Below are 53,674 nucleotides of genomic sequence, written 5' to 3'. Positions count from 1 at the left end.
TAAAGTGAAAAAATAAAAGTCTTCATTTGTTTCCATGCGCATTCTGTACTTTCAAAATAAAAGGCCAAAGATTAGACTTTACCACATACTAACAGACAATAATATTAATCCCTAATTTACTGTTTGTCTAATTCAGTCTACAAATAGTTTTTTGACATACAATCATTTAGATTTATGCTGGATTAATGTGTTACTAAGAAAACTAAGTTCTGCAGTTTAAGACTCTGAGAACAACAAGGGTTAATGATTCGTGTCTAAACTGTAATTTACTTAAATTATGATGTGTAGGTACAACACTTCAAACTCACAGTTTCTCCTACGTCCACCGGATGCTGCTGGGAACAAACAGTATCAAGTGAAAACTCACCACAGTTTATCTGGAAGTTGAGTCCTGGAAACTGGACTTCCTTCTAGTTAAGTTGAAACGTGTCGTTACTCATCAAGCAGCTTCTTCAGTCTCTTCCAGATAACTTCACCTGAACGACTGAGAGTCTTCACCGACCTCACTACACATTTTACATAAGTACTAATGCATTTGAACCAAATCAAAGAACCCATTTTGGCTAATAGCTAAGTGCTATAAATAAAAGCTGGTTGTATGTTATGCAACTGTTCAGTTTTTCAGTAACTTAATCAATGATTTGTCTCTGATCTGATTGTGACTGGCTGCTGAACCTCCGTTCCACTTGTTGTTCTTCTCTCAGCTTTTAAGGTCAGACAGAGGTATTGTAAAGAGGTATTAGACGAAATCATAGACAAAGAACAAACGGGCAGTGACAGGACGAGTGATGTGGGATAACTTATGTATCCTGAGAGAAATTATAAATAAAAAAGACGAAAGCAAAGGATTCTTTATTTTAGGCCTGGATCAAAAAAAAGCCTTTAATTATATCTCCAGAGATTATCTCTGGGCTGTTTTGAAAGCATACGGTTTCCCACTTCCATTCATCCAAATGATTAAATGTCTGTATGTTAAGTCCAAAGTCAGAGTGAAGGTTAACGGGGTTTTAACAGACAGCTTCGAGGTCCAGAGAGGCGTGAAGCAGGGCTGCCCTCTGAGCGCGGCTCTCTACGTGTTGGCCATCAGTCCATTAATCCACAGGATGAATAATGACCGTCACATCTCTGGCACACATGTGGTGGACGCGCTCAGGGTGAAGGCCCTGGCTTACGCTGACGACGTTTGTGTTATTATTAAAAATCAGACAGAAACTGATATTTTATGTAGTCACTTGAAATTATATGAAAAAACCGCAGGTGCTAAATTAAATCATAATAAAACAGAAGGAGTTTGGATTGGAGCAGAGAGTGACAAACCAGATATTAACATCCAGGTAAAACCAGAAATTAAAGTTCTGGGTTTAATTATCTGTAATAATGAATGCAGTGAAAGAAACTGGGAAAATAAAATAAGTGAAATCAAAGAAGATGTTAAGAAATGGGAAAATAAAAATACCAACTATAAATCAAGAATAAACATAGTTAAAACTTTTCTCCTCTCCAAACTCCTGTTTCTAGCGAATATATTTCCACCAAGTAAATCTACAATAACTAAACTTAACAAACAGTGTGTGAACCTAATTTGGGGAACCAAAAGAGAGCTGCTCTATAAAAGCAGAACGTTTGGAGGTTTAGGCTCAGTAGATCTAGAACTAAAGTTAAAGATCGCCTTTGTAAAGAACATCTCAGCAGCCGTCTCCCGTGATGCTCTCTGGCTCGGTGACCTGTCTCTGTGGCAGAAGAGAAGAGGCAGAGCACGACACGGTCCACAGTATAAATTAATATACGGTGATTTTATTTCAGAATATCAGCACTTAGACATTTCATGGACCACAAGCACAAGTAAAACTATTTTTAATGTAATAAATGATTTTAAATATGGAGGTTTAATTTATTATAAACATGTACAAGAAGCACAGAGAAAGGAAGTTCTCCAAGTCTTGAAAACCAAACATCTGTCAGAGAGCATGAGAGATGTCCGCTGGCTGATAAGTGTGGGTAGACTTCCTGTTAGAGCAGTAGTCTCATGGAGCTGTTACGTAACAACTAAACAATGTCCCATGATCTACTGTAATGAAGATGAGACACAGCAACAGCTGATGGACTGTTACAGAGCTCAGGAAGTGTGGACGTCCATGAGGGGTCCCGGTCTGGACTTTGATGTCAACTACGGCTCCATCATGTACGGACTACTGAGGGAGAACATGTCGACCAAACAGGTGGAGATGTTCCAACTCATAATCTCAATAGTTACAATGAAACTGTGGAAAACAAGATGCATGATGGTGATAAATCAAACTGTAATAGACAGTCACACGGTCTGCAAACAAGTCCTCCGTGAAATAAGAAGAAGAAGAACTCTGGATAAAGAACAACAGCTGACCTGGTTCTTATTGGACATTTGACTGTTTACTCTGCACCTTTAACCTGGTTTTATTGTTGCTGCTGTTTTTGCTGTTATTTTGTTCCTTGTTAATATTATTGATGATATTATGGTTATATTTATCGCTGCTACGGTGTATTGTTGTGTTCTTTGCACTTTTTTTTATGTTTAAATGTAAACATTTGTATTGTCCCTGAAACTTCAATAAAGATTTGTTAAAAAGGTAAAGAGGTTAAGAGGCATCAGATTGATGCAGAGAGCACAGAATCTTCCATCAGTGTTCATAGAAGATAGTTTCTTTATTCATTTTTTCTTTACAATATAGAAACACAAATGGAAACTTAATCAAATCTCTCACAGAGAAACAACAGAGCAAAACATGGGGGGGCCCACATTAATACAAAAATAAACTTTATGATGGAACTGAATGAAAAGAAAAGTGAGTCACATTTTAAACAAAGAGGATAAAACAATGTCACAGATACAAACTTTCTGTACAGCTCCGTTCCTGGAGATGGTCAGAGCTCTTTTGTACAAGTGGAAAGTTAATAACCAACAAACAGACATTTTACATGACACTGCAGCACATCAGAGAGTTCAGGAGGATTTAGTATCAGACAGAGGTTGAGAGTTTGTGATTATATGATTCTGTAGTCGTTTGATTGTAAAATGTGTTCACAGTTACTATTCCAGATGATTACGTAGTCTGTGTGTGTCAGATTAACAGATATAAGAAACCATCATCCACTGACGTCAGCTGAACTTATCGAGTCTCTTTTCGCTTGGTGAATTTCTGCTGCACGTTTCCAAGCTCTGCAAAACATGCATGTATGCTAAGACGCAGCACACAGTGTGTGTTTGTTGAATTCACTAATAAGAAGAACGATATATGGCTGCTACAGCGGCTTCTTTTAGTGAGTTCATTAGTACGACTGGACATTAATCAGTTGTTGGACGGAGTTAACTGTGCCTCAATAAATAAAGTAGAACTGAAAGTTCATTAGTCATCAAACCGTGAATCATCATCTGTTGGCCATTTCTAAATTATTTTCTGATGTTTCATAAACAAACATGTAACAGTAATTATTATCTCTTTGATCAGAGCTTGAATATTTACACCATTTAAAATGGCTGCATAGACGGAAAGTGCTCCCTTCAAGGGCAGCAGCACTGTGATCAAGTTGACACTCATTAAACTCCACATGGAGGGAAAATGACAGAATTTACAGTAATGGAAACATTTCTCCTAGTCTAACACTCAAAGTTCAAATACATCTACTTCACAGCTCACATTACTTTTGTTACTCAAGTTTCTTTTGAGGATCCAGCCTCATTAACTGCAACAGACAGCAACAACAAACGGCAACAGTGAGAAGATTCATGTTCAGTGAAATGTTGATCCTGCATGAAATGTGCTAAATGTCACCTTTAATAATTCTGGATTGTAACAGAGGGGCTGATATTAGACACACATTAAACCAAATAAATGTCTTATAAACAGGTGGAGAATGTGTTGAACCCATCTACCTGCTGAACGTAATGTCTTAATGTCATGTTGGCAACTTTCTCACATCATGTGTTGGTTTGACAGGATCCGATTTATCAGACACGTGTTTGAGAAGTGAAATGAGAAATTATTGTTACAGTGGGTTAAACATGTTAAAGCAGAATCCTCCTCTGAGAGGAAGGCTCTAGTTTTGCCTTATTTTGACTCTGAAACAATCCAGTCAAGTCAGTAATACTGTTCAGTTTCACAACTAATAAACGAGTGTTCGCAGCAAAATATAAAAAAAAACTTCTGCTGAGAAAATCAAGACGTCCTGAATTACTCTCGTCTAGTCTGGCACAGCAAGACTACACGACTTTAAAAAGTCAAACAAACTGTTTCACACGGTGCTTTTATCTTTATCAGAGTGATCAAAGGCTCTTTAGGTTCAGTAGTAGAGTCCTGTCTGAGGCGTGTACACAAAGCTGCCTAAGAATGGAGTAGTAGTAGACAGGCGACATGTAGCGTTTAGGTTTCTATATAAAACCTAAATGTGAAAAATCACTGGATTAGTTGCAAACTCAAAACATAACCTCCTCGCAGCTCCCGTAATCACTTTCCACCATGCTCGACCCATCATAGCTGCGTGGGTTCTGGCCTGCTGGTCGTGTTTGAGGCTCCGCGGGGTTCTGCTCTGGCAGTGGGCCGGCCTGCTCGGCATATGATGGCATGGCCACGCTCAGCCGCATGCTGAGTCTCTTGTAGCCTCCTGAGACGTTGTCAAGGCTGCGGGTGTGCTGGGTGGGGTAGTAGCTGATAGCGGTGTACTCATTGGGGCACTGAGAGCTGGGAAGAGGAAGTCCGTCAGGACCCAGGAAGTCGTCCAGGTTCTGGTTGCTGTAGCATGGTGGCAGGGGAGCACGGCGGTCACACCGATCCAGTGGGAAGGGGAAACCGCTAAATCGAGAGTTCCTTCGTGAGTCCATGGTGGAGGTGGAGTAGGTGTCCTCGACGATGTCAAACTGAGGGAACTCCTGGACTGTGGGGCGGCCATAATAGTCTGGGTCGGCCGGGTAGACTGAGGAGAGATACGAAACACATCAGAATCATTTGTACACACTTTTTTTAACCTCAACGGATCATCAGCCTCATGCTTCAGACTTATTTTACTTTACAACACGTAACCTTGCACACACCTTCATAGTCCATATCCCAGTGGTTCTTCCTGATGGAATCGTTGTCGGAGCTAGATGGCGGCCTTGCAGGGAGATTAGGCGCCACACTGCACACGACCGGCCCCTGCGTCTTGGCAGAGGAAACCCCACCTCCTGACAAACAGATCTGGCTGCGTGGGCGAAGCGACCTGAACGGAGTGGTATCGAGGTCGTTGGTGGGTCCAGTCAGAGAGCTCATCTCTATGGGACGAACTTCATGGTTGCCCAGACTGGGGTGGAAGTAGCTGTGGGTGTCAAAGGAGATGTTTTAGTTACACATCAGTTTTGGTTTGTTGCTGCTTCAGCTTTAGCTTAACTAGCTAAGTAGCTACATTTGCTCCTACCCGTTAGAGTCCTGGACACAGACGGGCTTCTTCTGCTGGACGTAATGTTTTCTGATGCAAACAAAGACGCCGACCAAGAAGAGTAATCCAAGCACGCTGGCACAGATCTCCAAGATTTCCACGTAGCCAATCATTGGCGTTAGCTTCTAGATGGACAGGACAAATGTTAGACGTCACTTCCCTCGTTAACAGCGACTTTCATTAATTTATTATTTGTTGTTCTGACTGACCTGAGGCAGCGGGTCACAGTGGATTAAGCCTTCAGTGACTTTACAATCAAACCCTCCAGGACAAGGATTGGGAGAACACTCGCCTATATCTGAGCAGGCAGCGTCCAGTGAGCAGTTGCACATGTAGCCTTGAGCCTTTGGTACACAGACTCTGCCGTGGGAACACGGCTCTGAGGCGCACGGATTGTCGACCAGCTCGCAGCGGGCGCCGTGGTAGAGTACTGCACACCTGCAGCGCGGCTCTGTGGATTAAATACAACACAGGCAGACGTCTCAGACAAGAGCCACTGATCAAAGCCACAGAGTTCCCCTGCAGGCAGTAAATAATCAAAGCAAAGGTCAACCTGATATAACTAGGGGTTTATTAATTAACCTTAAATAAAACCTAAGATAATGGATGTGTTTGTTTTTTGGCATCTAAGCCCAGAGTTTGTGCCCTGTGTGATTCAACATAACCAGGCGGTAACGTTCTGTCCTGTGTGGACATTTACTTATTGTACTGAAGGACAATAAAACATTGTGCGGTTCAGTGAGCTAACAGGTCCATGAACCAGGCTGCAGGTTTTCAGCTTTAGGGTTCTTTTGTTTACACTTTTCCAAAGTGTAGAGATTTGTATTTTTTTAGTTTCATAACCTCCTTCCCACAAAAAGTGCAGCATCTTGCTACAGTCTCACTTTGATCTGTGAATTAAAAAGCAGCTGTTCTCAATAAACTATTAGTTTTCAAATAAATTGTCTTACACAGGGCAAACTTTAAAAAGGCCCACTTCATTATTCATGCTCTAACCTCCAGTCCCGTCCTCCTCACAGATCCCACTGTTCAGACACGGGTTGGCGTCACAGGCTCCTGCTTTGCTGCAGCACTGATACACCCCAAACACCCTCCTGTTCCCGGGTCCGCTCCACTCCGCCGTGTCGCCCACTCTGATTGGCTGCCCATTGAGCTCCAGGTTGTCCAGGCAGCCAGTGAAGTTCCTGAGGCCCTCTGCAGAGCCATGAGTGACAGAAGCGAAGAGCAAAGCACCATGGGAGCGCATCATCCGGCACGGCTCGTTCAGAGTGGTCAATGCAGGATGCTGCTGGTCCAGGGTCAGTCTCAGGGCTGTGGAGTTTACCTCAAGCAGGACACTGTGCCACTGGCCGTTTGATACTGGATCAGATCTGACGAGTAAGGAACCAGGAGAGGCGTTTCCACAGCTGTACCTGAACTGCAGTTCACCGTTGGTCAACTGGGGAGGAAAAACGACAGTAAACAGTTAATTAGGTAGAAATGTTTTTTTGTAAAAAGACCTCTTGAGAACTCCTGTTTCTTCCTTAGATGTGCATTTTGAGGGAAACATGGTGCATGTTTAGAACCAGCAGCTGTCACAACTCCAGCTGAAAGAGCCCTGCTGGGCTGGAAGAGCTGGGAATTATAAACGAGACCTATATCGCTGTCGCCTCTGATATTCAATTAGACATTTAACACCTAAACACATTAAACAATCTGTACAGAGATAAAGTGAAGGTATCCCTTTATATGCCGGTTCTGGAAAGAGAGATCCAGCAGGTTTAGATAGTTGAAAAATAAACTTGACAACACTCTCATATAGACTTTTACCTTTCAGAGCAGAGAAAAACATGAAACCTGTGCTGATAAAGTGATAAAATATTGAACTTAAAGATGGTCTCTGTCAGCACAGCGGAAGTATCTGAATCTGAGACGGAAACTTTTTGGATTGAAAAAATTCAGTCGGCTCCGATGTTCCTCAGAGAGAACTCAGCTCTGAGATTTATTCTGTAACACCAACAGATTTAATCTCTCCTCTGCAGCAAAACCCAAGGAGCAAAATAAATGACCTGTCAGCTCAGGGGACACTAACTAATATTTACACTGGTTCTTTTTCTGTTCCTTTACTAGGAATTGTTGTCATTTATTTTCCTTTTCTCAGCCTCAGATCTTAACTCTTGATTAGTTCATCTACCTCTCATGGTTTGAATCCCGTTTCTGCTCTTTGCAGACTTCGAGAGATAAATACCTGTAATGTCCCCCAGTTGTTGGAGCTGTTGGTCAACATGATGAGGCTTTGCTGCTGGAAAGTCTTAAACCTCAAGGAGAGTTTAAAATCCCCATTGTCCTCATCCATCCTGTGAAGGTACCTCAGGTAGGACTTCCCATCGAACCTCACGGCAGATTCTGTAACAAAAACACAACAACACAACATCCTGAGACCAAAGAGGTATCTGAGGAGAAGGACTCCAAACAAGCTGATGATGAGTGTCTATCAGCGGACTGTGGCTGTGTCTTCACACCAGCTCAGTGGTTCAGATGTAACTGGAGCTAACAGTGGGCACCAAGAGCTCTGTTTATGTGAAATCTTATTAATTAATTCTGTGTTTCAACAGGTATGAACGAGTTTACCTGATATCTTCATTGAGCTGCCTGAAAATACAGGTCTCTGTTGTCTCCCAAAAGTTTAATCTAAACACAATATAAACTGATCAAAGAAGATTCTCTGAGTCTGGAAAGTCCTGAAGGGAAATTCACAGTTACATCCTGTGACTCCCGTGTTATTGCTCCGCTGTTGATAGACTATAGAATCTATACTGATTATTGAGGACATAGTGAGTGTGTGAAACGCTGCTGCACAATGTTACGAGTCATTAATGACTGACGTACCGTTACAGGGGCAGACACTCTCCCAGCTGTGTTGAGGTGTGATGTAACCGGCCCTGGCCGTGGTGAAATGGCTTAGCCTCTCTCCCGTCAGCCGCACAGCGTTCCTGCAGCCTCGTGGTGGACAGCCAGTACCCAGACATCCATTGTGGCTCACCCTGAGGATCCTCAGGCCCAGAGAGTCCTCGATGTCTGATATAATACCTGTATCACAGAGTTCAACATGTTACCAGACTTTCTTTGTGTCCAACTGAGCATCTGAAAACAGCAGACGATAACTGGACACTTCTCCTACAGTTTGTTTTCACCTAATATGATGAGACAAAAAGAGGAGAAAAGAGGAAAAGTGTTTAATAAGTGGGATTAAACACCTGCAAGTTTGGTGGTTGGCAGAGGCCGGGCACGTCCAGTCTGAGGCCTCCAGATCAGCAGGGCTTCCAGGACCTGGGCGTCATGCTGCAGCTGCAGGCTGGCCAGGTGAAGCTCTTGTCTGGGTAGACCGAAAGCTTGTCCCAGGCTGCGCTGGAGGCCTCTCCAGTGATCGCCCAGAAACTCCTCCGGTGACATCCCGTCTAGCTGCAGCGTCAGGCCGGAGTCCAGAGCTCTCTGGTCGGCAACCCACACATGAACTTTGACCCCAGTCCAGACACTGAACTTCCCATCAGTTATACTGACGTTGAGTGAGTACGAGCCCTCGTCCAGGTTTTCATCTGCCCAGATCTTCCCATCAGCCAGGTCGACAGAGAACCTTCCTCCGTCTGGGTTTTCTGACACCAGCTTGTAGGTCAGGACGTCCTGCAGGTCTTGATCTGAGGCGTGGAGCCGGCCGATGACCCGGTTGGCAAACAGCCCTCCAGAGGTAGTGATGAAGACCTCTAAAGGCACCACAGAAGGAGGATACTTGCTCTGCTCGGTGACATTGATGTTGATGACGCAGATGGAGGAGAGGGGAGGGTGGCCGCTGTCCGTCACCTGGATCGAGCACAACCATCAGTTAGCAGATTTAACATCAAGTTCAAAATGTAGGAATTCAAACTCAAACTTGGGGTTTGTATTTGAGTCAGGTCTCAGGTGAACATGCCCTGTGCGGTTTCACAGCCTCCTGACCTGTATCTTGAGCTGATGCTGAGGTTTGACCTTCTTCCTGAGTGGAGCCGAGAGCGACAGCAGCCCGCCCTGGTCGACGTGGAAACGGCGATCGTCATTGCCGCTGACGATGTGGAAGGAGAAAGGCGGGCCGTTCTTGGGCGTGTCTTTGTCCGTCACCACGAGCTGGAGGATGCTGCTGCCGACTGACTCGCCCTCCTGCGGGAGTTGAGGTTCTAAAATTAATCTTTTTCTACGGTTTAGTTAATTTTGTTAATGTAAGACACAAGACATTAATACTGGGATTCACAATCCTCAATCATCCATCATCCAACTAATGCAAATCAGAGGTTTCTACATCAGGCAGAGTTGGCGGAGGAGACATTAGCAGATGGATGATATCACAGTTTGGATTCATCACGACACAGTGGCTACACTTTGGCTTGGGGACAGGCTATTTTGTTACTGGAAGGGAATTTCTGAGTTGGCAGAGCTGCAGAAGGTAGAGATATGAACACGTTTGTATACACATGCATGTGTGTATGTTAGTATCAGGTTAACACTCAGTATTCAGACGGGAGGAAATATTTTTTCTACATACACTGAACCATCCTGTTGATAGCATGTGCTAGTCCAAGGTGCAATTGTGATAAAATCCTGGTTCACTGCTAAAGTGCTGTCACCATGAGTCAACATTAGATATAAAGGTAAACAGCTACATTTCAAACATGCTGAAGATGTCCAGGTTGTCGTACCTGCAGCAACAGGCTGTGGTTGACCTGAGAGAAGACGGGAGGATTGTCGTTCACATCAGTGACGCTGATGGTGATGAGAACTGCCGAGGACAGAGGAGGCTCACCTTCATCTGCTGCCTGCACCGTCAGAGAGTAATGAGGAACCTGGAGAGGAGACAGAGGACAAATGAATTAGTCATGTTTTATTTGTTGCGTTTTTAAAAATCATTTCACACACACAGAAAAAGCCACCGACCTCCTCTCTGTCCAGCGCAGTACGAACAGAGATTTCTCCACTGCGAGGATGAATAGAAAACTGCTGCAGAGGGTCACCGCTCACTATAGAGTATCGCAGCAGATTGTTGATCGGACCATCCTGATCTGTGGCTGTTACCTGCAGGTAAATATAAGCAGAGGAGGAAAAATTAGGAGGAGAGTTCATATCATGTAGAATCGCTTTCTTTAGGCTTCACCTGAGGAACAACAGAAGTCAGACCAGACAAAAGATCCACACAATACAGTGATAACACCCACTAAAGACATCCCATAGAGCAACAACAGCACCTGATGACTGAGTAAAGCCACAGGCCACAGTTAGCAACACAATAGCAGCTATTCCAGTGGTTAACGACACATGAGCAGTGAGGATCTCTGCTCATTCAGGCATCGAATGTAGATCCTTGAGTTAAAGGACTGAGTTTCTTGCCTAACGACATGAACATCCCCACACGCATCCGGGTAAATGGAGCAGATCATGTTAACGAAGACGAAGGTGCTTTCCTGCACCGTTGTAACCTGATTACTTCACGCTTCCAGAGTGTGTTTGTGCAGCAGTTTTTAGCTGGTTCTGGTTCTTGGTGCTTGTTTTAAGCTTTAAATTTAAACTATTCACTTGATGTGATGGATGTTTTACATCAAAGTGCACTGAAACATTTGTCAGAGCTGTAGTTGAAATAAAGTCGATGACAAAGTCATCTCATCATTCAGACGAATGTAACCTTCCCTCCACTGTTCGTCTGTCTTTTCTCACAGCACCTTTCTCGAGTTTGATGCTTTACAAACAAAGTCACCTGCAGGTAAAAACCCAACAAACTGTGTCTTAAAGAATCTCGTAAAGGCTCTTAGATGTGTGACAGTCTGAGAGTTGTCAGTTAATTCCAGCATCGTCTTTCTGTCACTGTACATGCAGCTCTACCTTCATCACCAGAGCTCCAGGCGTCAGGTCCTCTGATATCTCGTTGCTGTAGTCGCCCCGTCCGAACACGGGCGCGTTGTCGTTCACATCCGTCACGTTGATGATGACCGTAGTGATGTCGCTGAGGGACGACTTGCCACGACTGCCCTCCACAGACAGGTAGTACTCCCGGGAAACTTCAAAATCCAATGGTGCAATGAGCGTCAGAAGACCTGCAAGAAAACAGGGTAAAGTCTAAATTATGACAAAAAAAAAAAGAGAGAGAGAGACCACAGAAAGCGAACACAGAACATTAGACTATTATCAAAGCTGAAGACGACTGTGCTGTGTTTAGCACTAAAGGTTTTATTGAAAATGATGGAAACATTTATTCTTTTTTTAAACCTTCTATTGATTCATTCCTTCCTGTTTAGAAGGATTTAGGTGCTTATTTAACTGAACTGCTGTAAACCCGCTGAACTTTAACCCTTTCACCTTCTCTTCTCCTTTCATCTACAGTCTACAGCCTTGGTAATGAAGGTTTGATGATTTCCAGAGGTCGTTAAAGACACATCTCCATGAAGGAAGAGAATTCACAATTTAAAAGGAAAGAAAATTTGATCCAGAGGGTTACAATGTGATGGTTCGTTAACAACATGACTTTATTAATGAACACTCAAACACTTGTCAGTCGATTTAAAATTATTTGCACCACGATGCATTAAAGAATAAATTTTTCGCCACATCACTGTAGTAATAAAACACTGCCTCATTTATAAACTACATGCTCTTTCTTTTAGTTCCATGTAATCCATGCTGTAGTGACTACGTCATGTCTGACTTTAAATTGTTAAACTTTGTTTATTACACTGAAGAGACGAGTTGACCGTTCATCATTTAATTACACTACAACCCAGTGTGTGGGTGAGATACACACACCACATTTTCTCAGCTGGTCTGATCTAACAAAAAATAAATACAAATCTACCATTCCCCTCAAACCAAACTCCTCCCAGTTTCCCTATAAAGCAAAGATTCTTCCTGTCAATCTGAGTTGTGAATGTAGACTTGCAAAAATTCAAAACGTGCCGTTAACCTGGAGTCAGCTTCTGGCACAAATTTACTGTTTTTCCATTTGAATAAGTCTAAACAAACAGACAAGCAACACGGCCTCTTTGGCAAAGAGATCAAACTGTGTTTTCTTCCCGGAATAAAAGTCTTGGCACAGATTTTCCATCGAGCTCTAACTCTTTCCAACACCTGCCTCTGCAAGCTGAAAAAGCTCCTTGTTTTATGAAAACAAAACAACTCTTTTTTCTACTAATACTGGAAATAATGTCAAGTATGTTCCTCACATTCACACAACACAAACTGCAGAGACTTCCAGTGGCAGTGACACTTAGCTGTTAAAACCCTGCACGTAGCGTCTTTAATTCAAACGGAGATACGGTTTGTGAACACGCTGCCAGGTTTCTGCCAACAAGGGTTTGTATTTGTGTTTTGCTCAAAGCAGTTTGAGCTTTTCCTGCATGATGTGATGTCACTTTTCAGAAAGAAGAAACTGGGTGAGGGTGATTTGTCATTGTCAACCTAAATGACTCAGTTTCCCTCACGACTGCACGGACACACCTGCAAATTCACATATATCACAACAGTCCCAAGAGGCCGATGAGTCAAAAAGAAAACCTGATTAATTACAAGCTGTTTTTTACAAGAACAAATCAAACTTTACTTTGTGATGTTCAGTGAAGACTTGATGTTTGGTAGCTTCATGCATTCCTGCAGAGGAGATTTACTTTTTCAGCAAGTTCCTAATGTTCTATGTTAAAAATGTTTCTTACAAATGCAGAGCATCAGGCACATTGAATCCTAATGAATTAATGCTGTTTCTCAACAGTCATAACTAAAAACTCTTTTTCACACAAAGAGAACTGACAGGAATGTGTTAAAGAAAGGGAACTTCCAGCTTTTTAGTCCTCTACTTATGACCTATAGTGGAGCACAAAGCATTTCACACTGTCTTCTAACTGTGGTGTTAAAATAATGTAAAATAACACAGATACTATTACTATTATTAATATAAAGACAAATTTGGATCAAAATATCATTGTGTTTTATTACTGGGTCCTGTTCCTGTAGCAATAATGTTTTATAGCAGGTTTGCTTTATGACACAAAACAGGAAAACAGTAATTAATCTGAATTACACACAGAGACTGTGTTCAATTAGTAGTTCAGGGCTTTGGACACTTATTTGCTTGTGTTCAGCCAAACACATGTCGCCACTACTTGCAACAGGAGCCATGAGGTGATTAGCTTAACATGGAGAAAAAACAAGTTCACTAATAAACAAGAGGTATCTGGTTTATTCGACCTGTAAACTGAAACAAACATCTGTAACTATAGTTACAACTAATTCTTGAGAAACAAGTTAATCCAGGGGGAGCAGTAATAATTTAAAAAGAGAGGATCTTTATCAACTTTAAAAAATAAAACGATAGAAAAAAATCTGTCAGAGACAGAATGAAGGCAGGAGATTAAAGGACGTTCAGGTTTAAGAACAATGAGCTTCACCTTGAACAGGTGTGTAAACCTGCAAATAAAGTTTAAATGAATAATCACCTGTGTTTGATTCCAGCAGGAACCGTTCGTCCTCGTTACCGGACACGATGCGGTACACCACTGTATCTGGACCCGCACCATCTCTGGTGAGGGCAGAGACGCTCAGCACCTCCGACCCGACCGCAAAGGACTCTGGGAGCTGGGCGGTGTACTCAGACTTCAGGAAGACCGGCTGGTAGTCATCCAGGGAGACCACGTCCACAGTCACAGTTGCGACAGAGTAGAGGTGGCGAGGCAGGCCGCGGTCGGTGGCTTTTACCTTCAGCTCAAAGTTGGGTGGCGTTTCAGAGGTCAGAGGTCGCTCTAGTCGAAGGATCCCCGAAAACTCGTCCAGAGAGAAGTAACCGCTGTCACCTCCCAAAAGGGAGTACTTCACTTCAGCGTTTATACCTGGAGGACAGAAAAGTGCCTTTAAGGTCTGTTTGATTGTTCAGTTTTTTACTTTAACATCAGTTTTAATATTTTTATTTATTGGTTTCAGTGCTGGTCGAGTACTGGAACTGACGGACGTGCTGTGGCATGACACCCGGATTCCTTCCTCTGAGGGGAAAAACTAATTAGCTCAGAAAGTGCTACTGTTATCAAAAACCACATCTACATTTCCACAGGGTGTGTTCATGAAAAAACAGCATCAACAAAAACAAGAACACAAACAGGCAGAAGCCAGAAAAGTCAGGCCTCTGTAAAGTGAACTGTAAAAATAAGTAACAAAAATACAGCAGTGATGCATAATTACAAACCACACAGCCAATCGTTGCCTTTAGATGAGCCATTAAAAATCCAGTCAACGTGCCCCTGCAGCTCTCAAACATACAAGCTGTGAAGATTTTCAGAGTTCACGTTTGGAAACCTTCTGTTTTAGTATAATTACAGGAGCCACAGCTAAAGGTTTTTAGCTCCAACAAAGCTTCAACAAACAGGTGGTTTGATCCTGAGAAGAACAACCAACAAACTAACAGCATGAAGACGACAGGCAAAGGTTTTTAAATCCTGTATCGCCACAGAAGGTCAGTGCTGCTTTCTGTATTTCCACATCCATCCAATCTCCATTACAGGAAAAAAGTAAAAGAGAAATTAATTCTGAAAAACAACATCGTCTCAGGCGACTGTCTGTCCTGAATTAATCCACGGTACAAAGGGTGATAGTGAGATCGATCATATTACAACTCTTTTTTTTCATTGTGTCAAAGTGTTGTAAAAACATTTTGTTCACATTTAAACAGTAAATAAAAAGACTGATTAAAAAGAGGCTCATTAGTCACAGTCGACTGTGAGAAAGTTGCAGAAGGAGTCGGACAAGCTGCTGCAGATCTGAAGGAGTGGCCGAACTGTTCTGTCTGCTCCTGTTTCCCCAACTCCGTGTGTTGTTTTAGGTTTGTACAGACAAGTTTTACAAGGATATTTGGCTGGTCGTCACGTTAAAAGGCTAAGATCAGATTTAAGTTTAGGTTAGAGGACACGAAACACTGAGTGTCACTTGAGTGTCCTTCCAGTGTGAATTTGTCCGTTTATGTAGAAACAACAATGTGTTGTTATGTGTGTGTTTGTAAAGGAAGAACATTTGCATGTCTGAGCGTGTTTGTGTTAATTTTAATTTAACTATTTAGGAGTCAGTATGTTTATGGTTGAGTGAATACATGTTCATTTTATCAGATTTTTACTTTTCCCAACACCTAAAAACCTGCCAACCATCAAAAAGGAGGAAATCTGTTGCAAATGATGCTGCCTCACTTCAGTCAGAAGAGATTTGCTCTGTATTTGTTTTGTTTTAAAACACTGAGACAGAAACTGGGATTAGAAAAAGAAGAGGTTTATACAGATCGCAGGAAAGAGAAATATACATATATATTATCAGCTTTCCTTTTAAAATAGCTGGAATAAAGTTTGGTAAATAAATACAGACGTCAAACACAATTTTAATGTGGATCTGTCACTTTAACACTTACCTGCAATAAATGTTCTTTAAATACATAATTGACAAGAAATCGTCAGATTTTAGCTTTTTAACCTCTCTGAGGACAAAATGAAAGTAGAATCTAGAGCTGGATACTGATTCTGAACATGACAAACGGAAGCTCATAAGTCTTAAATGACTCGGACCTAATGACAAGATGGAGACAGTAATGCTGACCACGGTGGACACTCATAGTTCCTGCACAGCCAATAATTACAACACATCTGCTGTGACACAGAGGAAAGGTATCCGGTGGGCGTTTCAGAAATCAAAACTGTCCTGTTATTATGTTTAGGATCAGTAAAACCACATTCATACACACGCATAGACGCACAAAGGCAAGTCTGTGCATTAGGCTGTAATAGTGAAAAAAGGATCACTGCTACCAGGACTAAAGGGTTTTCACAACAAGTTCAGACCTGATAAAAACAATATAATGTTCTCTGCAGGCTCATTTTGTTCCAGCTCCCAACTTCTAAAATCATATTTTAAACACTCAGCAGCTTACCCGTGTCTGGGTCTTTGGCGTATATGACGGCGATGGGCGTTCGGACCGTTGTGTTATCAAACACGGTGACCTCGTAGTGGCTGGAGGAGAATCGAGGGGGATTATCGTTCATGTCCTGGATCATCAGGAGGACATCTGCCTGACATGACCGCCCCCCGCCATCCGTCGCCTTCGCCACCAGGTTGTACTCGACCTCTCTCTCTCGGTCCAACACGGCCAGAGTGAACAGCTCACCTGAGAAAGAGCAGAAACTGAAGTCACATACAGATCCAAAACCTGTTTCTGTAAATCATATGAATCACAGCATCAACACCTCAACTTACTGTTTTTGCATAATGATGTTGAAACACTCATCCTACGGTGTTAGCATGCTAATGTGTGTTCTTAATGTGCTCCTATTAGCACGTTTAGAAAGTCAGTCCAGGAAACAAAAAAGTGTGAACTGTATCCTAAAATAAGATTTTTAACTTTGAGAGACATTTACTTAATCTGATGAACCCAGATAACTGAAGCTTCCTGTTAGTTTTAGATGATATGTACCTTTTTCATCCCATCACTTCAAGTGAAAGCACTTCAGCTTGTGTTCATGATAAGTATGAAAAAGAGGAACGATTAGAGCAGAAAAACATTTGGGCACCTTAATATTGTTGTAAACCGGCCATTCAATTTCAGCTTTTGGCTCATTATATAATATATAATGATATAATATAATACACAGGCTGCAGTCACTGAACCCATGACTCCAAACTGGTTGGCCCAAACAAAACCCAAACCGACCCCACCGTACCTGTCCTGTGGTCCAGGTGGAATTTGTCAGCGTTTGGACCGTGGAGGGTGTAGGAGATCTGGCCATTAGCTCCCACATCTGGATCTGAAGCTGAAACCTTGAGCACAAACATGCTGGGGGGCGAGTTTTCCATCACCACCTCTGTGTACACCAGCTGGAGCAGGAAGATAATAACAACAGTCACTTACATTTGCACAGCACTTTTCCCATTGAAGCTCCAGAAGAGCTGGATAAATAAAATGACTGCAGCCACTGGGCTCCAGTCTGCAGTGATGGAGGGAGGTGGTGAAAGCAACTGATCATACATCAAAGGTTCAGTTCAGATGGTTTGTTACCGCTGCTTATTATGAGTAAGACAAACTGCTTCTAATTATAAGGAGAATGTGTACATCTGTAAATAAAAGAGTGAATCAACCCCTCACCTGTTCACACACTGGACTGTTGTCATTGATGTCCAGCACGTGAACGTCCACAGAAACTGGAGCCTCAAACTTCCCGTCAGTGGCGGTGACTTTGAGCGTGTATCTGTCTTTGGTCTCTCGGTCCAGTCGCTCCTTCACAATCAGACCCCACACGCCCTCGTCCTCCTGGACGATGGCGAACTGGCCCAGTGGGTCCCCATCTGCTCGAGTAAAAAACAACGAGTTAGTAGCTCTATTAAGAGATATATTTATTACATAGTTTAGTTTGCAGTAAGATATTAAACAGTAATTATAAAGATCAATCTATCATCTGCTCATTATAGTCACGGCTAAAATGTGCCACAGAGAGTTTTCCATTGAATTACTGCTATAATCACTGCTAAGTTATAATAGTCTCTAAGTATAACTGCTCAATCAATGCATTTTATTTGTATTATAATCAATTCCAGACTTGACTGAGGAATTTCTAATGCAGCTTAGCAATTTATAATGATAGTAATAACATTATAATCGTCAAGTAAATACACCAACTGTATATGATGTGTAAATAAAAATTAAAACATTTTGTTTAACTTTGTGATAAATATTGGCAATAAACCTTTTTTTCCCCTTCTCTGCTGCCTCACAGCAAAATAACCAAATAAATGCTTATATAATAAATACGTTAAGAAGAGCAGGACTTTGTTGGAAACATCCTAATATTTACCAGCTAAGTTTAAGAAACTAGCTGGAAAACATATAGAAAATAAAGTGCAGATAATAGCAAATACTGAATCTTGTGTAAAGCAGCTCTGTTGTAGATGGGTGTGTTTCTATTTGACAGTCGAACCGCACCATTAATTAATAATTTAAGTGATAATACACAAACACAGTGACCTGCACTGACACACAAGTTAAAATCTACACATTCAGACATTCACCTGTGATGTAACACGTCACTAGTCGGTTCTCCAGGGACATGTCAGCATCTGTGGTCGTCATGGAGATGATGACTTCACCTGGACCGGTGTCCTCCACCACCGACCCACGGTACACATCGTCGGAGAACTTTGGCGGGTTGTCGTTTTCGTCTGTCACGGTCACCTCCACCAGGACGCTGGACGACAGCTTGACCTCTCCGCCGTGGTCGGTGGCGACCACGTTGAACCTGTAGACCCTGGTGACCTCACAGTCCGTTTCTCGTATGGTGGTGATCCAGCCGCTTGTACCGTCGATGGAGAACACATCTGTGATGTCAGTTGTGTTGTTGTCAGGTACTGACTCCAAGCTGTAGGTCACGAGACCATTGGTGTCTGTGTCCGGATCGTTAGCGGTGACCTGCAGGTCAACATACAGTATACCATCAGTACAGGAGTAGCATACTGAAGCATTTTAAAGATGCACATCTCAATATATTGGTCTAAGAAGTGTTTATTCTACCTTGTGCAGGTTAAAGATGAGTAGTTATTTCTTCTCTCACCTGAATAACAGTGGTTCCAGCCGGCATGTTCTCAGCCAGGAAGGCCCTGTATGGACTTGCATCAAACACCGGCTGGTTATCGTTCACATCTTGGACCTGGATGCTAACAGACACCAGTGATGCCACATCTGTCCCGTTATGGTTCCCCTGAGCGATCACATCTATCTGGTACCACTTGGTCTTTTCATGATCAATGGTCTTCTGCAACAGCAAAGTTCCACTTTCTTTGTCCAAGCTGAACACTTTGTCTTTGTTGCTTTCCACTGTGTTCCCGTTCACCAGACTGTAGATAAGGGGCATGTCCGAGTCGGCCCTCACTGAACCGATCTCAGTCCCTATGGGGATGTCCTCAGCAGCCGAGAAGCTGTAAAGAGGTTCTGAAAACTTCGGAAGTGGAACTTCGGGAGGAACCACTTTGACCTGAACGGGGACCGTGGTGTTATAGAAAGGAAGGCTACCATCGCGGGCTTTAACTTTGAAGTTAAAGATTTTATTCTCCTTGCCGACAAGACTTTCTTTGACACTTACAACTCCAGTGAAGGGGTTGATCTCGATTATGTCTTCAGTCACCTCTTCGGCCTCGTCCACAGTGTAGGTGACATCTGCATTTTTGCCATCGTCTGCATCATAAGCCATGATTTGTATGACAGGGGAACCTTTATTTACACTTGACTGAATTGAGACCTGGTATTCGGATGCTTGGAACTGAGGTACGTTATCATTCTCATCTGTGAGAATAATCTTGACTGTGCAAAAAGCCACTTTGCCGCCGCCATCTTTTGCCATCACTTTGATAGCTAAAACTCTCTGGGTGGGGTTTTCTCTGTCCAGTGGTTGTGTTGTAACAATCTGTCCGTCATGGTCAATGGCAAATTTGTCATCTGCAAGTTTGTTGATGATGGTGTAGTCCACGCTGCCATATGGACCGTCATCAGGGTCAATGGCTGCTAAACGGATCACACGAGTTCCTGCTTCTGCATTTTCAGCCAGCTCTGCTTCATAGATGCTCTGCTTGAAGTACGGACTGTGCCTGTTGCTGTTAATCATATCTATATTGACTGGTGCTGCTTTCTGAAACACTCCATCAGACACTGCCACTGTCAGGTTATAGTAAGGATCCAGATTTCTCTTGCAAACGTTAGAAAAAGAGATGATTCCTGAGGATTCATTGATGTTGAAGTACCGGCCTTCATTCCCTGAAAGGATTTTGTACCTGAGGTTATTCAGGTCGCCATCGTCAGGATCTGAAGCTTGGATTTTGATGACTATGTGGCCACATTTTGCCATTTCATCCAGTGTGGCTTCATACTGGGAGCTGACGAAATCTGGCGGGTTGTCATTAACGTCTGTAACATTCACAAAGACGTGAGCTTCACTACTAAGAGGAACAGAGCCCTTGTCAGTTGCTTTAATTTTCAAATTAAATTGCTTTATGTCTTCGTGGTCCAGCACTTGTTTAGTGACAATAAGCCCACTCTGAGGGTCTATCTTAAAGAAATCTGTCTCATTTCCTTCTGTTTTCACCATTGTGAAGGTCAAATCTTTATTTCTGCCAGAGTCCCTATCAGAGGCAGATAACTGTATCACTGAAGTGCCGACTGGAAGTCCCTCAGCAATGTTCACATTGTACAATGGCTTTGAAAAAACTGGTGCATTGTCGTTCACATCTTCCACTTCTACTTCAATCGAGGCCTCTGAGAAAGCTCCAGTTACAGAATCAGTGGCTCGAACTGTCAACACGTGCATGGTTTGAGTCTCATAGTCAAGAGGGTTGGTGACAGTCAGCACACCGGTTTTAAAATCAACGTGAAAGTGTGTTGAGGCATTTTCCTCTTCGAGGTTGTAGATGAGCCGATAGCCTTCTGGATTCCTGGCCTGGACATGTAAGATGGTGGTGAAGGGGGGGACATTTTCAGGAACTTTCAGTGGATAGAGCAGAGTCTGAAAAATGGGGTTGGTTCGATTTCTTACTTGAATACTCAGCTGAGCTACAGTGCTGTGACTGGGCTCACCTTCATCTGTAGCAAAGACTGTCAACACATACTTATTCAAGGCCTCAAAATCCAGAGGCCTCTGAAGGGACACATCGCCTACATCAGGATCAATTCTGAAGAGGTCGTAGTCTTGCTCCAGAGAGTACATAATGGATCCATTTTCTCCCAAATCTCTGTCAATAGCAGTTACTTGATATAAAACATCTCCTGGCTCAGAGTCATCAGATATCATCATTGAAAAAGGCAAATTTAGAAACTGCGGAAAGTTGTCATTGACATCATCTATAAAAACCTTGACCTGGGTTGTAGCTGTCCGAGGAGGAGTTCTCATGTCTTCTACCCTCACTACTACATCATAAACATCTTGTTCCTCTCGGTCAAAGGGAATACCTGTTGTTTCAAGTATACCTGATGTCTGCGATATAGCAAACTTCCCCATTGGGTTTATCACAGAATATGAAAGTGGCTCATTTAAATAACATCCTGTGGTTTTTAGAGCCACCAGAGTTTTGACCGTCTTCAGATTTTCCTTGACACTCGCTGAATAAACTTTCTGCTCAAATCCAAGATTGCTGGCCGTTAAGTTTGTTCCATTTACCTTCACAGTGGCTGAGTCTTTGTAGAGGCCGTCAGATGCTCTGACAACCAGTTCATAAAATGGTCTGAATTCAGAGATATTGGTCATGGTGATGACTCCAGTAGTGGGGTGGATAGAAAAGGTATTGTGAAGATTCCCCTCAGCGATACTGTAGGAGACTGTCGAGTCTGCGTCGTGGGCCATGACACGCACAATCTCAGCATCTCTGACAACTGGAAACATGATAGATGACTCGAACACTGGGGTGCTGAATTGTGGTGGGCAGTCGTTCAGGTCCAGGACATGGATAGTGACCTTGGCGGGCTCTGCTGCATACAGCGCTGGCTCCCCAGAGTCCTTTACCTGCACTGTGAAGTGATACTCGGCCTTGGCTTCATAGTCAACGGGTGAAATTAAAGAGACAGTGCCCATACTGGAGTCTATCTTGAAGACTTTCAGGGCCTCTGGATCAAGGATTTGGTACAACAGCAGAGAATTTGCATGTTTGTCCGCATCTGAAGCCTGAATAACCAGCGGGGTGTTTCTTTCTCCCATTACCATGCTATTTATATGTGCTGACTCACTTATTTGCCCTATGAACTCCCTCTGCTGAAAAACAGGGGCATTGTCATTCTCATCAATCACATAGATGTAAACAACAGTCTTGGACGAGGCTCCGGCCGTGGTGGAGGCTGTAACTTTGAGCTTGTAAGAGGAACAATTCTCGAAATCAAGTTGCTTATGTGTTGAAATCAATCCAGTGAATGGATCGATGTAAAATGTCCCGTTTGAATTCCCACTTTCTATCCCATAATGAACTGCTGCTGGGCTGGAAGCTGAGATGGTGACCACTGGTGTTCCAATGGTGCTTAGTTCACTGATCTCTGTTACATATTCATCTGAGGGGAAGGCAGGTGGGGTCTGGTCTGAGATGCGGATGTGGACATGGACAGAGCAGAGGTCACTGCGCTGAGGAAAACCCTGATCAGTGGCCTTCACCATCAGGTGGAACTGGTCCTGAGGTTGAAGGTCGAGAGGTTTGGACACACTGATTGAGCCCAGCTCTGGGTCTATAGAGAAGATGTTATCGATATTTCCTGTAAGGAGAAAGCAACCAACCTTAGATATTTTGTCACAAACTTCAATATCACTGACTGGAATGTTCTTTTCTTTTATGACGAAAGCGACAGAAGATTTAAGTTCCCTTTGCACTCGTTTTACAGGTCTACACAGAAACAACTATTTTCTATTTAGTATTAAAATGTTATTCTGCAACTTTTCTATTTTTTGCAAGTCAATTCATGGTTTTGTTTTCTCAAATATGAGAAGTCACTGCTCCATCACACTACATAGTGAATCAAGATTTTTGTGTGGATAAAATAAGATGTTTTATTTCATCGTTTTGTAGCTGCCAGAGTAAATGTGAAGGTAGGCATAAATAAAAGAGAAACAACCCCCCCATGTGCTGCTCACCAGAGTGCAGACTGTAGCTGATTTCAGCATTGCTGCCCATGTCCTTGTCCAGGGCCTTGACCCGGACAACCTCTGAGCCTGTAGGAGCAAGATTGGAGATGCTGGCCTCATAGCGGGGGCTGAGGAAGGCTGGCGAGTGGTCATTATAGTCCTCCACATAAACCACCACCTTAACAAAGTTCCTCTTGACTGGGATCTCCTGGTCACGCACCTAAGGAGTGGAGAGAGGAGGTGAAAATATCGATTAGAATTGTTTCAGTAATAGATATTCTACTAAAATAACTGTGCTTACCATAACGATGAGCGTATGAACAGAGATCATCTCGTAGTCGAGCTCCTCTGTCATCACCAAGACGCCGCTCTTTGGGTCCAGATGGAAGAACTTGGTGCTATCTGGGTGGAGGCTGCTGTGGATGGAGTACACCAATTTACTGTTGGTGTCTGCGTCCTGGGCACTGATCTGCAGGATGTCCTTCCACGGTGAGGTATCCTCAGGAACCCTCACCTGAAAACACAGGAGCAGAAAAGACAACTTTCACAGTGATGAAGAGAAAAAACAATTAGTTCTATTCAGCAAAGCGTCTGATTATGAATAGAAAGAAGATTTATAGCTGTAGTAAAAGACACACAGAGGAAATAGGGAATTAATCTGAAGCAAAACAATGTGTAAAGTATTAAATTCAGGTCAAGGTGAACTAACTAACTAACTGATGAACTCTAAACTCTGAGCATCTGCTGACATCAAAACCGACACTGCTGGAGTCTGACTTTGGTTCTTGAGAACATCCTCTCCAGAACTCAGCTGTTTTTCACACTTTCTACTGATTCTTGCTGCAATAACTCACCCAAAAGCTCTTCACTCTGTATTGAAATGTAAATCTACTGGAGCTCTCTTCAACTCTCACCTCATACAGCGGCTTCAGGAAGACAGGTCGATGCTCATTCATGTCCAGCACACGGATATAGGCCTGCAGTTTGTAGATTGAACACAGGCGTTGAGAAAAAGAATTTTCTTGAGGTTTCATAGCTGCTTAACATTTCTTACCAGCTACATAAAGTTAAAATTGAAACTATTTCTTCACTGCTTTGGTGCAATAAACCAACTTTACTACATATATGTCGCATGCTTTTGTTCGATTCATTCATTCACCTGTGTGGTGGCGCTGTGGTGGCCGTCGGTGACTCGCACCGTCAGGTTGTAATTGGAGTGTCGCGCTGCGTCGAGCCGCCGGGCGATCGAGATGGTTCCTGTGTTTCTCTGGATGTCAAAGTCCTTGTCCTCATCGCCATCTGAGAAAGACAGGTGAGGGGAAGACAGACAGGTACATTAAGAGAGGTTTACTCCATCAACTGTTGACCCTTCTTCATTTCTGCAGGAACTGTCCAGTTAAAGAGAGAAAAACTGGAGAACAATAAAAAAAATGCAGTTTTAATGCACTGAATCACTTCAGTAAGTAAATGTTCTGTGTTCTGTAAACCTAATAGGAACATGGCATATTCTAGAAAGAATTTGATTACATATCACTGTTTTGTTTCTCATTTATCTGTTTTTAACAATGAAAAAAACAAAACGCCTAATTTTAAAACATACTGTACTCTAATACCTGATCACTATGCCCATCTGTTTCTCTTTTTCACTTTCTTCCCTCCTTTATCCTCTTCTTTTCTGTCTTGCTTGTTTCCCTCCTTCCTTCCGTTTTATCCTGCACCCCTTTGATATTTCTTGCTTCAAGTGTTTCCTCTCTCTCAGCAGGTCGTGAGTAAGGACATGAGAAAGGTAAACCTCATGCCTGTTTGGCCAGATGGTGTTTATTAAGATACCCACCCTTCAAAAGGGCTGAACACTCACAGGTATGTTTCCATTATGTGATGGGTACATGCTGTTGTTGTTTTACTCTAATTTAAATATATATATTACAGTTCAGGTGGAAATAAAACTGAAATAAAACACATTTCTCTAAACATCTCACTTCCTTTTCCTTATTTGATACGCAAACACACTTAAACCTGTGTCATCCAAAGGTTCATTTCTAATAGTTACGTGTTAAATGACAGAGCTGCAACACTGCATAACCAACCAGTCACACTGACTGGTATGTTTAACTGATTTGGATTTCCAGGTAAGATACACATCAGCAACAACAGAGCCTTTCATGTTGAAAAAACAAATAAATCATCAGTCGTGGCTCCTGATGCAACTGACTGACATCTCACCACAGACATAGGAAGATATACTGAAAAAGCAATTTTTCACTTTCCTAATTATTTCCAGCAAAATATGTTATTCCTGCTAAGGTTGAACATTCAATTCCTTGTGGACACGGCTATGCAAAAAAAAAAAAAAATAAAAATTTGTGTGCAGAAAATGTCACGTTACTTGGAGGAAAAAAATATGCAGGAATTTCAGTGGCATCATTATCTGTCCATCGATATCTTCATCCATCTTCTTTATGTTTATCACAATCAGAGCCACAAAGACAACGAGACAAGCTGAGTGACCTCAAGCCCATCCATCATTAAACCATTTAACATGATATTCTTCACTTCTCCTCACTAAGTGCTTATTTGTAGCACAATATATCACATAAGTGGGTATTTTGCAGACGAGGTAAAAAGGGGAACTAATACTCAAAGTATTAAGTGAAAACATGATACTTTAACTGCTGCACAGAGAAAACTGTGAAAAAGACAGATCAACATTGTATTTCTAAAGAACTCAATACGCTTTGCAGCCTTGTTCATCCCACTATTTTAGGCATATTTATGAGGTTTTGGTTCAGATTGAACCAATTTAGGGATGAGCAAGTGTGGGTGATGTGGACACTAATACAGAACAAATACCTGAATAGCACTGCACAGAGATAAGAAGAAAATGCCTGGAGGAGAAATAACAGAGATAAATTGATTTTCTAAAGATCATTAAGAGACACACTCAACAGAGAAAGTCGGCCATTGTTTAAAGTCTTAACAGCTGATTAGGTTATTTGGTGTTTATCAGTTCCAAACTCCAATGAAAGTTTTCAGATTTAGATTTGTTTCGAATCCTACAACATGAGTAAAATAAAGGTTTAAAATGCATTCTGAAAAAAGAAACTGATTTAAATGCTCCATTGATCCAGTGATCAAAGTCTACTGAAGAACTAAGATCAGATTAGACTTTCCCTTTAGGGATTTACTTTAAAATGACCACAAACCAGATGTCCTGTTCCTGTGGAACTTTCTGCAGTAGTTGCCTCCAGGCACAATGGAAGTCGCTTTTACGCACTTTTTTTCTGATTTGGGCATCACTGGGACAGTTCTGGCCTGGCTTATGTGTAACTTTTCTGGATGTACCTTTAAGGTATCTTGGCAGGGGCAGGTTTCTAACTCTCACTGCCTCTTCACTTGTGTGCCGCAGGGCTCAGTTCTTGATCCTCTACGTTTTCACCTTAACGTAGAGGATCAAGAACTTAACTCTCTTAACTTTCAAAAACTTGCTGAATATAGAACTTTTCTGCACTTTTATAAAAATAAATGACAAATCTTGCACTTCTACCCGTCCAAACTAAAACAGCTCTTTCTAGAGAACTTTACTTTAAGGTTTGTGTCCTTTACTTTGCATCTCACCTGTAAGTCACTTTGGATAAAAGCGTCTGCCAAATAATTAAATGTAAATACATTTAAGTACATATTTACTCTCCTTGCCAACCACTGATGCACAAATTGGAAGTTATCCGAAACCTGCATCGCTGGACTTAGAATGTGCAAACAAGTGCAGAGCGAAGGCAAGGAAGGGGAGAAAAAAAATGAAATTTATAACTGGGGATTTGCCACAGCTACAAAAAGAGGTTCAGTTAGACCACCCCTAGATGGAGAACAAAAGTACAACAGAGGTAACAACACTGTCATTTTAAAATACTCAGACTTCAGACTCTGCAGTTAACCTGGATCTTAAGGACACGTCACTGAGCACAGCAATGTACATATGTACATATTATAGACTTGGTGTGAAAAAAGCTTTTCCCTGCTCTTTGACATCCTGCTGCTAGTTTTGTGTTTCCACTTGACTCTAAATGCAGCAGTGTTGTTTTTAAACAGATACACAGAAGGGATGTGTGCCATTTTCACAGAAAGAGAACAACTCATTTGTCTCTGTGAGTTATCTCATGTACAGAGGGTTGATAGGCATCAGGGTTCTACTGCTGGAGAGAAGGAAGGTAAAGTGGGTAGATAAATTCCTGATCATATCAGCATGAGAGTGGAGTCCTGTGCATCAACAGCCCTCATGTGCCACTGTTTGGATGAGGGTCAGTGATCTAGAACTGAGGAGCAGACTGAGGCGGATTGTGGCCCAGTCCAAATACACCCTGCTCCCTACCACTCATAGGTAGGGTATCCTGAATCTCTCTGGGATCCAGGTGGCATCCATTTCAAATGAAGGATTTTTAGAGGGAGATTTAAAACAGAGAGGCACAATATAACAAATTCCTGGCAAAAAATGAAATAATGTTTCATAAAGAAGAAATCAGCACAGCTAACTTCACGTCTATATACATGACAACCTACACCGACTAGAAGAGAAGAGAAGAGAAGAGAAGAGAAGAGAAGAGAAGAGAAGAGAAGAGAAGAGAAGAGAAGAGAAGAGAAGAGAAGACCTTTGACAGTTGACAGGTTATTAGAGATAATTACCGAGTTGTCTTCTCAGACCACACAGGGAGAAAAACGCTGCACGTTTGTCGCTTCAGCTCTGATTGATTCACTGAACACTGAACTGTCAAAGCTCCTGCAGCCATCGACTAAATACCAGAGGTGGAATGTGATAATATGCCTGACATTTGTAGGTAATGTTGGTAATTATATTGTCACCATTACTAAACTATATTTATAATATTTCCATAATGTAGCCATATGTACATCGAGATGATTTCATCTAGCTAACTTAACCATGTTTACTTGGTGTCTAAATGATTATCAAACAATTCACTTTGCTCTCTAGCATTTTTGACAGTTTTGGGCAATAATAACTGCTAAACCAGCAGCCATTTTGGTGCCATTATACAAGAAAGCAGTCACCATTTTGTTCCCCTGACGCTAAAAGAGACGACTGCCTCCATATGTGGGGGAGCTCTCACAGCACAACAGTAGTTTTCAGTAAATAACAGATGTATTCAAAAGTGAAAAAATTGTTTTTTGCTAAAATATTTATGAAACATATGCTAAAACACCAAATCTCAACAGCACGACTTCGTGACAGAATGAAACACAAATGTCACCATACGTAACATCCGGCGTCAGCAGCTATGAGACAACTGAATGCTTCCTCAGGGATGCAGAGAGTGTCTGCTGTGTTCTGGCACAGATCGAGCTTTGCACAGCAAACTGAACAGGAGGAACCTCGGACTTTCTCTGCACATGCTGACCCGCCTGGCAAACCCTGACGTTATTATATGAGGCTCAGAGAATCAGACAGAAACAACCAGAGTTAGAGCTGATTTCATTAAAAAGTAATAATTTGCACCTTTGTTTTTCCATTAAGATCTATGAGACAGTTCTAATATTGTCTAAACGGAGGGGAAAAGGAGAAGCGAGGGGGAAAATGCCAGTTGATCCTCCTGTGGGGATCTGGCAGGTGATGAGAGGAGGGATGCTGCTGATTTATCCTCACAGAGAGAAAAAGTTCCTGCTGATTCCACTGACATCAACTCTCCTCCTTTTCTTTGTTGTCATTTACCAGCCGAGGAACACTTAAGCTTCTGTGGCAGCCCAATTGCTTAACTATTTGTTCCTCAACCTGCCTATGTAATCTCTAAATTCTATTTAAAATATCAGCTAATACTGCAGGGATCACTTTTCACTGTGATACCACAGGGAAGCTTGAATGGCTAATATAGGTCTGATAACAGATTCTCAGGTTGCTTCTTTACGTACAACAGTGACCACACTCAGATTTAATACACGTCACAAATTCTAAACATAAACGTGTTTTCATCTCCCCTCACCTGTGATTTCGAACCATCTCAGCCCGTGCGTGTCCGTCATGATGATGCCCACCATGTGAGTGACAGGTTCTGTTTCCATGACAGCAAAAGTAAAGTGGGGCTCGTCAAACATGATTGGCTCGGTGGAGGGCGGCGGGTGAGCGACCCACTCGATGTCGAGTCTCGCCGTGGATGAACGTGATGGGCTGCCCAGGTCTGTGGCTTTAATCTGAAACAGACATCAAATTTAATTTTAGAGAAATCGTTATTACACATAAAGAAATATATAAAATGTTTAATCTAAAGCCTTAATTTAGATTTAACCTGATGTGGAATCCAGATTTTATGCTACTATACATGTACAAAAATGGTGTTTTCATAAAAGATAAAAAAAACAAAACAATACTTAATGTTTACAAATGGTAAATATTTGGTTTGATTGTTTCCTTAATGTCAAATAGACCAATAACAAGCTGATCCTACAACAAGCTTTACGTCTGTTTCCAGAGTCTGATACTTGTTCATCCTCTGTGAGCGCCGTTGTATTGATTTACTTGAAGTTAGTTTTGATTTGCTCCTACAGACAATGAGCTGCTGCTCCAAACACATTTTCTTTCTTCAGAAGTGGCCAAAAGGCCTGAGGCTGAGAGTCACAGATGAAAGGTTTTGAGCGACATGTTGTTTTGGTTCTTTTCTGAAATTTGATGTCAGTACAACGGATACAGAGGAACATCTGCCTTATCCTTTAAATACTTGTAGAGGTGCTCAACAAGAGCAACAGACTCTTAGTGACTGTTCTTATGTCAAAGAGGAGCAAGAAAAGCTTTTGAAGTTTCTGACATCCTGCAGAGCCTGTTTCTGTAGCTAACAAACCTCGCTGGCTTCAGTAATGCAGAGTGATGACAAAGACGGAAGATCGACTGATCTGAGAGAAGGTGTTAGTGAAGGGCCTTTCAGTGCATTAAGAACAGGTAATTTAGCGTCTTTAGCAGAGCTGGGGGGCTCAGTAAAGATTTTGAAGTTGCCACATCTTCTACAAAAACACACAAATGACACACAGCTCCTGTTGACACACAAATATTCTTATTATCATTCTTACAATTATAGGCCGCATACTTCAGAGACGTAACAATGTGATCAGATCAGATTTGGCATCAGTCTGCGGTGTAAAAATGTGAAGCAGTTCTGGACACCTACTGTGAGAATTGTGTAGTTCCCAGGCCAGAAGTCACCGTGTGATGTCACCACTCCCGTCACTTTGTCGATCTCAAAACGCTCGTCCTTGTTCTCCTGCAAAGTGTAGGTCAACACTGCGTTTGACCCATCGTCGTCGTCACGGGCGAACATCCTGCAGACCTCCTTTTTACCGGCCTGGTGGCGCTGTTCAGGCAGCCTGACGTGGAAAAGTTTGTCTGTGAACTTTGGTCGATTGTCGTTAGCATCCAGAACTTGGATCACGACGGTGGCAGTGGAACGCAAAGTAGGAGCTCCATTATCTGAAACGATCACCTGAGGATTAAGAAGAAAGAGGGTTAATATCACAATAATAGATTAGAATAATAGAGTTACCAAAGAGCTGCACAACATCCTAGCTCTTTAACTTCAAAACGGATATTTTGCTGCTATTAAACCACTGCAGTACATTTAAAATGTGGCTGTGTTAAATTACAGGTGGAACAAAAAGCAGTGCAAGTTTCTCACCTCGATACTGTGCTCGGGTTTATCCTCCCGATCCAAGGCTGAGAGTGTGCTGATAACACCTGTACACAGAGATACACAGTGAGAATCAACACTGTTAGTGTGTGAAAGTCTTAGTGATGGGAAGTGAGAGTGCTAAGTACAGCTTAACAAACAGACAGACAGGTGCTGCCTCTGTTATTGTAGGTGTGTGACCAGTGTAACAGCAGTAACGGAGCTGATCACACCTAAGAAAACACATTTTGGTTTACGGACGTTGTTTCTGCTGTTGTTGTTTATCTATTTGAGTGGTTGTGTTTGTTGCCTCAGTTACTTTCATAGTTTTTATTTAAAACTATTTCTATGAACAATTCAATCGATACCTAAAAAAACTATAATAGGCTACACGTCCTGATTATTACCAAACTGCAGACATTAGTTAACTGTATTATATCCAGAAATATCTAAACACTCTAAGTTTTGTAATTCTGTATCGTATGACAATTAATTTAAAATTAATGAATCACAACGTCACAACTCTCTGAAAATATGGGAGTACTCTCTTAACTGTTAATCAAATACTTTTATTAAACCCTTTATATTGAAGCTAAATATCTTTGAAATACTTCCAAAATACTCCTGCATCTGACAAAAAAAGGAAAATGTCTGATAAAAAGTTGAAGTTTCCTTTTTAACATTTTGTGAGGAAAAAATGCAAAATTATTCTGACTGGACAGAATCACAGCAAATTTTTCATCTGGAACTACCTCCATCATTGATACACATTCACCCCAACCAGCAGTGTCTGACAGACCATGAAATAAAAAAATAAATACAGGCAGATTGTTTAACGGCAGCAGATGGCTGAGTGGCGGTTTGGTGAATCAGCGTTTACGTCTGTATCTATAACTGTGAGTTTGATGCTGATACAAAGATAAAAACTATGTGGCTCGACTGGTTTCTCAGACACATTTGGCTGCTTAAAGGAAAATGTGATTAGGTTTTAATAGTCTGAGAATCAGATAGATAGATAGAAATTTGTTGTCAAGAATTAATAGTCAATACCCTTTATTGTATAAAGCTGCCCTTTTACTGAATTCAGGTTTTATTTTGTTCTGTCCTGTGTCTCTTTTCTGCAGCTACGAGGCAACAACAAGCTTATCTTATCTAATCTAAATAAATTAGGTGAAGTGTTTTAAGGCAGCTATTTGATTGATGCTGGCATGGTAATAACAGGAGTCAGTGTTTGGACAAGAGAAATGAGACTTTGTGTGTTTATCCTCTTCCACACCAAATCCAGGACCGTTGAAACTCATGTTTACTGTAGGTGTGAAACAATTATGGATCCAGTTCCTGAGTTGTTTTATGAGAAACTGGTAGAATGAACTCCAGGTAGTAAGATCATCACCATTGAAATGTGTGTCTTCCAATGTTGCTTTAAAAAACACTTTGATTCAAATAGCATTGATTAAACATCATTCTCAATGATGATTAACTTAATTTATCTATTATTGTATTTTATCAGTGTTACACATTTTTGTGTTTTCTGTTCCTCAGTTTAATTGTTTGAAGCAGCTTTCTTTGTTACGCACATTTCAAAGCATGGAGACAATTTAGCCATTAAAGAGAAAATAATGTGAAGTTATTATATTTTCAAGATAAACTTCAAACAGAAAAGTTTAGAGAGTTTAAACTTTTCTTTTCTGTTTATAATAAGTTTTCCAGGCAATGAATCATGATATTTTACAATATACTCTAGATGTAAGAATGTGGATAAAGGCCAATTCATCATAATCAGTGATACCCAATCTAAGGACGTGCACGTGTTTCTATTCATACTTCATTTGAAGTTGTTCCTGACCTACTCCTACTTAAATAAAACAAAAAAGAAAAATCATGGCGGATGGGCAGGAAGCACATGTGAAATAAATTAAAAACAGCCTGAGAGAAAACTTTCCTCCCTTCTTTCGTCTACAAACCTCTGAAGGGCCTTGTAAAGTAGGTGTGTCAGTTTCTCCAGAAAACTTATAAGTGTTAAGCCATTTAATGTATTTATTGCTCTGTTTACTGCTCCACTAACAACTGTCAGAAACTGCTCTGAGAGCAGTAAAACTTTATTTCTAAACTTGTTTTTGATGCTGTGAACTTCAGTGACTTGGATCAGAATTCAGCCTCACTTCTTGGCGTGATGTGATGGAAACACTGTCCTTAAATTAAATTTGAATGTACTTGTACATTACTTTCCATTTTATCCCACTTTATACATTTTATGACAACATATACTTTTAACATCAATATTCATAGATGACTGAAAACAGACATGGGGGTAATCATGTTGAAACTACACAGGACGTCTGCAAGTAGAAGTAGAGATTTACTTAAAATGAAAGTTGGAGGGAGACGTTTTGTGAAAATCAGTCAGAGTTGAGAGTTTTAGTTATTTAAACTTAGCCATAGAGATGTGGTGAGGACCCAGTGCAGGAGACAGACATGGTGAAGTGGGGGAGTGGGTCTCTGCAGACAGAGCTGGGGGTCGTAAGTGGACATAAAGACCCCGCTGGGGGTTTGTCTGACCCTTTTTTATGACAGTGCAAACAAGCCCTGCTGGGTGGGCAGGTGGGGCACTTTAGAAAGTGTGTTTTAGTCATTAGTGAAGACATGGGATTCTGGGGTAAAGCCCCGTCTCTCCCCTGTGTCCTTTTTCCATTCAGCCTGCTGTCAAAACCTTGTGAAGACAAAAAGTTGTTCGGCATGTCAGGGCCCAGTTTGTTTGTTTCCTTGTCATTCTCTGTGGATTCAGTCTGCTACTCCGTGGCGACTACTTCCCATTTTTGTTTAGTTTTTATTTTTTTACATTTTCAAGAGAGAAATTACACATTGGCATTTCAAAGCAACATTTCAGAAATATCAATGAGGAAAGTGGAAAAAACACTAAGACTACCAGGAAACTCATATCAAGATTGGAAAGCATGTGTCCAAATTCACCTGGGTTAGTCTAGAAGGGGAAATTCTTTCTAGACCAATAATACAACATCATCACATCTGGGTCTTAAAAAGGTGTCATTAACAGATCACTGATAGATGTGAAATGGAAAACACTTTGCTTGATTAGCCTGAATTACTGGCCATGACACCCAGTGACTGCAGCCATTCTGCACAGAAAAACTGTCAAACTGAAATTTAGAGGTTTAGCAAAGGTTGCAGTAGTCCAAGCTAGCTATGACTGGTCGCTGCTGTTTTTGTGTTTTGTGTTTTGTTTTGCACTGTCTTCAGATGCCCGTCTGCACTTTCTCTTTGTGTTCTTGCACTGTTTGCACTAGGTTGCACAGGATGCACTTTATGTGGCTAGGACAACTTAGCAGTCCTCAGCCCCATGTTCTGTCTTGTTACTGTCTTATGTAGCACCATGGTTCTGGAGAAACGTTGTCTCATTTCACTATGTACTGCTTCAGTTATATGTGGTTGGAATGACAATAAAGCTTCTTGACTCTCTCTTGACTTGACTCTAAAGACGAAACTGGCACCCAATCCCAACCCAACGGCTGACACAAATGCTGTGTCTGGTGTTGTGGTTTCGGCCTCTGTTTAAGAACCTTTACAGCCTTACTTACCTTAGTTCTATTTGTGATATGAGCATAAAGTGTGTAAAAGCTTGATGCACACTTTGTCTGCTGTGCAACCATTTGAGGAATTTTTGTTTTTCTAAAATGTTAATGAATTCCTCGACTTGTCGGGTCTTGTTTACAAACGTCTTTTCTAAAACACATATTGAAACCTATGCTTATGCCGAACTCACATCATGAAAGATGCACCAATTTTTGGCCCTTTTGGTTATTTGGCACACCCTTGTAACCTGCACAAACCTGTTGTTGGACTCAGATAAGAACTTGTTCAAACTATCAACAGCTTAAACAAAACAGATTGGACTGGATTTAATTTCTGTTTTTCCCCCTCATCTCTCAGCACACAACCTTCCCCCTCAGGAAACTTTATCAACTAATTCTTCTAGGATGTATCAGACAGACAATACTGCAGTATAAAGTAGATACACGGTCTAGGAGAAGGAAAGCTTAGTCCGAAACCTCCCAAAAGCCATGAGTCATTTTCATCCTGTTGAGGCATGAGAGGTTTCTACACCAGTCATCCTGTACATTAGTAATTGTGGGTTCACAAATGAAACAAGGTGCATCATGTTTGACAGATCTGATTTCAACAGCACGTTTAAGTCATTCCAGGTAACACAATCTCCCTCATTCTCATGGATTTATTTGTTCAAAGAATGCAGATGATGAATTGCTGATTATCTATAGTTTTGGAGTGTTGCTGCCTTTAATTACTGTGTGAATGTCAGCATATCTTCAATAATGTGTTTACATGCACTTATGTAACCTGATTACAATCTCCAGTAAGCTGAATCTTAACTGTCATGTAAACAAGAAAGCTGTTTAAGATAATTATTGTTGGGGATTAGAAAGAGTTAATTTCCCCTGGTTGATTTTTCTCAGATAATGTAAATGTATTTGCCATGAATCTGCATAACCAGATATCTAATTGTTTTTTAATAAGTGTGCATGTTCAGAATAAAAGACTACATAGAGGCAAACATATTTACATGGAGTTATGCCTCCTCTATAAAAGCCAAGTGTGCCAAAAGCAAAAAAGGAAAAAAAAAAAAAACAGAAACTACTACCTTTACTAAACTGCAAGAAGTCTAAATTAGTTTCCACAACATGTTTGTTTGTCTTTAGACTCTTTTATACTGAAACCCCACCGTTTTGGTTTAGGTCTGGCCCATTGTTTAAACCACCTATTTAAACAAAATTAAGCTGCCCTAAAGGACTGATGAAGCATCTCTGATGAAAGATAAAACATCTTTAAGATCATAAAGCAAATCTAGTTGCCACTGGACATCATGGTGAGGCAGTGTGTTTGACGCAGCCAACATGGGGTTGAGGTCAGGGCTCTGCACAAACCAGACAAACTGTTTCACACCAAACGGCCAGAAAATCCAACACTGGCTAGAAGTGTAGTTAGGGGAAGCATCTCAGTGGCATCTTTACATTGTGTAATCACTGCAGATTGATGTACAGTTATATATGATGTAAGACAGTGTGTAATAGTGTATACAGCAGAGTCTGGTCCTGAATGTGAAGAGGAAGATACGGCTTGTACACAATTGGGACAAGTAGGATGTTGTGGATGTTTCCTAACAAAGTAACAAGCGTAGATGAGGATAGCTAGCTTAACTTTAGCACAGCTATTGTTTAGATGATTTTGCAGAAAGAAAATGTTTTTAGATGCACTTATTTAAATACTTCATGAAAGCATAGTTATTCTGTTCAAGTCCACTTCCAACATCCGCAGCTACAGTGCCAGTTATTGTCACACTCAGTGTATCACTTGGCACAGATGAACTTATTCCAGCGCTTCCTGGTATATTTGATTTGGCTTTTCTGAGTGTGACCTAACAACCAGTGCTGCCTCAAGCTCACTCAATCATGAGGCAGAAATTTCAAAACTTTAAACAACACTTAAAACACTGCAAAAATACAATTTAGTACATTTTCTGCATATTCACCATTTCATGTTTTCAGAACAGTAATTTAAAATGATGTTTCTATGTAGTTTAGATTGCATGCTTAACATGCAATCCTATTGTATTTTCAGTTTATATTATTTTATGCTTCGTCAAACCAATTCAATTATTTCCTAATGTGTGGTGTTTTTTCTTGCTTTTCCAGTTCTGTGTTGTTTTAAATGCTATTTTCCTCAATTATCACCTTATGTGAACTCACAGAGGACAAACTTTTTAAAGGAATAAGGGATTCAAAAAACAAATGTTTTTCTACATAAATTCAGGTCATCTGCATTCCTGCAACCACAGTCTACAGCTTAGACTTGCCATTAGGAAATCCTCCAAATTTCAAAAATACACATGGACACAATAAGTCTTTTCAACCAAACACATTTAATCCTGTGCTTGTATGTATGAGTAAGTGAATATCAAATACACCTGCTCTTTCACAAAAAGGCTTGTTTTAATGTGATGCTGCGGCTCCTTTACCACCTCCTGCCCTCCATGTCTTTGTGTGACGTCTCTCTATTAACACAACTCATCCTCTCTATGTTTAATCCTTCAGTATATTGGCCTTAGGGTGTGGACAAATGCCACCTGGAGATTAAAAGACCGGGCATGTAGCAGCTTGTAGCATCAGAGCTAATGCTGCCGTCATTTGTTTGAATGTCAACGTTTGTACCAGATGACTCTGTTGCAACTGTCAAAGACAGAGACACAGATACCTGAGGGGTGTTACAGACTTAAGTTTTAAGTCCAAAACAGCGCATCCTTTCAAAGCACAGAAGAATGATCTTATGAGCACCCTCTGAAGGAGGTTCTCATTATGAAGCTTTATGTTCAGCTCTGCTTTTCATGCATCACTTGCTCTGCTTAAACTTGTTCATTAGGAGATAGTAACCCTTTGTTTAAACACCCTCTGGAGGGAAATGACTTGTGGGCTTGTTTTACAGGTGCAGTAATACCCCTAAATCAAAATTGAACACTGAAATGCATGAGTCTTTATGCCAAAGTTAATAAATGTTGAAATATGTAATTTAGTTTAACTGATCAGTGAATTTCATTCAGCAGCGATTTTTTGCATGATTACTAAGGCTCTTAGTCCACTAGCTTAAGTTGCGTCTTGTAGCTTTAATATCACAAATGTGGAAAGTAAAGCTTTTCTGAAGAGTTACTTCAAAACCTGGTTTAAGTTACGTTTTATTTTTCCATATAATGATGATCATCATGTAATGTTTGACCTATAATACTGTCGGCTCTGGCTAAGATTGACGAGTATGTGTATGAAACACTACTAATTTCACAAGCAAGTTTGTAAAACTGAATGTTACTAGAAAATGAGAAACTTGTTTTGCACATTTCTGCTCACTCACTCTTAATTACCTGTTTTGGGATCAATGTCAAAGTATGTCCGATGAGATTCCAGCAACTGGTAGGAAAGCTTCCCCTCAGAGGATGTGTCCACATCTTTGGCCGACACCTTGACGACAAATTTGACCTTATCCACGTTCTCTGGGACAGATGCAAAATACACCGGCTGGGAAAGTTCTGGAGCATTATCGTTAACGTCCAGGACCTCCAAGTAAACGTGAGTCCAGGAGATCAGAGGCTCAGTTCCCAGATCAGTGGCGTAGACAGAAAGCCAGTAGTGGGGAACTGTCTCGCGGTCCAATGTCTCTGTTGTACGAATCACACCTAAAAGGGTGGAATCAAGGTCAGCTATTGATATAAATCACTTGTTTTATGAACACATTTTTGTTTACTTTCAAACTTTGTCAGTATAATTAATTTATACATAATAGACGTAACACCCCTGGAAGAAATATCAGAAATTATGAGTAATCTAGCTTAACAAGACCATTTGCAGTTTTAAAAGTCTGATTTGGTGCCCAAAGCTGGGTTGGGAAATTTCTAGCTTTCTCTGATTAGCAGCATCAGTGACAGATTTGTGCTGTCAAAACATACTGTTTTTACTTTAACAGACAGGGCTTTACCACTGAGTAGTTATGATATGCCGGGGGTCTGAAAACAAGGTGCATTGACTTCTCTGCACAGAGCTGCCTTTACAAGTGTTTTAAATGTGGATACCCTGAGGGGGAGCTCAAAAGCCAGAAACATGTGAAGAGCTATATTTCAGCATATTTCAAACTGTATTTGTCCTGATTTTATCTGCCACAGCAGGCTAATGGAAATGTGCTATGATATGCTAGGAGGTCACAGGGTATCCTCCGTCATGGAATCCTAAACCTAGACAAACTACCTTAATACCCCAAAGAAAAATTCCATGTTGTACAGGTGTGGGTAAAGTACGAGGAAATGTTTTGCTGTGAAGATCGTCAGCATGACGTGTGGCGTTAGGTGCCAGTCTGCAGAAGTACAAAAATTTTACTAGGCTAGATTCCATTTAATAATTAGTTCGCACTGAATTAGCACTGATATACCTACTAATGCAACTTGTGATTAGTTGCTAATAAAATATTTCTGTAAGTTCTAATTAGAGGCTTAACAGCATACTGTTTGAATAATTTTGTCTGGTGCTTATAGGTCACAATGAGAGAAATAAGCTACTATTTAAAGCAAAACTTTATAATTTTAAAAAATATGCATATTTGCTTTCTTGACAAAGAAATCTAGATTGACACAACACAGCAAACTAGCACTACTATTAGCACCTTTAAGGCTCGTTAACATATTTGTTTAAAATAGAAGTAATGTATAATAATATAATTGTTTAGTATGATATTAAGTCGTTTACGACCGAGCTATGCAGGATGTTTCTGACTAAATTTAAAATAATAATGTGGTAAATCCTTGAGTGTATTAGGAGATTAAAGTATTTTGCCATTTTCATCCTCTACCAGCATCAATACAACCATTACTATAAACCAAAACTAAACTTACCAGTTTCCTCATCAATGGTGAATACTCCTAGACCAGAGCCTTCATAGATGTGGTACCTGACAACTCCATCTCTACCCAGATCCTTGTCTGAAGCTGTAAGAATCACCACAGACGTTCCTATTGCTGCATCTTCTACCATACCAGCTTTATACACAAACTCTGAGAATACAGGTCTGTGGAGGTTCTCGTTGACGTCCAGAACCTGAACCTCTACAAAGCAGGAGGATGAGAGAGAGCGAGGGAGTCCATGATCAACAGCTCGGACGGTGAGGTTATAAGATGGTCGCCTCTCATAGTCTAGCTCCCTCTCAAGGGTCAAGGCACCCGTTGAGGAGTCAAGGTGAAAGATCCCACCCTCTGTGTTTTTAAGGTTGTAGGTGACGAGGCCCCCGCTGCCCAGATCTAAGTCAATGCTCTCCACCCACAAGAGGAGTGTGCCCACAGGAACATCTTCTGGGACTTTAATTTTGTAAATCTTTGGTACAAATTTGGGTGGATTGTCATTTATGTCCTGTAAAACCACCACAAGTTCAACCACAGAGAACAACTGAGGGCCGAGTTTGCTCTGGTCTCTTGCTTCAATCTGAAGGTCATGTCTGGGTGAGGTCTCTCGATCCAAACGACCTGTCACAGCCACCTCACCAGTCAGTTCATCAATTCTGAACATGTCAGTAGACGTCAGTAAGGAGTACTGGACATTACCGCTTGTATCTGCATCCAGATCAACTGCATGAGCAGTAAAAATAATGGAGTCCACCTCTGTATTTTCAGGCACATGTATCACATATCTGGGCTGATCAAAAACTGGAGGGCTGTCATTGACATCCATGACATTCACTGCGATGAATTTCCATGCAGATGTTTGTGGTGTTCCCAAATCATAAACAGTAATGTTCAAAATGTAGAACTCCTTGCTCTCTCTGTCTAAAGGGCAGACTAACCCAAGGTCACCAGTGAAAGTGTCAATGGAAAAACATCCATCCTCATTCCCACTTGTTATGGCATACACCAGCTTACTATTAAATCCAGTATCATTGTCCGTTGCCTTGAACTGAAGAACAGTGGAATTCAGTGGATGGTTCTCTGCAACATCAATCGACCCAGGAATGCTGAGATCAAATTTAGGAGAATGTTGGTTGGTGATGTGAACATCAGAATACGTGTCCTCCTCCTGATTGACTAAAATTGGTTTGATTGACTCTATTAGTTTGTCAGTCAGCTGTTTGAAAATGCCGGTTTCCTGGCAGCGGATGGTTGCATCGTCACCTTTGTTAGTGACAGTTATCCTCACAATTGAAGCTTCGGACTTATGTTTGCCATCAGAGACTACAACTCTCAGCGTGAATGAACCTGTTCGCAGGGGAATTGGTTGCTTAAGGGAGATAGCTCCTGACACTGAGTCAATACCAAAGACTTGGAGGTCATTTCCCGCCTCTATGACATACCTAAGCTGCTGCAGCTCATCTACATCAATGGCTGACAGCTCAGCAATTGTGTGGCCCACTGGTATATCTGGAGGGACAGTGGCATTGCAGCCAACCCTCTCAAACAGAGGGACATTGTCATTGATGTTGTTCAGGGTTATTGTCACGGTGCATTCACTGACTTGACTAAAAGGGCTGCCGCTGTCAGATGCCCAAACTCTCAGGTGATACAGCCGTTTCATCAGCTCATAGTCCAAGTGTTCAGAGGTTGAGATAACCCCTGTGAACGAGTCTATAGTGAAAGGTAAGGGTCCAGAATTTGCAATAGTATAGGTAACAAAGCCATTTTTCCCTTTATCTGGGTCTGTGGCCGCTACTTTCAAAACACTGCTGCCAACTGGGGTGTTTTCATCCAGTGTGGCGTGATAGGACGTGTGTGTGAACTGTGGGCTGTTGTCATTTTCATCAATTATCTCAACCACTATATGAGTCTCAGCTTCACCGTGATTGGCCACTACATCAAACTCATATCGACTTTTCCTCTCATAGTCAAAGTTTGCTGTGGTTATAACAATCCCAGTTTTGGGATTAATCCTGAAATTGGAGCTGTCTGGATTATTTTTTATACCAAATGTAACATTGTAAGGAACTGGCGTGACAGAAACTTTAACTACATGACTTTTAGGAGGCGAAAACTCACTTAGTGTTACAATGTAGGTGTCTTTCAAAAATGCCAATGGGCTGTAATGAGAGGCTGGAATGTGTATGTGTGTAACTGGAGAAAGTAAACTCGGGGAACTCCTGTCTTTAGCTTGAAGAGACAAATTCAGCCCAAAAGGAGTTTGTGACCAGATAATCCTTTTTGTAGAGATCACTTGGAAGTCATTGCCCTGAACACCTAAGGGGATTATCTCAAAATACTTGTGGAGATCCCCTGCAACAATATTAAGGGATTCCACAGGCTTAACTCCTGTGTCCACGTGGACATTGATAGTTATTTTTCCATCTGCAGAGACTGAAGGTTTTGGGTGAGGTGTGATAACTGGCGACTGTGTAGACATCTTTTGTACATTTACTGTGACTTTGGCAACATTGCCAAATTTTTGCACACCAGATAACTTCTTCGTCCTGTCCTCGGCTAAAACAGTAAGGTCGTATCTCTCCAACCGTGTCTGATTGAGCCTCTTGACAAGGCTGACTGTGCCTGTGAAAGGGTCGACGACAAAAGGGTGGGCTCTGCTGGTAAAAGAGTAATAAAACTCGGCGTTGCTCCCAACATCTGCATCTGTAGCACTTACCCTGACCACACTTGACCTGAGTGGGGTGTCCTCTTTGATTGCCACATTGTATGAGGCAGGATAAAAAAGAGGCTTTAGGTCATTGGTGTCAAGCACCAGGACAAAAACTTTTGTCTTTGTCTGGAAGTTAAAAGTGCTTTCAGTTGCCTCCACAGTTAGAGTGTAAGTGTCTCTGACCTCCCTGTTAAGCAGAGCCGAGTTACTGCTGCGAGTTTTGATCCTTAGGAAGCAAAAATCTCCAACTTTTATGGCCTCTGCTTGAAAAAGGTCGTCGTCATCCCCTGAGACAACATAATATTTGATGTCCAACAACAGATCAGTGACTTCAATGCCCATCTTAACTGATGTTTCAATGTACGTCCGCGGTGCAGAGTTCTCATTGATGGTGGCATTGTAGAGATGGTGTGTGAACCTCAGTGGCGAGATGTCTTTTCCTTTTCTCCAACTACCCTGACATCTCGCCACACAGAGGAGAACTACTGCTAAAATAAGGAGAGTTTTTCCTGAAGCTGCCATCTTAATACCGCCAAGACACAAAGACCTGTTAAAATGAAAGAAAAAACATTATGAGAAGCATTTATAGCAACAAGTATCTTTTATTATATATTAAAGCTTTTGTAATTGAAAAGCCATGAGTGGGGATTTAAAGTTAGATTACTCAGTATAAGGCAATTAAAGCGGGTGGTGGGTATAAACTTTGATCAGTACCGAAAGCGAAAGCGTATTATATGCCAACCACAGCCTTGATCATTTCTTATGGAACATTTTTAAATGTTTCATATAACAATTTAATTAGGGACCAAATATTGGTTGAATAAAAGAAGCTATTTAAAAGTGGATGGATAGGAATACCTGGATTACATTTATTTCTTCCAATAACAGCACCAACTAACTATATTTTTTGTATTTTTGCTATGGTTTAGTGTCATTTGGGGTCAGTGAAGACTGCCTTGCCATATTCCACGAACTACCTTTAAACCTAATCTGTATCTCGATCTATGTTTTACATACCTTTTTGTATCTAAAACATTACAACTGATATGGTTATCAGAGTCTGTAAAAACATTACGTTGATTTTAACTTAGAATTTAGCATTTCATGGCTATGCTGTTAACTTGTGTGAAAGGAAAGTTTGTTGTCTATCACAGTGAGAAGAGCAAGGCGTGGAGGGATGAGATGTGAAAAAGTAGGGCTAAGGTCACAAATGTTTTTGAAGAAAGTGGATTCAAGACCTGCTGATACCCTGAAAAGGGCCTTAGTATTAGCTTCAGATGTGGTACATGGTGTAAGTGCACCCTTTGCATATTGATTTCATGCTCATTAATAGAAACCAAAAGCCAAATACAAGACACATAGAAATAAATAAGGTGCTCAGTCCCACCATGCTAGTTCTAGTTTCATCATCTCTAACTGACAGCAGATCAAACTGAAAGACGGAACTTTGTCCTTCACTGCCTCTATGACAGACATGAAAGGATCTGTCACTCTTTTCCTTCCCTCTGGCGACTCTGCAATTCAAGCTTTTACAAGAAGAATTAGAAAAATAACTTGATCTAATTTTTAGGTCCATGGTGTAACCATACAAAGCAAGAAATGTCTGTAGATTGAGTTGCGAATACCTGTGTTATACAGTATCATATAATTTAGATGGGTTTATTAAAACAAGTCTTCCCAGGTATAGCAAGTACTGAACATTCATGTCTGTGTTTTTAGGTCGGCACTGGCATTGGAATCACTGAAGTGTGACAAGTATGTGCGTTTTTATCTACATTCGCTTGGTGACAGATTATCTGATAACTATACTCACGGTCACTGTTTGGGCTTCGGAAAAGATTTAAGGTATTTTGTCATCTTGCCAGACACTGCAGTTTCATAATTTTATCTTTTACATCTGCAACTGGATTTAAAATAGATTTTAGTGTAAGTTTGCGTGCAGTAAGGTGGAGTTTAGGTGAAGGACATCTCAATAAGGTACTTCATACACTGAAGGTCTCACTTCTTCAATACATGCAGTAATAATATATTGATATTGTCAGGTAATGTGTCTGTGCATGTTCATCAAATTTACCAGGGGTGTTCAGTCACAAAGATATGGATCTACAGGATTGGCATAACTAGCATAAAGTAATCCTCAGTGTTATAATTAGAGGTTTAAGCAGGATTTTATCTTTGCAGAACACTTGAATACGCTTGTCCCTGTGCACAGAACAAATCTTTCTAAATTTAGCAGTACAATGCAGGGTATGCTTCAAGGATCAGTTTATTCAATTATTCTTGGCACAGATTGTTGTTGTTGATATTTGTCATTTTCCTCAATGTGACATTAGTGAGTCTCAAATACTGATTCAGTCTTCAGTTTTAATTACTTCAACTCTGCTATTAGAAGAAGGTTTAACATAGTTCCCCAATTAATATCAAAAACTTTACTTTAAACTGTTGCATTATTTATCTGTTTGTTCATCATTGTTAATCAGTAGTTATACCTGGTGGTGAAATATTTTATTGCATGCAGGACTGTAACTTTTATTAAAGTTTCCTACTTTACTAATGGTTCACTTTATCCAGACAGGCCTGCCAATTGGATGTTACCCAACACCGTCTTTGCAGAAAGAAAAACTTTTACATTAGCTGCATAAACAAATCAGAAAGAATCAAACATGATCAAAACAATTTCAATAAGACAAGGTAAAGGCAGACACTAGTTATATTTGTGTTTCTAAGGAATGTTTTTGCATAATATGGTAATATCATTTGTTTGAAAGGTTCAACAAGACACATATTATAAAATAGATACTGCTTATTCTGAGTGAACATAACTATTGAGTTTCTTCTCCTGAACTGAAACATTTCTCCCAGGTTTGTCACTACTACGCTTATTAGTATAGTAAGTTAAATTAAACACTGCTGTAAATCGGTGGTGCTCATTGAAAAGATGATGATTCTGTTACAAACTGATGTCAGTCAAGGTTTGTCTCCAGTCAGTAAACTGAACTGTAACTCAATTTGCAACTGAAAAGAAACACTCATGTTTTCATCTAAACATCCATGGCTGTAGGGTAGAAACCATAGGTCGTTACTGCTGCTGAGGTCAGTGAGCCAACACATATACACAACACACCATCTCAAATCACTGCCTCTCTCAGTCTCCCTCTCACTCACACACCCTCCCTTCCTCCCAGTGTGTGTTGCAGGTATGAACCTGCAGCCACATGTTCAGCTCCAGCTTCCTGGATCACATTTCACCATCACCCCTATGGGTTCCAGTACAGACAGAATAGTACATGCATCTTTTTGTTTTCCATTCCTAACTACTACCTCAGTCTGTTAGAATGAATCTGACTGAGTCGCCATTCTCTGTTGGAAGCTCAGCTATGTGGAAATCTGCTCCAGACCCACACTGTTCTCAACATAAATCTGATTTTTCTCTTTCATATTTGCCGACTACCTGCTGCAGGCTGAGGTCATATCAGCCAATAGTGATGTGCATGACGAGTATCTTAATTCAGGTTTAAAAGTGAGACTGATAAATGCTGGCTGATGTTGACATAAACATATAAATTGACGCTGCAATGATCACTGGATCGTACGTTGCCGTCACTGCCATATTGGACAAAGCAAGACTGTCCTGTAATCAAGGGAGGGAGTGTTTCATGTTTTCTACATGATCTGTGTGTAGTTTAAGTGTCTAGAGTGTATTAGTATTATAGTACAGTTAACCATTTAGTAAAGAACTTCTTCTTTACTGTACCAATGGTGTCACCGTTTGTCAATTACGGGGCAATAATGAATCAGAGGTTAAACCAGATTAATAAATTTAAAAAAATGTTTAGTTAAAGTAATTGTAGGGTCTGTTGGCTTCATGTTATAACTTACTCTCAGGTCTTTTCCACACAATACTTTTAACGACATGGGACATTTCACTCAATTTAAAGGCAGTCATCCATTTCCTGTGTGATGACTGTTGCAACACAGACAAGTTGAATCATGGATCTATACTGCTGCCAATCTGGCTTTGTCAACCCCAGGGGTGTTTTGTAATGGGTGGGTGTGGAACGCGGTCTGATCTTAAAGAGCCAACAGTACACAGCAGGCCCGGCCAGGCCTAGTGGCATACAGGTGATTATCTCCGTGTTTGTACAAATGTTCTTCACCTGTAAATTGTGGTAAATTACTAATAGTAGAAAGTGGTCTTATAAGGGAATTAAGGGATTCCAAAGTTTTCTCTATTTCACTGAAAGCTACACAGCTCTACTCCCCGTTCTTGATCGTTCACCCAACTGGTTCTCGTTCTCCCATTAGTCTGGTTTCCTGGTTTTTGTGAAGTGATTAAACCCCCATTCTCTGAAAGAAAGGAGAGAAGAGAGTGGTGCTGGGGTTGAAGTGAAATACAATACAACTAATCACATCAAGGTACTGTTCTGGATGTGGGCGTTTCAAAGAAATCGCACAAAAAAAAACAAAAAAAAAAAACCAGGCAGACCACGCCACCATTGCGTAAATGAAAATACAGCTTTATCTGCAAAACAGGCTTGTGGATTCAAAACCGCTTTCCAGTAACTTGAGCTGCTGAAATTAATTTTGCACTTTACTTTAACCCCTACTATTTTATCATTTAGGGCGCCACGGTGGTGCAGTGACACTTTGGCCTCTCACAGCACGACCTGGGAATGAGTGTGAACAGTTCTGTCTCCATGTCCCAACCCTTTGATAAAGTCATGATCTGTCCACGGTGCAGCCTGCCTCTTGCCCAATGTCAGCTGGGATCAGCCCCAGCACCAGCTTCACAAACAAAGAAGAGCAAGATCCTCTGGAGCTGGAGCTAAGACTATTTTGTGAATACGTACAGGTGCACGTATTTTAAACCATAAGGAATAATTTATGTTTATTAGCACAATGATATCACTACATTTACAAAGCAACTTACAAAGTAAAGTTAAATATAATGAGGTCTTGCTTAAGGACCCCTACTGGAGGTAGACTACAGCTGGGATCAGAACCCTAGTCTCCTTCATGGAGGGGGGCAATTTTACCACTACATTATCCAGCTTCTTTCATTAACTTCATATAATATCTTTAAAATTAAGGAGAAAATAACCTTGGGTGAATTTAAAAACAGACTAATACAGTTAATAATAATAATATATCAATGTGTCTTAAGTTTAGTAGTGTCTGTCAAATTAAGTGATGATTGCTGGTCCTGCAAGTTTTTCCTAATATTTCACTAAATATAAATTTTACATGAAGTTGATGTGGACAGTTGTTGTATAAGGTAAAGCAGAAAACACTGAAGAAAACCTCCACAAGAAGGGAACTATTAATCATGTGCAGAACCCTATTGAGCCTTTCCAGACCACTGAGATAATAAAAATTTAGGCTGGTGTTGAAAAGTCATCAACAACATGTGATGAGACACTTTAAGTAGACTCATCTTTGCAGCTACACTTTCCCTGTTATGTGTTTGTGCCTTTAGATACCAATTAAAAACACAGTGGGAGGGCAGAAGGGGGTCATGGGTAGTACAGGATGAACCTGAATGAGCTTTCCCCTCTGTCCTGTTAACATTTTTGGAAACTTTTATAGAACTTACTTTTTCGTGTGTTGCTGAGATCAATGCTAGATGACTCTGACCTTTGACCTAAGCACAACTGGCTGCAGTCAGCAGTGAAGACCATTCTTCTGTAATTCATGCCCGTCCATGTCTTGGACCATTATTAATAGGGCTTTATTCATACAGAAGACAACTTTAGAATCAGGGTTATAGGTTTGAACTCTCTGTATCTGATTTGTCTCATCTAATCTAATCTAAATCTGGTAATTAGCTTGTTTTTGTTGTACTCTCTACTCTAAAAGCATCAGTTAAATCCCTGAACATGTAACTGTTAATTCTCGCAAAGGGATCTCAGCTGCTAACGCCTTTACAGGAGTGTAATTTCAGACCAGACCTGGATTATGTTAGGGAGGGGTCACCCCCAGTCTAGAAGAGTTCAGGGGTTGGGAAGGGTGCGGCCTCCAACCTAACATAACCTCTCTCACACCCACAGCATGATGCCGAGACATGGAGGCCTTTAAGTGGAGCTCAGTGGTTTTACTGGAATTAGCTGATGGTCTTGTGCTGCTCTGGTCTGGAAGGATTTAACTTTGTCAGAACCACAAAGCACTCTGATGAATCTCAGAAACCCTGAGAACACAGACACAGACCGATCCTAATCATAATTCAACCTATTAAACACTTCAGGTGTTTTACTTTATTTAGCACCATTGTTATGACTTGTGTGCATTAGTCAAACGTCGTATCACTATTTAATTATCTATAAACACTTTAAATTGCCCCAATCTGTAAGGAAGGTGCTACACAAAGTTAATTTTCTTCACCACGGTATTGCAAACACCACATTAAAGAAATCACTCTCACTGACTTGCAACACCGGACACAATAGACTCTGCACAACCAGAGATATTTTAGACTGTAAAAAGTAAATGTAGCTACAGACAGGTAGTAAATATAATAACTGCAAACAAGTAGTTAAAGATATTACAATATGGATGGCCATAGATACTGGTCTGGAGAAGTGTGGTCTTCAACATATTTTTGACCAGTGGTGAATAGGCTTCACTCTATAGCTATATAAACACTATAGCTCTTCACTCTAGAGTGAAGAGGATCTGGTGGCTCTGTAGTGCTCTGGGGGTAATTTTGCTGGCAGGGTTTGGTTCCATTTCTCCCCTTTCCCCTCATCCTAAAAGGGCCACTATCCTCTTGGTTTCCAATTATCCTTGTCCTAGCTACTGCTGATTACCTTGTCCAGGTCTGTTCATCCACTCAGAAGCTGTAAGTGCAGGACAGTTGCCCTTAAGGACCAGGACTTGACAACCCTGCCATGGAGATGTGACTAAAAATCCATGACTTTTGTGATCCGTTAGGATCTACATCTTCCCTTTAAGCTCTACAACAAAATGTTAACATCAGAGGATGTTTAAAAGTCACAGTTGTACAGTGCTGGATATGAGATTGAAAGAGTGTGGGAAACCTTAGAACAGACACATAACATCTGTTCAACCCATTAGAATTAATCTTGAGTTAAGACAGCCTGGACAATTGTAATTACACAGACGCCTGTGTTATGTGGTTTATTAACCCCACTGGTGTAATGCAGTAGTGTGTGTTCCTCTATATCACACCGTACAACACTACAGTGTATTTTGCTGCATCTTTCTCCTACCAGTCTAGCAGCCTTCATGGTTTCATCACATCATGTGAAGGCAGTAGGGTTGAGTGGACTGACCGGAGGGTGTCCTTTCAACTAAACCATACCCCCCACCACCACAACCACGACCCACCCTCCCAGGGGTCACCCTGGCCTCACAGCAAATAACATAATTGCAGGGAGGGTCAGAAATTCCTGGGATTAATTCCCTGTTTGTAAACTCAGCTCTGTCAGTCATTCAGGTGGACTGATGGCTGTCTGGCCCTGACTGTATCAGATGAGTAGTGTGTGGAGTAGGGAACTCCATATATGCCTTAGGGGGATGCATAGGTGTATGTTAGGATCAGGGTTCATTTTATTTCACTTCCCTGTCACTTTTGAAGGTGTTATCAGCCATCTGGCTTCAGTCAATCTTTGGAAGAGGCCAACAGGTCAACCAAAATGGACAAGGGCAATATCCTCTTGGGTATTTTCATTCATCCTTCCAGCTGAAGCTCAAATTTATCTCAGCACAAAATCATTAATCAGGCTCAGCTATGTCTCAATTACACATTCACAAAAGTACATATAAGTAAAAGCTCTCAGTGCAGACTAGTTTGTATGTGCTTGACTGTAATATTTCAACATTTCTGCAGCAACTCTCAATGTTAAAAGGCATCACTTGGTGAACAATTAAAAAATCTTAAAAAGCAACCACCTAGAGTGTGTGTCCCCTTTATGAAAGGTCACAGTTTAAGACATGAATTGGTCGATGCTTTAGATCAATCCATCACAAATGCCTTTACCCACGTCATCCTCCGTGCTCACTGTAAAATGGCAAGACAACAAACTACTTTTCAGCTACCAGCTCACAGAGAAAATCAGCTGTAGGAGACCAATCCAAAAGAAGGGAGGGACCAAAACTTTAAACGTCAACGGCCCTGCATGCTTTGACATGTGGCTGCCTTATTTCTCCTCCCTCACAACTGTCAGAAATCTTTAGGAAACTCAAATTCACAAAGTCCTTTTACTCTCTCAAATAAAGTAAACTGCTTGTTTTTATGGGCTACACCATCATATTAACCACATGTACATTAAACAATATTAACTAGATTATAACAGAAACTTGTTCCTGTTTCTACTGTTTATGTAGATTTCTGGCAGTGTTGAGCAATACACACACTCACACACACACACACACACAAGTGGCAGTGTGGAGTGAGGCAGCATGTATGATGAACAACAAGGAAAAACCTACCTGAGGTCTAGTTAGGTGACTCTTTCAGGAAAGTCTCTTCTCTCCCCTCAAACTTCACAAAGTTTAAAAATCCTTAGACAGAACGGCAACAGCCGGCGATTTAGTCTCATAGTGGTTTGGTGGAAAGTCCATGAAAAAGAAAAGAAACAGTGAAAACACTCATACATAGAGTTTGGTAGCAGTGTTTCAACTGCTGCTAACTTCAACTTCAGCGCCTTCACAGCTCTGAACCAAAGTGCTGCAGAGACAGAACCCCCCCCACGAGCTCCATCTCCACCCACTTCTCACACTGTCCCTCCTCTTTCTGACACACACACACACACACACACACACTCCATGTGCCCAGATTGTGGGCTGTGCACCTCCACTCCACCCTCCTGCCCTGAGGCCTTTGGGCCTTGGCCAGCACTGTGTTTCCAGGGTGTGTGTGTGGCATTTGTTGATACTCTACATCTTCTTCAATACGTCCAGTTACCGTACAACTTTGTTTATGGCTTTATGTAATGCAATAATTATTAAACAAAGGTAATATTATATGTGGCAGTACAGATCATGTTTGTCACTCTTCCCACTTGTTCAATTAACATATTTATCTCTCACAAGGCTATTTGAGGTGATCTGACTGGCAATGTAAAACTTACACAAGCATACATTGACAAACATGGAAATAAAAATCAAAAAAGTCTACACTGAAACAGCCAGATTCCCAAATGAAACACTCCTCCATGGCGATACACATTTTGGTTACTTTTATGACGATCAGCACATTGAAGGATCTGACTGACTCAGATTATCGGTTCATTTCCATGCACTTATTTAACCTGACACTTACTTGAGTAAGCTGATTTCTTAACTGTCATATAGACTGGAAACTGAAAACCTGGCTTCCGTAATCAGAGCAGGCGATTAGGGAAACCCAGTTTCTTCTAAAGTAAATGTTATGATGCTTTTTGGTGGGCGGGCCATAGATGGAAGCAGAATAACCCTCTGAACACTGGCTATTAAGTTGTTGTTGGATTATATTGAAACAGTGGGTGAATAAAATGCCCTTTTACTTGAATATGTATAGTCAATCACTCTCTGGGACCCAGAGTGTTAATTTAAAAAGTTATTAATCAGCAGGACCTAATTTCCCAACCGTTACACGCACACTCTAACCTATTGTGGCCACAAATGTAATAACAGATATCATCCTGACAGAATTGAATGAGCAACGTCTCAAATTTGAAGTTTAATCACATTCCAGCAGCTACCACCAGCCAAAATATGAAGACAACTGTCATTAAATGACATGAAGAGAAATTATTGGACTAATTAGCACACTTCATATCAGGTAAGGTTAAACGTCTGTTTTGGGTATCAATAAGTGTATAAAAAACTCACAATAGGAGGAATGAAGATACGTTGGATGATTTCACTTGTAACTCCTTAAGCGCATTAGCTTATGTTAGCTAACACGCTTTTAGTTACAAGTTACAAGAGAAGTCACCTAGTTAACGTTAATCCTATGAGTTTTTTTTGTCAGGTGGTTATGAAAAATGTTTAGACTGGTGTCCACCTACAGCGACAATCCTACATTTAACCACAGATGTCTTTACTATTTTTTTACTGGCAGTATCGGCTGGTGTTTGATGAAACCTCAAGTTAGAGCCATTACTATTTCAATTCTAGCAGCCAGCATCACAGCAAGGTATTATTTTCAGTGCACAATGAAGCTTGAGCTAAACACGTCTGTCTCCAGCTAACACTGTGATGTAATCACGATGTACGCCGTAAAAGGGTCTTTATACGTGTAACCAGGTTTCTAATGAGCTGCAGGACAAATGCTGCAGACAGCAGCCGAGTTGCTGGAAGACAGATTAGGGCATTACACAAATCAATGCTGTCAAGTCAGACAATAAATCCATAAATAAATAAAACTAGCACTTTTTTTTCTCTGAGTAATCTGGTTCCATAAGTGCATGTAAATGCAGACAAAGTATTTAATAGATTTAGACAGGTTATTTATTAGGTTCCAGTCAAACAGTATAAATATGTACAAGAATTTATTGTTTATCATATTAAATGTTGCAGACTTTTGTGAAGAAGACATTTTGAAATTGTTTGTTTTGTCCAGCAAAACGTCCAAAGCATCAAGACTGAAATTACATAAACTAAATAAAATCAGCAAACTTCATAATCAAGCTACAACCAGAAAACATTTTTACCTAATGGACTAATGAATTAACTTTATTATTTCTACTGTACCGAAATCAAATTTACAGTAGATATTCGAATATATATTTAGCTTTTAAATTGTTAATTAACTGACAGCTGCAGCAATGTTAAACCTTTACAGTGTGCTTGTTGCTTTGCTGACTTGTTTGGGTGTAACCCAACAGTAGTTAACCGTCGGCTTTCTTCAAACCATTGCAGACCGACAGACACCAGTAATTAGCTGTGATGGTTTATAGCTGCAGCAGAAATGCAACAGGCTTTGTGTTGCCGTTGTGTAAACACTACAAATAAACTCACTACATACAGCTGCATAACCCCTGGCCATGGGCCATAAATGTGGAAAAAAGGAGAGTAGCTTGGGTGCTAATTAATCTATAATATGCAAATAAAACTTATTAAAAAGGTATTAAGTAAATGATGTCTTATCAAGATTTAAAGGGCAAACAAAATTTACTGAAACCTGCGGCGCAGCATTCAGTGGCATGTTAGTGTCAGAACCCTGAAAGCCACAGTTGATAATTGTTCTGTAAGACAGTAGATTAGGGCAGAGATCCAGCTCAAAGGTTTCATAAAGAGGTAATTCATCATTATGATAAATACTGGAACAATCATGGCTTTGGTTTGAGTCTTCTATTACCGAGCAGCGAGCAATTCACAAAGTAGGGATTGTTGCGCGACTAGCCTGATCAACAGCCAAATAAACCATGCTGCGTATTAGAGTCGTGTGTGCAGTGGGGCAAGGAAAAGCGTCTTTTCCTACAGGATAGTAAATTTCTAAATTCTCTGGAGACCTGGCAGCGCATACACACAACCATACACCCACCCCATACAACTTGCAGACTTCAAAAACAATATTAAATCAAATATCTCAAATTACAAATCTGCCTCATGAGGCTTTGACTGACACCTTCTGTCTTTAGACCCTCAAACCGGATAAGGAAAAAAAAAATCTCTGGAATAAAAGAAAACACAAGAAGTGTGAAATGAAATAGAAAAAACAGTCATCCAACTGGAGTTAGAAAATTGTAGTTTAATGTTACTGGTACTCTACACTAGCTTACCTGATATCAAACAAGTTAGT

General features: G+C 40.9%; 1 protein-coding gene across 2 annotated transcripts; it reads right to left on the bottom strand.

The window, feature by feature from the left end:
• Positions 1–1,774: 1,774 nt before the first annotated feature.
• Positions 1,775–50,614, bottom strand: fat2 (FAT atypical cadherin 2). 2 transcript variants are annotated; one of them, XM_026357472.1, is made up of 28 exons: positions 50,377–50,614; positions 39,213–42,475; positions 37,695–38,006; positions 30,761–30,819; positions 30,257–30,568; positions 29,081–29,288; positions 24,253–24,392; positions 24,008–24,070; positions 23,395–23,607; positions 23,103–23,313; positions 19,059–22,726; positions 18,520–18,916; positions 17,600–17,799; positions 17,178–17,331; positions 16,391–16,624; positions 13,929–14,318; positions 11,329–11,540; positions 10,390–10,527; positions 10,155–10,298; positions 9,421–9,618; positions 8,685–9,285; positions 8,317–8,517; positions 7,676–7,833; positions 6,445–6,886; positions 5,658–5,899; positions 5,428–5,573; positions 5,066–5,328; positions 1,775–4,947 (listed from the first exon to the last, which is right to left on the bottom strand). In XM_026357472.1, the coding sequence occupies exons 2-28, from the start codon at positions 42,448–42,450 to the stop codon at positions 4,451–4,453; spliced, it is 13,041 nt and encodes a 4,346-aa protein (XP_026213257.1). In that variant the 5' UTR covers positions 42,451–42,475; positions 50,377–50,614; the 3' UTR covers positions 1,775–4,450. The 2 variants fall into 2 exon arrangements, with proteins under 2 accessions (XP_026213257.1, XP_026213258.1); XM_026357473.1 differs by lacking the exon at positions 50,377–50,614 and having other exon boundaries at positions 4,451–4,947; positions 5,428–5,570; positions 39,213–42,472.
• Between the last annotated feature and the right edge of the window lie 3,060 nt (positions 50,615–53,674).

This window comes from Anabas testudineus, chromosome 10, assembly GCF_900324465.2.
Source record: "Anabas testudineus chromosome 10, fAnaTes1.2, whole genome shotgun sequence".
NCBI classification, from domain to species: Eukaryota; Metazoa; Chordata; class Actinopteri; order Anabantiformes; family Anabantidae; genus Anabas; species Anabas testudineus.
This window is presented reverse-complemented; position numbering and strand designations above follow the sequence as displayed.

What these genes read in the sequence shown, in the direction of transcription:
- fat2 (XM_026357472.1), bottom strand. Translation starts at nt 42,450, where the DNA reads ATGGCAGCTTCAGGAAAAACTCTCCTTATTTTAGCAGTAGTTCTCCTC. An exon ending in CAGCTACAGTCTGCACTCTG is followed by an intron (nt 22,727 to 23,102) that starts GTGAGCAGCACA and finishes TTCTCCTTACAG; the next exon opens with GAAATATCGATAACATCTTC. An exon ending in ACAGTCCAGTGTGTGAACAG is followed by an intron (nt 17,332 to 17,599) that starts GTGAGGGGTTGA and finishes TTCCTGCTCCAG; the next exon opens with CTGGTGTACACAGAGGTGGT.